The sequence below is a fragment of the Chenopodium quinoa genome, unplaced genomic scaffold, assembly GCF_001683475.1.
Source record: "Chenopodium quinoa cultivar QQ74 unplaced genomic scaffold, ASM168347v1, whole genome shotgun sequence".
Lineage (NCBI taxonomy): Eukaryota > Viridiplantae > Streptophyta > Magnoliopsida > Caryophyllales > Amaranthaceae > Chenopodium > Chenopodium quinoa.
The window spans coordinates 8,851,542-8,923,630 of record NW_018743292.1 but is presented as its reverse complement, the minus strand read 5'-3'; the positions used below and the strand labels follow the sequence as shown (position 1 = coordinate 8,923,630).

Genomic DNA, 72,089 nt, shown 5'->3' with positions numbered 1-72,089 from the left:
ATTGCACTTCAACAAAATTGTCTTGTACTGTCTCTTGGGTCCCGTGTAGACAAGTTAAATTATGTCGCCTAAAATGCCGAAGTACTCTCCGGCATCCTCACTTGATACACACACACCATAATTCATGATGGATTTGTGCTTGCCATGGGCATGTGTATGGAAATTAAATCCACCTACAAAAATCTGGCCCCAAGTACAAACTCGCCTGAAGGGACGCATGCACAACGCTCGCAGGACATCCGAATTTGGCTTCCCTTCGACCACCTATAAAGTGGTTGAATATCAACATCACGGTTCCTGAATTCAATGAATTGAAATGCAAGATGTAAAATACATAATTATTTCACGGTTACACCGCGTATATCATCTTGTGATGAAACCAATTAGAGAATTTAGCTTCGAAATTCTCCATGACTTCTTCTCTACGCAGGAAAGGTCGAGTACTAAGAATGTAGTCCTCAAACTTCCTACGAGGCCAAACACACAATGTAAATCTACAAAGTCATCATTGTAAATGATTGTAAATACGAATACACTGAATAACTGGGCCTAATATACCTTTCGTATTCGCCAAGAATGCCGGTGTTTCGTAACACGAACAAATGTGCACACTCAAGTTCTTTGTCATCTAAGAACCGAGTTCTACCCTCATTTGACACACGACCACTGTCCTCTTTGAACAACTCTGGTATTTCAGCGTCGTCCAATGTGGACTCAATGTCAGCATTCACATTTCGACCAAGATCTCGAGTTTTAGTGTCAACTGTTGACTGAAAGTAATTGGAGCAGAATTTTGCTATCTCTTCAGTGAGATAAGCATTGCATATGGACCCTTCAACTCGAGCCTTGTTCCCAATTTTCCGTTTCAAATGATTGAGGAACCTGCAATTACAGTTGTAATGTAACTGTATGAACAAGTGATTAGGATGTAAAACAAAGGATGTGAAATAAGGGTATTTGATTTACCTTTCGAAGGGATACATCCATCTGTATTGTACAGGACCACATAACTTCCCCTCATACGGCAAATGTATTGGCAAATGCTCCATGGAGTTAAAGAATGCAGGAGGGAAGATCTTCTCAAGCTTGCAGAGGATCTCAGGTATGTTTTTCTCCAATCGCTACATGTCACTAACTGATGTTGTATAGCAACACAAGTCGCGGAAGAATTGGCTCATCTCTGTAATTGCATTCCAAATATGGCCAGGGAGAAATTCCCTCAAAGCTGTGGGCAACATCCTCTCCATGAACACGTGACAGTCATGGCTTTTCATTCCATGGAGCTTACACGCTTGCAAATCTACGCATCTGCTCAAATTGGAGGTGTAACCATCAGGGAACCGCAGCTGCTTAACCCACTCACACAAAACTTTTCTCTGAGCCTTGTTAAGAGCGAATGGAGCCTTTGGCATGACCTTTTTCCTCTATCATCCTCTTGAAGATGAAGCTGGGGACGTTTACAATATCTACAATGTCATTCCGAGCAGATGGCGTGTCACACGTATGCTTTTTCACATCCATTACAGTGTGAGTTAACTGATCGAAGAAGTTCTTATCAATGTGCATGACATCTAAGTTGTGACGAATGAGGAGATGCTTCCAATATGGGAGCTCCCACAAGGTGCTTTGCTTGAACCACCCCTTCTTTTCATTTTTTCAGCCTTCTAATTGAATTGGGTCCATCTGTAGCCTTCAGAAGGTCCTTCACACATTCCCACAGCTCCTCTCCTGACATGATGTGTGGAGGGGCACCTTTCTCTACTTTGTTTTTACAGAATGCAGTTTTACTGTTCCGAAAGGGGTGATCTGTCGGAAGGAATTGCCGGTGGCAATCAACCAAGTAACTTTACCACCATGTTCGAGCTAAAATGCTTTGCTCTTCTCCATGCAATGTGGACAAGCTTTCTTACCAGCTGTGGCCCAACCAGACAACATGCCATAAGCCGGGAAGTTACTAATGGTCCATAGGATGGCTGCTCGAAGATTGAAATTATGTTTCTTCGAAATATCATAAGTTGTCGCGCCAACTTCCCACAACAGTTTCAACTCCTCTATCAACGGTTGCATGTAAACATCCAAGTTGCCCTTAGGGTTTTTAGGACCGGGAACGAGTAACGAAAGGAACATGAATTGTCTTTTCATGCACATTGAGGGAGGCAAGTTATAAGGGGTCAAAATGACAGGCTAACAAGAATATTGTCCCCCAAACTTACCATGAGGAGCAAAACCATCTGTACACAAGCCAAGTCTCACATTAAGAGGCTCGGAAGCAAACTCTGGAAACCGACAATCGAGGTGTTTCCAAGCTGCACTGTCACTAGGGTGTGCCATTGTGCCTTGAACTCGAGGATTTTTCGAATGCCATGTCATTTCCTCCAAAATGTTCTTCGTTGCAAACAGTCTTTGCAACCTGAGTGTGATCGGGAAATAAAAAAGAACATTCAAAGGCACTAGGCTACCTTTGGAAGTCTGCTTGTATCGGTCGCTGCCACATACCCTGCATGCAGACAACTGAGCATCATCCTTCCAAAACAACATACACCCTTTCGGGCATGCATGAATCTTTTGATGGGACAGTTCCAACCCCTTCACAATCTTCTTCACCTCGTAGAAAGTATCGTCCATATGGATGTTGTTCAGAATCGCCTCACTTAGCAAAGAAGCAAACCCATTGACACATCTGTGAGGTAAATTATACTCACATTTTAGACTAATGATTCTAGCGGCCATCTCTAACACATAAAAAGAACTCCCTTCGTATAATTGCCTTTCAGAAGCCTTCAACAAATCCAGAAAATGCTTAGCAGTTGCATTAGGCTCCTCCTCTGATGAAAAACTAGCCTCCTCGGAGTGCCCCTGATCTTGACTATGACCAAAAGCATCCAAAACCATGTCACGATATTCATTGGACCGCCATTCGGGAACTACCAGATACCCTTCCCCGTGACACATCCACTCATAGTAGTTAGGTGTGAAACCTTTGCGATACAGATGAATTTTAACCGTATCCGCATCCCAAAGGCGTTTGTTCTTACAGTTAACACATGGACACCTAACTTCATTCTGGTTACTACTCTCGGGATGATCTGTGACGTACTGAATGAATTCATCAACTCCTTTCACGAACTCAGGATTAATACTTTGCCCAACCATCCTTTCATACATCCACCTACGTTCTCTTCGTTTCATGATTACAGCTTCTACACAGCTCACGCATATGTACAATCACATTAGTCATAAATCGTATTTCGCAGTCATTATCCACCAAAGCGTTATGGAAATGCAAATGAGATTTGAAATGCTTCCAAAGGGTCCTTATCACTCCAACCTAACCTATCCTTGTACGTTTATTCTCACTAGCGAATGTAACCCAGGTTTTCAATTCTATGGAAAATCCGCCAGCATTTCCCTATAGTTCTCCAAGTACACGATGTAGGCGATTAAACACACCTACATATGTACCCAGAGAACATGGTAGAGAAATGCATGAAAAGGCAGGATTTTCCCTAGAATAAAAAACAAGGCTTACATTCACCACCTAAGTGAGAATAAGCGTACAAGGACAGTCCCAACCGGGGACTATTCAAGACATACTCCTAATGTGTATGCCTTGAACAGGTATCTAGGCATATGATTATGCAAATGATTCATTTATTATATAAATATATATATATATATATATATATATATATATATATATATATATATATAAAGTGAAGGACACATGCATTTTACTAAACAGAGATATATTATAATTAAACTAAACTAAGCAAATAAATAAGAACGCTTATTAAATATTATATTAAACATTATATCAAACAAAAATATTAAACTAAATACACTAGCATACACTTTATTAAACAAAACTAAACCAAGTTTAACTAAACTAAACTAAATTAAAATAAACTAAACTAAACTAAACTAAACTAAAATAGACTAAACTACCATATTAAATTACCCTAAACTAAACCAAACTAAACTAATATGTTATAATACAATAATTAAAAACTAAACTTAAATAATCTAAACTAATCTAACATATCATAACACAAACACATTCATTTCAAATATTTCAACAAATTAAAATATAAATACAACAAATTGTAAATACAATAACTAAAAACAATAATAAACTAACATATATCTACACACCATTAGGATCTAACATGCCAAGTATAAACTAAATTTATAAATTTAGCTTTAAAATACTCTCTAACCTGTAGATCTGAAGATGTTATTGCAAAAGAACCAATTCAATCTACAAATCCTACAAATATTCAAATTACAAACAAAAAATAAAAGTATAAACTATATTTATAATTTTAGCTTTCAAGTTTATGCTTGCATTTTGTATTAAAAAATTAATAATGATAGATGTGAACTTTTATTAAAAAATAACCAAAAAAAAAAAAGGAAAACCGGACACTACTTGCTGGCGGAGGCGGCTGGTGGGTGTTGTGGTTGCAGACCGGCCGCCGAGTGAGGCTTTGGGGTTGGTGGTTGTTAGTAACAACTCCGATAAGCCCTAGGTGACATGGTGGTGATTAGGGTTTTCTGGAAAAAAAATAAAAAAAAAATAAAAAAATTAAACCACAAGATGCTCACTTACTGGCGGCGGTGCAACAACGGAGGGGCGGTCCGGCGGCGGTCTGCGTGGCCCTCTCTCTCTTCCTCTGTCTCCTTCTCCCTTTCTCTCTCTTCCTCTTCCTCTGTCTCGCTCTCCCTTTCTCTCTCTTCCTCTTCCTCTGTCTCGCTCTCCCTTTCTCTCTCTGCGTTTTTTTGTTTTTGGTTGTGTTCTGTAAAAATCGTGGGTTTTTTTTTTCTTTTTAATTGTTCTACGCTTCCGACGAAAAATTCCCTCGGAACCTGAATATTCCGAGTGAATAATTTCCGTCGGAAGCGTTTCCGAGGGAATATTCCGTCGGAACCAGAATATTCCGAGGGAAATACAATCCGTCGGAACGTTTCCGAGGGAATATTCCGTCGGTAGGGAACTTTTCCGACAGATTTTTCCTACAACTACAATTTCCGCCGGAATTTTTGAATTTTCCGAGGGAATTATATTCCGTCAGAATAATTCCCTCGGAAATAAGCCTATTTCTAGTAGTGCATAAATCTCAAGAAAAGATATTTTCTTATAAACTCTAAGTATATATATATATATAATTATTTGATTTATTTTACTATTTAATAATTTTAGTGGAAAAAACACATAATAATTTGATTAAAGTGTTATTGCCTATTACAAAAGTATAATTTTATTTTTTTTGATGTAATTTATTATGCGACTTTATTTATTGTTGTTTTGTATTTTATTCGTTGTTGTTAGTTATATGACAACTGAATTTAATAATATGAATAAATTGTAAATATGATATCTAAAAAGACAAAAAGTGTAAATATGATATTTTATCGATTACATATTAGGTTAAAATCTTTAATGTGAAAAGATAATTTTTTTTTTCCATTTTTTGAATAATTTAAATCCTAAATTATTATTAGTTGTTTTTAAAAAAATAGAAATAATAAAAAATAATAAAAACATGTATACTATTTATCTTCTATTTCAACAGAATCACCTACTTCGTTCACTCCCATATCTCTTCTATCTAATAAAAGTGGATAAGTAAAACATGTTAGCAAAAAAAAAATTATATAATATTAACCGTTATAGTCTTATACAATAAATCAATATATTTACCAAGATGTGAAAAATTGTTGTGAAATTGATCTAAAATTTGTAATTGTACAAAATCAAATCTATGCACTGTAATTTTTTCATCGTCCCTAATAGCCCGAACAATAGTATTTTGGAAAATTGAATCATTATTTTGTTGTCACTGACAATGCGTGCAATATTGCAACCGTTATAGTCTCATAAAATAAATCAATATATTTACCAGGAAGTGAAAAATTATTGTGAAATTGATCTAAAAATTGTAATTGTACAAAATCAAATCTATGCATTGGAATTTTTTCATCGTCCCTAATCGCCCGAACAATAGTATTTTGGAAAATTGAATCATTATTTTGTTGTCACTGACAATGCGTGCAATATTGCTTCTTATTTGTAACGAATGAAAAGTATTTAATTGATTAAACTTTTCTTTTAATTAATTTTGGACGAATTGTACAAAGTTGGCTTAAATTGAGGTATGAACGTAATCAAAATTAAGTTAATTTGATGACTTGATTAAGCTGCCTAAATCACAAAAAATTTGTTCTAATCATAAAATTAATTAATATAAACTACAAAGGTTTATAAAATTTTTTAATAAATGTAAACAATTTATAAAGATATAATACCTTCTCATCTAATAGGACCATCAGGTGAGAAACTCGTACTTTGATTTTCCAATCATTTTTGCTCGAATCTAATTCTCTGATTAAATCAGATCTGCGAGTAAAAACAAAATTTAGTAAACAAAACATAAACATATAATCGTTTAGTATTCCAATTAAACACAATGTAAGCAATAATCACAAATATACATTTAAACATGGATTTTAAAAATTCAGGTAAGAATTACTCAACCATTGATGATTAATACTGACACAAAATTCGCTTGATTTTATTACTACGAAGAGTGTTGTATTTCTAAAATTAATCTAATGGAATAAAATTAAATCTTTATAATGAAATTTCATTATCATATGTCTTAATAATAGAGTTACATGTATACACTACTATAATGATTTTTACAATAATAATATAGATATTCTACCAGAAACTATAATACACGAAAAATCAAAATTATCAAAGACATCTCTTACAGTCTTTAATTTTTTTCCCCTACTATTGTAACATTATAGTTGACTTAGGGCCTGTTTTGATTTACTGAACTGAGCTGAAGTGAAAAAAATTAAATTGATTGAAGCTGAACTGAACTGAATATTTTATGAGAGAAGGAAATTAGGAACTGAACTGAACTGAAAATAAGCCGAAGAGAACAGACCCTTACTTTTCCAATCTACACATTTCTCTTTTGGATTTATAACTGCTTGAAGAAATTTCTTTCAATTGGCGCATGGACATAATCCCTTCAAATACAGAATAATTAATATTAAGTTACAATTAAGTTGTTTAACAAAATTTAATACGATTAGTAACATAATTAGATTAGGTAAAATAAAACAAAACATACATCTTATAAAATAATGAATAACAATCAATTTATTTTGTTTACCATCAGAAAGCCTTGATATACTTACATTATTTCCAATATTTTTTTGTTAATCAACGAATTAGACCCGAAAAAATTCACACCATGAAAAAGTGTAGATAAATAATATTCACATGTTTGTGTTTTTTATGTAGTAAGTATATATATATATATATATATATATATATATATATATATATATATATATATATATATATATATATATATATATATATATATATATTATATGTATATATTGTCTATTTACAATTGAAAAAAAAAATCAAAATTATATTTTTGAGAGGATGTATACAAATCTTTAATATCATCCTATCTTATATATTTGTGGAGTAGCAAATAAATCTCTTATAAATTTTTTTATCTAATTATGAAATGGGTTGCTAGATAAGATAAAAATTGAACATTATTGTTTTTTTTTTTTTTTTTTTTTTTTTGAAGAATATTGATAAAGACTGAACATTGTTATTGTTATTTTTCTTTTTTGAAGAATATTGATTTTTTTTTTTTAAAAATGAAGAATATTAGTTAATTATTAATAATTATATTTCTTTTAAAATGTTTTTTAAAAAAAAAAATTGATTGAACGCTTTCTTAAAAACAAAATGAACATATATTTTCCTTTTTCAAATATTTAATTTTAAAGTGTTTGTATATAATAATTGTATAATTTATTGTTTTTTTTAATTTAAATCCTAATATCAAAAGATCATCTTTTACAAAAGATAATTTTTAGTTTCAAAATAATTTAAATCTTAATCAATCATTATTCGTCGTTTTTTACCTACGTGGAATTTTTTTTAAATTTCATTCGTCACTTTTGCTTATGTGGCGAGTGAATTTTTTTATTCTAAAATAAAATACAAATCTAACTTTTAATTGGTCGAAATAATACCGTGCGATGCATGATTTTTCATACATATATCTCAAGAAAAGATATTTTCTTATATACTCTAAGTTTTTTTTTATATAATTATTTGATTTATTTTACAATTTAATAATATCAGACAAAAAAAAAAGCAAAAAACAAATAATAATTCAATTAAAATGATATTGCCAATTACAAAAGTATTTTTTTTTAATGTAATTTATAATGCGACTTAATTTATTGTTGTTTTGTATTTTATTCATTGTTGTTAATTATATGACAATAATATGATATCTTTCACAAAAAAAAAAAATATATAAATATGATATTTCATTGATTACATATTAGGATAAAATCTTTAATGTGAAAAGATAATAATTTTTTATTTTTAAAACAATGTAAATCCGAAATCATTATTCGTTGCTTTTTACACTTGAAATTAAACTCTCAAATCTATATATCATTTTGTATATTTCTTGTGATCTCTTGATATCTAACAAATTATCTGTCTTTTCAAATTTTAGACATAAAATGTTTAAAGATGGTACAGTTTTTAGTTGCGTCATAAGTTTTAAATTTTTTTATGAAAAAAACATCTTATTAATCGGGTATTTAGATAAAACCATTAATTCCATAAGATAATTTTTATTTTTTTAATAATTTAAATCCTAATATCCCGCGGTTTCTTATACATAAAATTTCATAAAAATAAATTTTGTAATTAGATAATACTCATAATATTTTGATTACTTTGCTATTGTTTGTTAAAGATAATTATTTTTATTAATTTATGTAATTTATTCCCCTTATAAATATTTTGATAAGAACATTAAAAATAATAGTTATTAGATGTAATATTTCAATGTAAAAAATTTGTATTAAAAATTTGTAAGTGAATAATTGTTGTGAAATTAATCTATAAATTGTAATTATACAAAATTAAATCTATGCATTGCAATTTTTTCATCGTCCCCAATCTCCTAAACAATAGTATTTTGGAAAATTGAATCATTATTTTGTTGTCGCTGGCAATGTGTGCGATATTGCTTCTTATTTGTAATGACTGAAAAGTATCTAACGGAGTAAAATTTTCCTTCAATCAATTTTGAACAAAATTGTAGAATAAAGTTGACTTTAATTGAGGTATGAACGTAATCACCTTGTAATTAAAAATAAAAAATTAAGTTAATTTTATGACTTAATTAAGCTACCTAAATCACAAAAAATTTGTTTTAATCATAAAATTAATTGATAAAAACTAAAAGGTTCATTAAAAGATTTATTAAATGCAAACGATTTATAAAGATATAAACCTCCTCATCCAATAGGATCATCAGGCGAGAAACTCATACTTTGATATTCCAAAGATTTTTGCTCGAATATAATTCTCTGATTACATTAGATCTGCATGTAAAAACAAAATTCAGTAAACAAAACATAAACATATAATCATTAAGTATCCCAAATAAACACAATTTAAACAATAATCACAAATATACATTTAAACATGGGTTTTAAAAATTAGGCTAAGAATTACCCATCCATTAATGACCTAATAAAACCGACACAAAATTAATGACACAAAATTAGCTTGTTTGGTTTTGTATTGATACGAAATTTTGTTGGTGTCATATGATGCATCAAATTATAATGGTAAAGATCACAAATTTTAATTTAATTATAATTAAGGAATAATTTTTATTTCTTATCATAAACACTATCAAAATTTATCTTATAATAGTAGGTATATAAATCCTATATCTGAAGATGATTATTTTAAAAGATAATTTTTAGTTTTTTGTAAATAAATTAAATCCTAATAAATCAATATTCGTTGTTTTTACTTACGTGGAAAAATTCTTAAATATCATTCGTCACTTTTTGTTTAGGTGGCAAATGAATTTTTTAATTCCAAAATAAAATAGAAATCTAATTTAATCATACCATTATAAATTTTTTATACTACTAGATAGAAGCTCGTGCGATGCACGGTTTTTTCATCTAAGATTTTTAATTATTTTATTTATTGTATTTAATAATTTCAGACAAAATTAAAATAATTTAATATTAATTTTTTTTACTATAATCTATAATTCATTTATTAGTAAATATATTGTTTTAATTTATATAAATGTAAAGATTTAAATTATATCAATTTTATTTTTACTAACAAAAATAATGAATAATTATTTAGGATTTAAATTATTTACAAAATTAAAAATTTATCTTTTCACATTAAAGATTTTAGGTAACGGATGAAGTATCATACTTACAATTTATATATGTTCAATAAATTCAATTATAATGAATAAAGTTGTATTATTACCGGTAGGTCTAAGTCCTTCTCTAACTAGAAGAGCAGCAAATCGTCTGCTCACTGAAGAAATTACAGTAAAAAAAATTTAAAATTAAACTTTTGTAATTTTGTCTGAAATTATTAAATGCAATAAATCAAATAATTAAAAATCTTAGATGAAAAAACCGTGCATCGTACGGGCTTCCATCTAGTAGTATTTAGAATATATAGTAGTATAATAAATTAGGCCTTGGAGTACTAATGAAATAGGCAACATTCAAAGATGTAAGAAGAAAATACATCTTCTTCTTCCATCTCCGAAACTCCACATCGTCAAACTTTTTCAGTTTAACAAAATTTGTGGTCAATTCTTTCACACTAGACATGCTTGCTAAAGATAGTTTAACCTCTTTAGATTGTTAGGTTTTACAGCAATTCAAGAATAATGAATTACATACTTTTGTGGGAACAAAACCTAAAAACAGTGTATAATTTCAACTAAATTATACAACAACCAAATGCTAATTAAAGTATTACAAACCAAGCACTAAAATATCAATAAATAACATAACACTAATGTGAAAGATACTAAAGTTGCCTCAATTCCAAGCCTTTATAAATGAACATGAACATGAGAATTACTATGACCACTTGAGTCTTAAACTTTGATACTCTGTCTTAGGTGTGTATACACTAGCCTAAAGAGGTTAATTTCCCCCACAACGGTGTTTGGGTTCAATCCGGAAATTAAATCCTCTTTGAGATACAAAAGACAGCACTTCGTTCTTTGCACAAAGAGACGAAATTAGATGATCAAATTCACAAATTTGGCTAAATTTCTAGTGTTTTCCAATGACAAGTTTGCAAGATTTCTCAAAGGAAATTGTGGAGAATATATTTTGGAGAGGAAGATCCAGGGAAAACTGAAAGTCACTCTCTTTCTTCTTTCAATTTTTCAATTAAAAGAACGAAAGCATCATCAACCGTCGCAGGCCACGGGCGCGGCAGCCAAGGCCGCAGGCGCGGCTGACAGTGTCGCGGGCGCGGGCGCGGACAGGGTGAATTTCGATTCACCCTAGACTTTCTGGAGATGCCTGGATGGGCCCTAGGAGAGGGCTCTCCCCAGACCCGGCGGGCGCGACATCTCACTCCCCACGTACACTCTAAATTTTCTAACTATAAAAAGTCAAAAACTCATAGTAACACCAACCCAAAACATATATATGTATTACATACGATTACGAATTACCCATTACAAGAAAATCGTTACAGTAACAATCCCAGAGATAGTGTTCATCTTTATATTTATTTTTTACTTACAGACCATAAACAATAAATTACTTACTCATATTACAAAAATACAAGTATACAAAATTACGTGTAATTTTAAGTTTATCACATTACCATCAATCATCAGTTCACGGGGTGGACCGGCAGGTTGCAAGCAATAACAGTAGCAATTTGAATAGTGAGATTGGTGGTGGGTAGAGGAGCCGAAGACGATGCTGGAACAGTAGAATCCTTGAAATAGCAGTTGCAAGCAAAACCCAAGCCACACGTAGAGAAAAGCACTAACAGCGCCCACAATCCCCAGTTGAAGGCCTTTTCAATTTCACTACTTCCGGCGGGGGCGGCGGCATCAGCACGTAACAATGGTTTAATCTCATCAGCCGATGCTTGTTTTTCTTTTTCGTTCAAGGCCACTTTAGGAATATTGTGTTCCATCACGTATTCCCCTAACATATCTTGGCCTGTTTGGAGAGCAAAGAAAATATTAAAATACATTAATAAATCAACCAAATGCTCCTAATCCCAAACATTCCCACCGAATGTAAAATAAGGGGTTATTATTAATAAAAACTAATAAGATAACTGATGAAACCTGTGTTCATCCGACCGGAGAAATCACAAATTTTTATTAACTATTCAACTCATTGTATAATATGAACTTTAAACGGAGTATATGCATGATTCATAAGCTCCATAAATGTTCCATCACCTCCTCCGCCAGAACCCACAGTGCTGCCCCATGCCTTGCGGCTGTGTTAATCGGAAGAGGCCGGCCGATTGGAATGAAAGAGTAAATAAAATAGAAGAGTGAAAAAAAGAAATTAAAGCATATATAATACTGACCCGGGCCCAAAGTTATTGAGGTGAAGCTATATTTGGGCATCTGCCTTGCATCGGAAATGAAAGGTAAGAGAAGAAGAAGGAGCATACATCCCATCTTCACTGCTTCTGCCATGGCTCACAACCGTAGTCTTTTGCAATAACAATGGCGGAAGAGATGAATGTTAAAAGATGAAATACCACCGATTATTTTTATAGGAATACGTACTGAGAGCCTGAGAGGAACGTAGTGGTGTTAGGACTTAGAACCCTTTTATACCACTATTTTTTTTGGTTTGCAAGAGGTAGAACTTAGAACCCTCCCGGCCTCCCCATTTTATACCACCCCAAAAAAAAAATAGTGGAGCAACTTCATCTATACTGAAACTATAGTACGTATGCATGTATACAAGTCAAGGATAGTGGAATAAAAAATAGTTGAAGTTGTATACATGTATAATGAAACTATGATAGTTGAAGTTGTATAAGTTGTATACATGCACACCTACTTTTTTTTTTTTAAGTCATGCACACCTACTATAGTTTCAGTATACATGTCAAAAATAGTGGAATAAAAAATAGTTGAAGTTGTATACATGCATACCTACTATAAAAACTTGATTTTATATGACATCATATAAAATAAAAACTTGATATATGACAGCTGGCTTTGAAAAGGCCTTCAAGGACTGGGGACTGTGGGTGCTGTTAGTGCTTTTCTCTACGTGTGGCTTGGGTTTTGCCTGCAACTGCTATTTCAAGGATTCTACTATTCCAACATCGTCTTCGGTTCCTCTACCCACCACCAATCTCACTATTCAAATTGCTACCGTTATTGCTTGCAACCCGCCGGTCCACTCGTGAACTGATGATTGATGGTCATGTGATAAACTTAAAATTACACGTAATTTTGTATACTTGTACTTTTGTAATATGAATAAGTAATTTATTGTTTACGGTCTGTAAGTAAAAAATAAATATAAAGATGAACACTAACTCTGGGATTGTTACTGTAATGATTTTCTTGTAATAGCTAGGTAATCCGTAATCGTATGTACTACGTATAGAGCTGTCAAAAACCGAACCGAACTGGTGAAATCGAACCATTTTGAACCGAACCGTTGGAAAACCGATTTTTGAGAACCGAAAATCGAACCGACCCAGTTTGAGGGAAGCCGAAACCAAACCGTTATATGGTGAACCGATATTGAACCGAACCGTTATCAATCCGAACTGATAAGGACCCGAACCGTGAACAACCCGAACTGTTTACAACCGAAACCGATAGTGTCCCGAACCGATGTAAACCGAAACCGTTAAAACCCGACAATAAACCTTTTAACCCGAATCGATAAGGACCCGAACCGATAACAACCCGAACTGTTTAAGACCGAAACCGATAGTAACTCAAATCGTTGTAAACCAAAACCGTTAAAACCCGAAAATAAACCGTTAAGACAGAACCGTTTGTAACCCGGAACTGGTTAAGACCGAACCGTTTATAACTTGAACAGTTTAAGACCGAACTGTTTATAACCCAAAACCGGTTAAGTCCGAACCGTTTATAACCTGAAACCGATTAAGATCGAACTGTTTGTAACCCGAAACCGTTTAAGACCGAACCGACTATAACCCGAAACTGGTTAAGATGAGAGAATAGGAAAGGATTTTTTTGTAAAAATGACCTAAATGTTTTCATCCACACAAACTCTCAAACTTCCGGTTTTTTTTTTATTACTAGATGAAAGCCCGTGCGATGCACGATTTTTCATACATATATCTCAAGAAAAGATATTTTCCTATATACACTAGTTTTTTTTTTTTTTTTTTTTTTTTAATAATCATTTGATTTATTTTACAATTTAATAATTTCAGACAAAAAACAAAAACAAATAATAATTTAATTAAAATGATATTGCCAATTACAAAAGTATAATTTTTTTTAATGTAATTTATAATGCGAACTTAATTTATTGTTGTTTTGTATTTTATTCGTTGTTGTTAGTTATATGACAATAATATGATATCTTTCAAAAAAAAAAAAATTGTAAATATGATATTTCATTGATTACATATTAGGATAAAATCTTTAATGTGAAAAGATCATAATTTTTTATTTTTAAAATAATTTAAATCTTAAATCATTATTCGTTGCTATTTACACTTATTAAACTCTCAAATCTATATATCACTTTGTATATTTCTTGTGATCTCTACCAAATTATCTGTCTTTTCAAATTTTTAGACATAAATTTTTTAAAGAAGGTAAAGTTTTTTATTGCGTTATAAGTTTTAGATTTTTTTTATGAAAAAAAACTTATTAATCGGGTATTTAGATAAAACCATTAACTTCATAAGATAATTTTTATTTTTTTTAATAATTTAAATCCTAATATCCCACGGTTTTTTATACATAAAATATCGTAAAAATAATTTTTGTAATTAGATCATACTCATAATATTTTTTATTACTTTGCTACTGTTTGTTAAGGATAATTTTTTATTAATTTTATGTAATTTATTCCCCTAATAAATATTTTGATAAGAACATTAAAAATAATAGTTATTAAATGTAATATTTTGATGTAAAAAAACTTGTATTTAAAAAAATTTCGATAGGATCACCAACTTTGTTCACACCCATATCTCTTCCATCTAATAAAAGTGGATAAATAGAGCATGTTAACAAAAATAAAATTTATATAAAATTAATCTTTATAGTCTTAGAAAATAAATTAAAATATTTACCAGAAAGTGAATAATTGTTGTGAAATTAATCTAAAAATTGTAATTATACAAAATTAAATTTATGCATTGGAATTTTTTTCATCGTCCCCAATCCCCCAAACAATAGTATTTTCGAAAATTGAATCATTATTTTGTTGTCGCTGACAATGCGTGCGATATTGCTTCTTATTTGTAACGACTGAAAAGTATCTAATAGAGTAAACTTTTCCTTCAATTAGTTTTGAACAAAATTGTAGAACAAAGTTGACTTTAATTGAGCCATGAACGTAATCACCCTGTAATTAAAAATAAAAAATTAAGTTAATTTGATGACTTAATTAAGCTACCTAAATCACAAAAAATTTGTTTTAATCATAAAATTAATTGATAAAAACTAAAAGGTTTATTAAAAGGTTTAACAAATGTAAACGATTTATAAAGATATAATACCTCTCATCCAATAGGATCATTAGGCAAGAAACTCGTACTTTGATATTCTAAAGATTTTTGCTCGAATATAATTCTCTGATTAAATTAGATCTGCATGTAAAAAAAAAAATCAGTAAACAAAACATAAACATATAATCATTAAGTATGCCAAATAAACACATAAGCAATAATCACAAATATACATTTAAACATGGGTTTAAAAATTAGGCTAACAATTACCCATCCATTGATGACCTAATAAAACTGACACAAAATTAATGACACAAAATTTGCTCGGTTTGGTTTTGTATTGATACAAAATTTTGTTGGTGTCATATGATGCGTCAATTTATAATGGTATAAAGATATAAATAAAGTAGACATTTTTTTAGAGCATTTGGCGTGCCACGTAAGCAAAGGTATATTTTCGACCAATTAAAAATTAGATTTCTATTTTATTTTGGAATTAAAAAATTCGTTTGCCACCTAAACAAAAGTGACGAATGAGATTTAAGAGTTTTGCCACGTAAAAACAATGAATATTGATTTATTAGGATTTAATTTATTTAAAAAACTAAAAATTATCTTTTAAAATAATCATCTTTAGATATAGGATTTATATACCTACTATTATCAGATAAATTTTGATAGTGTTTGTGATAAGAAATAAAAATTATTCCTTAATTAAAATTAAATTAAAATTTGTGATCTTTACCACTATAAATTGACGCATCATATGACACCAACAAAATTTCGTATCAATACAAAACCAAACCAAGCAAATTTTGTGTCATTAATTTTGTGTCAGTTTTATTAGGTCATCAATGGCTGGGTAATTCTTAGCCTAATTTTTTAAACCCTTGTTTAAATGTATATTTGTGATTATTGCTTAAATTGTTTTTATTTGGGATACTTAATGATTATATGTTTATGTTTTGTTTACTGAATTTTGTTTTTACATGCAGATCTAATTTAATCAGAGAATTATATTCGAGCAAAAATCTTTGGAATATCAAAGTACAAGTTTCTCGCATGATGATCCTATTGGACGAGGAAGTATTATATCTTTATAAATCGTTTACATTTATTAAACCTTTTAATGAACCTTTTAGTTTTTATCAATTAATTTTATGATTAAAACAAATTTTTGTGATTTAGGTAGCTTAATTAAGTCATAAAATTAACTTAATTTTTTATTTTTAATTACAGGGTGATTACGTTCATGCCTCAATTAAAGTCAACTTTGTTTTACAATATTGTTCAAAATGGATTGAAGGAAAAAATCTACTCCATTAGATACTTTTTAGTCGTTACAAATAAGAAGCAATATCGCACGCATTGTCAGCGACAATAAAATAATGATTCAATTTTCCAAAATACTATTGTTTGGGCAATTGGGGACGATGAAAAAATTCCAATGCATAGATTTAATTTTGTATAATTACAATTTTTAGATTAATTTCACAACAATTATTCACTTTCTTGTATATATTTTAATTTATTTTATAAGACTATAAGATTAATTTTATATAAATTTAATTTTTGATAACATGTTCTATTTATCCACTTTATTAGATGGAAGAGATATCGGTGTGAACAAAGTTGGTGATCCTATCGATTTTTTTTTTTTTTTAATACAAATTTTTTTACATCGAAATATTACATCTAATAACTATTATTTTTACAAAAATATTATGAGTATGATCTAATTACAAAAATTATTTTTATGAGATTTTATGTATAAAAAACCGTGGGGAAGGAGGGGGTAGAGACGACTGGGGAGAGTGAGGGGCTTCAGGGGAGTAGGGTGGTCGGAAATTGGAAAAGGGAGGGGGGAGGAAGGAGAGGTTTCGGGTTGGTGGTTTAGGGTGGGGGAAGGGGAGGGGGTGGGGTCGCCGGCGCCGGCCGAAGCTTTGGGCGCCGGCCACCGGCAGGGGGAGGGGTGGCTGACGGGAGGGGGCTAGCTATTAAGGGTGGTTGGTTTTTTTTTTTTTTTGAATAAACTTAACAAAACCTCGGATTCCGTTAAGTGGTAGTTATTTTTAACAAAGTCTAATTTGGGTGGTAGTAAAGTGAAAAAAAAAAAAAAATTAAACCGGTAGCAAATGTGAAACATGGTGTTTTTAGTGGTAGCAAATATCAAAATTTCCTTATTTTCATCTTATTTTTTTTGATAAATTGATCCGTTTACCTCTTCTAATTGCTTAAACTACGTGCCATAATGCTATCTAAAAAGAAAACAAAGGAAGTACTTGATTTCCGCTCAAATCAATTTAAATCAAGTCCATTTCGGATCATTCAGCTATAAGCAGGTTGATCAACATGTTTTGTAAATCAAGGGGCAACATTGTCTTTTAAGAGTAGAAGTAAGGGGTGTTGATGTCACTATACCCAAATGTAGCAAAGACGGAAGAATGACATGGCTCATGTTGGGGTTAGTCAAACTAACGTTAGGATGGTCGTCACCTCCGTTACTAGAAATTTACATTCAGATAATTGTGTAACTTTTCCTATTTCGAACCTGAATTCAAAACCGCTGCGATTTGATCTAGTCGGAGCAATTACATTCTGAGGGTGGTGTCAATTTCCTGTTGAAACTAAGGGAGTCGACCAACGGAAGTGGTGGTTTTATTAAAATAGAGGCAAAGCACGACGACATGGTATAATCGATTGAAGGCGTTGTATTGTGGTCCAATTACTGAATTACCTAAAGTAATGTTTCTGGCGTTGTGGATTTATTGAATCAGAAACCAACGAAAGTTGTGGGTTTATTGTTTCTGGCATTGTGGTGGATTTAGTGAAACAAAAACAATGGCGTAGATGATGAAGAGATTGCGGAGGAGACGAGCAGCGGAGATTAGAAAGGGAAACAAACTAAAATATTCAGATTGAAAACTATTTTAAAGATTTCCCCGTCATTGGATTATTAATTCCTCAGAAACATGCACAATCCTCATCGTCAACCTTATAACACTTGCCTCTGCGCTTCCAAAACCCTCCTTGACAGTTTTAGTGTAGATTCAGGAAAAAACGAAATAATGATTTTTTTTTTTTTTTTTTTTTTTTTTTTTTTTTTTTTTTGGGAATGACGACGTTAGTACTAGCCATCCCCTAACTGTCGTTACGTTGATATAAACGTCTACCGTACACATCATTATAAAATTATTTTCTATGGCAAAGAAAGGCCCACAAAAGTACTGATTCACAATTTCTTGTGAATCAGTCTGATTAACCGGGGCGCCCCCTCCAGCTATGGGTATGGTCTAAATTCTATTTGAGTATATTTTGCTAAGTTTACCTACAACATACATACCTCATTTTATTTCACAACAGTTGCATTAGAGACTTTCTACACTATTCTCATATTAACTTTGTACATGTCTAATAAATATCATTGATTTAATTGTTGTTGAATTAGAATAAATGAGGTTTAATTTTATTTTTTATTAAAATATAATTAAAGATATTGTATGTAAGGTTAAAGTAGTGCATTAAAAACGATGCATGGCTAAAATAATGCAACTAGAAGTACATAAGGTTATAGGACGTGCCAAATAGCCAAACCAATCCTCGTGCCAACCCTAGCTAGGGCCAGTCCACAAATTATGTATCAGGCTATGACTTGTCGTGTTTTTCCAAAATAAATGTGGCCCCACCCCGGCACGAACAATACCATGGTGTGCTATGTTTTTTTTTTGTGCTAGCCATGTTGTGTCTCGGGTCGGTTGTGCAATCTTTAAACTTTGTAATACAATTGAGGTTGGGCCTGGCATCACATATGTAAGGTTGTAAGAATGCAACAAAATCGGCCCAGGCAAGTAAAGTCGGAATTACTTGCCCAAGTATTTTTTTTTTTTTTTTTTTTTTTTTTTTGAACAGTTATGAAGAAATAATTTCATCAATATTCTCTGGAAAAACAAAAATTATGAAGCAACAGAAAACTTGAAGCAGTTCAAAGTAGCAGAAAAGAGCTGAAGAATTTGGAGAGAGAAGAAAATGGCGTGTTTAATTGCTGTTAATTTCTCTCCTTTTCCAATCGTCTCTTATTATTTCAGGGTAATACTCTCTCTTTTTTAATTTTGCTAAATTTTTATTTGAGCTAATGTTATCTTACATTTCACAAGTTATTTATTTATTTATTTATTTTGAAGAATCTGAAGGCCAATTGCTATATTTTGTACTGTAACTTAGTATAATGTTATTCATTAAAATGTCCCAATTTCTCATTTTATTCAAAGTGTAATTACATTAGATTTTGTTATTGTTGGATTGTTTCAAAACCGTCATTAGATATAGTTATAAGTAGGTAACTGTTAAGGAATTTAATTATACAGCATACTCTTTTAGGAATCGTGACAACTTTTCTAGGACATATCAAAATAGTGTATGTATCTATTTTATTAACTCGGAGGGAGTATGAAATTATTGAAATACAAGCAAATGTTTAGATGAGACTTGGATTTGCGGGTTTAAGTTAATTCAATTATAATTGTTGCTATTAAGAAGTCAATTATAATAGTTGTTGTTTGCAAGAGGTTAATTATAGTTGTAGAGCGTAGGTATTGAGGTTGGGGTGCAAATTGTGCAGCTGTTTTCATTTTACTATCAGGTGCCCAAGTGAAAACGGAGTATTTGACATTGTGTATTTTCGAGGGTTGGGCAGTGTGCGAACTTCGAGTTGGAACGAAGAGTCCGAGTGAGTAAGATTGGAGTTAGTCTTTTGGAGGTTTTTTTGGATGCAGCTGAGAGTAATATCTCATTTCTTTTTGCTAATCAGCTTTGTTCATTATTCCTTTTCTACTTGGTATCTACTTGAAATACACTTATCTCAATACTTTTGTTAATTAGATTCATTCGTTTCCTTGTATCTGAATGCAATATATAATGCCACATTTTCAATATCTCAAGAGTTCCCTACTTCCCTGAGCTTTTTTTCGATGTTTTCCCCTTTTAAAAAGCTATGGCGCTAAGCCCATCCCCCGCTGGATGCAGGGAAGTTGGTGGGGGTATCTGGCTGTTCATGTGATTACTCTGGGGGTAAGGGTGAGGAGGGATTGTTCTCTTGTAGAATCACCAAAATGTATTAGCAACTTTTACATTGTCACTACTCGTATCATTTATTTTCTTTAGGTGATGATTGGTTTTACTGTGTTGGTTTTACTGACAAAGTAATTTATTCACTTCAGGAGCTACAGCCCAAAGCAAGTGCTCACCGTGTAGTTTCAAGTCCATGGTCTATAAGAGCATGTAAGTTTCATTTTGTGCCATTAAGGTTTTCACTACAAATTTCTTTACATGGTTTCAAGTCTATGGTCTATAAGAGAGCATGTAAGCTAAGGTGCTTGACTTGATCCACCTTTGCTTCTTATATCAACTTTCAAATATCTCTTCTGTCATGTTCATCTTGATCTTAATTTGCTTCTTATGGAGCTGGTGGCATGAGACTGTTGGCTCTTCAAAATTGCTATATCGCTCCCCCCTAGCTGACTATCCGTGTCATTATGGTTGTAGCTCATTTTTACTAATTATTTGGTGGAACTTCCCAAGTTCCCATAACTAAGGCTACACGAGAACATTTAAGCAATTCCTGTGAAGCTCCTGACTCTGATGAGATTGATCAATGGGTTAGGTTTGGATTGTTGATGTATGTTTGGAATCAAATGTCTTATAAGAATCTCTGGTTTGGAGCAGGAATAATATGAAGCCTAGAAAAAATGGTACCATCATATATATGAGAAACTGATTTTTGATTTTATACTTATGATCTTGGCTGCTTGGTAATTTGGTATAGATCATAGTTTTAACAACTAGGATTCACGTATTCTCTTTCTTTTTGACCTTTCTTACCTGCATTTTTTGTTTTTGACCCTTCTCTCACTTTTTTTCTTTTGTTTTTGATCCTTCTCACCTTATTTCACTCTTTTTATAGCTCTTTTTTTTTTTTCCCTTGAAAAATATTGCAAACATGGATGTCTTATACGATGCTAATACATTCAATATGGTTTCATATAATCAATAATACATTTTCAAACTTCCTTATGCTAGAGTTGCTTTTAAACTTAAAATTGAATTGTTATTCTAAAATCATATCTTATGCTTGCAGCATTCAGAGTCATCTCCTCTGCCTGCATCAGGAATCACACCGCTGTACAGAGTCTGTACTCAGGGCACCTGATTAGAGTACCATCTAGGGATTCATTTGTTCTATCACCCCTTTATTCTGATGTAAGTTACTGTCCCCAAACATTAACTGGCTACTGGGTTGGACCTGATACTGAGGATGGTTGGGGTTTTGTAGAAGCTTTTATTGATATAATTCTTTGATTCTTTGTCAGTGATCCATAATTTCTTTTTTGTGTTCTTGGCCTCTTTTGCTCTGAACAACTAATTATTGATGCATATTTGGGCTGATTGCGTGATTAGTGAGCGAATTTGTTGTTCATGATGAATCATGAAGCACAATAGGTAAGATACTCTCCATTAGTATTGTTCATGCACACACCCAATACAGATGGAAGCATAGTATTGAGAGAAATTTTAAGTCCTAAATCATCCGACCATGAAACAGGGCTGTATAGAAGAAGGCTTCAGATTTGTTCTCTGTGCTGTTCCTCTGGAATTTCCGGCTGCTTTCCTTCTGTAAATCGCTTCACCAGAATATTCTTTTACATGAATGACAGGAACATGGTTTGATGAAATTATAGGCCCTTTATGGTGCAGCGACAACATGAAAACGATTCATTGGTTTAGTATGATTTTGTCAAAATTGACCCAACCTGAATGAGCTCACCCGAAATGTCAAGTTTTTATGTTTAAGCAAAATAATAATGGACTTCAATGTTTGTCTAAAATATAATTGGCTTCTGAACTCCAAATTATTCAAGGATTATGACACTAGCCCAGCGCTGATAATGATCCTTTTTTTTAACTTGTTTTGGACTATACATAGGGGTGGGACTTTTCAAACCGAACCGTGAAACCGCCCGCGACCGAACCGAACCATCACGCACCGATCCGTTTATAAACCGATAAATTTAAAACGCAAACCGAACTGTACTGTTCAATATCAAACCGAAACCGAATCGAACCGCTCAGTGTCAACCTGTTACGGACCGTAAACCGATAACAAACCAAACTGCTCAAATCCGAACCGAAACGAAATCGAACCGAATGGTTTATAAACCCGTTAAGGACCCGAACCGTTTATAAACCGAAACCGTTTAAACCGTTAAAAAAACCGTTTAAACCGAACCATTTGTAACCCGCTAACCGTTTAAACTGCAGGAAAAACTGTTTAAACCGAACCGTTATAATCTGCTAACCGTCTAAACTGAACTGCCATAACCCGTTAAACCGTTAAAATCGAACTGTTTTCGAATCGCAACCTGTTTAAACTGATCCGATTACAAACTGCTTAATTCAATTTGAATTATTTACAACCTAAATGGCTAAATACAATTAATGTTAAATTGTTAATAAATATAGATCTAATCAAACGGCTTAGGTTTATACAAAGGTTTATATAATTATATCACCTAGACCTAGTCTAACGGCATTACGGCATTATTAATGTCATTTTAGATTACTTATTTATTTTAATTAATATCAAATGTAACATACTAGTATTATTATTTATTTATATATATACTTTAATTTAACAAAGATAACAATAAATATAAATTTTAAAATAAATACAATAAACATTACTAAATGTAAATCTAATTAAACGACTTAGGTTTATACAACGGTTTATATCACCTAATCCAACGGCTTTATTAATGTGAATATTGTCGTTTTAGATTACTTATAATTTTAATTAATATCAAATGTGAAATGTAACATACTAGTATTATTATATATATTATATATACTTTAATTTAACAAAGGTAACAATAAATATAAATTTAAAATAAATAACTTTAATTATTCCAAAAAATACATTTCATCTACATTTTAAATTAAAAATAAATAAGTTAAGGATTTACATTTTACATATGAGATTAAATTATCCTAATAACAAAATTTAACCTAAAAAAACATTCCTAGAAACAAAAGGCAGCAGAATCTTGAAGCAGCAGCACAACACCCAAGAGCAGAGAAATAGTAGCAACAAGTAGGAACCAGCTCACGCAATAACAGATCAGCAACTTAACAGAAGCAAGGAACAATATAAGCAGAAGGGACTCAGCAGGAACTAATTTTTGTTTTTCAAAATTGCTCTCAGATTTACGTTTATCGTATCATCACAGAGCAATGGTTGTTTTAACTTAAAACTTGAAAAATGCTGCCAGCAAGTACGTATACATTGAAGTCTCAACATAAATGACAAGGGCAACGATGATTCAAGATAAATTAAAACAGCAAGCATAAGAAACAACAATACAAGCTCAAAACAAGTTCAAGCAACTTCAATACTAATTTTTGTTATTTAAAATTGCTCTCAGATTTACATCACTAAGCAATGGCTGTTTTAACTTAAAACTTGAAAAATGCTGCCAACAAGTACGTATACATTGAAGTCTCAACATAAATGACAAGGGCAACGATGATTCAAGAAAAATTAAAACAGCAAGCATAAGAAACAACCGCAACAAAACTTATCATAAGTTCATAACACAAAAGGCAACAACAATACTGAAACAGCAACACAACACCTCAAGCTGGCAGGAGGCAGAAACCAGCTCAGGCAGGCAACAGTATAGGCAGTAACAACTCAGCAGGGACAACAACCAAAAGGCAAAAGCACTACCAGCAGCTCAAAACAAGTTCAAACAACTTCAAAACTAATTTTTGTTTTTTAAAATTGCTCTCAGATTTACATCACTGAGCAATGGCTGTTTTAACACAAAACTTGATAAATGCTGCCAGCAAGTACCAAAAAACATTGAAGTCTCAACATAAATGACAAGGGTAACGATTTTAAATTTAAGTCTTGAAAAATGCTGCCAGCAGGTCTCAAAATAAATGACAAGGGCAACGATTTTTCAAGATAAAATAAACAACCACAGTGAGGCACAAATACCAGTTATGTAGATGAAGCACTTTCTGCTTCAATCTCTTTACCAATAAGGAGGACGTCTTCCTCAACATCCCCTTGATAACCACAGCACCAATTTTGGGTGGTAACCAATGCCTCAACATTCTTTTGAAAAAGCTTACCCCTATATTTGTTCAAAATACGACCACCCAAACTAAAAGAAGATTCAGAGGCCACCGATGTAATAGGAATGGCCAAAACATCCCTTGCCATATTAGCTAAAATAGGAAGAGAAGAAGCTTGAGATTCCCAATACTTGAGAACATCAAAATGTTCCCCTTGAATTAATCGCGAACGAGGTCCATTCAAATATGCCTCAAGATCAGCCAGAGGGCATCTAGTTGAATCACCACATTCGTCATCAACCTCACGCAACTGAAACAGATTGTTTATTAGAAGTTAAATATGACATAACAAATAAAAATAGAAGACTGTCATTAATATTGTATAACATAAATACCGTGAAAATATTTTGAGAACTCAACGTGCGATTAGAATTTTCAGATTGAGCTGTGTCAGAAGAGGCAGGATTTCTGCAGCTTGTATTAGATGCAGTAGAATAAAATTTATAAAGGTCATAAAGAGCTTCCTTAATCATCATAATCTTTTCGTCGCATGCCTCATCATTATACAACGAGTTCAACATATGTCTCACTCGAAACAGCTTATAACGAGGATCAAGAGCAATAGCAACTGAAATAATCAAACTATAATCCTCCCAATAACCCTCAAACTTCTCAAGCATAACTGCTGCCATGGGTGCAAGTTTAGGGTCTTTATAGGCTTGAGTAATAGCGTACTCAATTTTTAAAACACTAACAAAATACAAATTAGCAGTGGGATATTCGGTACCAGAAAATAACACAGTAATATCATTAAATGGCCGACGGAAATCACAAATTTTTTGAATGGTATCCCATTCATCAGCATCAAGTCTATAAGAAATACCCAAAAACCTACTAGTATATAGAATCAAGGCATCCTTAGCTTCTAAGGCTTTTCGGAGCATTGTATAAGTGGCATTCCAACGAGTCACAACATCGAGACATAACTTACCATTAAAAGCACAGTCTAACTCAGACAAAGCATTCTCAAATTGAGTTAATCTAGAATCAGAAGCATCAATATATTTAACAACCTCACGCAATTTTTCAACACTTTCATGAACTTCTTTTAAGCCTCTTTGAACAATAAGATTTAAAACATGAGCTGAACATCGAACATGAAAGAATGTACCATTACAAGGTAGAGGGGAGCACAACATTAATTCTTTTTTCAAATATTCAACCATAACATTCATAGAACGAGCATTATCAACAGTTATTGAAAAAGCCTTATCTTGAAGATTCCACTCTTTGATCAATTTAAACACAAACTTTCCAACCTCAACACCAGTATGGGGAGGGCCACAATATCTAAAATTTAAAATTTTAGACCTAAGAGACCAATTGTTATCAACATAATGAGCAGTCAAAGTGAGATAGCCTCGGTTAGTACATGCAGTCCACAAGTCACATGTAAAGCTAACTCTACCAGAAACATTAGCCAAAGACTTATGCAACAAGGATTTATATTTATCATGCTCGGCAATAACATACTTTAACATAGTTTTTCTACAAACATGCTGCACCTTAGGATTCAAATATGCATGAAGTTCCCTAAGATATTCATGCTCTACAATATTTAAAGGATATGCATGACAGATTATAGCTTTAGGAAACTTTTGTAAATAAGTTTTTTGATCAAATTTTGATTCTTTACCGGGCTGGAGACCATGCTTTTCCAAACATGCATTAATATGAGCTCTACAAGTTGAAGTACCCGCTTTACCAGGTGCTTTATATTCTTTGCCACACAAATTACAACGAGCATATTCTACCTTTTCATTACCTATCGTCTTTAAAAAAAAAGTGTAATGCTTCCATATACCTACGGTTCTTTGACGTTTATTAACAGAAGTAGTGATAATGCCGGTATTACTAGCATCATCAACCGGGCCAGAGGCAGCTTGAGAGCTAACAGTATCAAAATTTTATTGCCTCTCATAGTTAAATTCATCATACTCGTGAGATATGACTGAAACAAAAAAAAAAAAACAGCATTTATAAGTACCAAATGAAGTTCTGAATTTTTACTTCAAAAGTTTCAGAAATAAAAGAAACCTTTCTGAAAGAACAGAGAAAATCATGATTTTGCAGTTTCTGTAAGGTCTATAACATGATAAATGTGCTAAGTAGTAGCTTACTGTAAGCCAATCATACAAGTACCAACTTTAAGTACTAACTTTAAGCCAATCATACAAGTATACATTTCACAGGACTATATATGTTCATTTCCCGAGGTAATGCTAACAAACTAATAGAGGCCTCAGACAAACTAGGCCCATTTAATAAATGTTGGACTTGGGCAGAATGTACAAAGTATGACATTAGACACAATTGTTTTATAGTCCATTATTTGGAGTTTAGTTTCCAAAAAAAACACACACACACACACACAAAAACTAAACTAAACTAAACTTGAATATGAAAATCACTACTACTTCAATTCATACAAATATGTTTGTGATAATTAATTAACCTTCTCACTGTAATTTTAACTGAATATTGTTAATTTATTAGATGTTCTAATAAGTAGGCAATTACAAATAAAAATGTTATAAAACTTGTTTGAGAGCTATTTCGAGAATTAATGTGTTCAACTTGTGAAAAATACTAGTCAAGTTTGAAGAATAATTTATGAATTAGATAGGCCACTAAGATCAAATTCATACACCAAAAAAAAAGGTCAAATCAACCAACACAACACAACCATAATTTAATTCCCCTCCCTTTGAAAATCAAGATCTAGCGACTAAGATCAAATTCATACAAACAAATTCATACCTTATATCGTCCGTGAGTAGAATATGAAATATCTACAAAAAAAAGAAAAAAAAAATAAATTTTCAAAAAAAAAAAAGCACAAAATATATATTGCAAAACAATATCAGATGAGGAAATGAGAGTTTCAGAGTCGTGAGAACTGAGAATTTGAGAAAAGCTTGAGAGATTCAGATGAAGAGGGAGATAGCTAGGGTTAGGAGGTTAGGAGAGAGAGAGAGATGTTTGAGAATATCAGAGAGATGAGGAAATGACAAATGAGGCGTGTGTGCTGGTGAGTTTTCTCTAGGTTTAGTTTTAGGTTTTACTTCTTCCCCTAATCTAACTGTCCATTTTCAATCTCAGCATCTCACCGTTCATTTTTTTTTTTGGTAGTAATAAACTAATAAAGGTCTGGTTCCAGAATGTTCATGCAACATGCCAGCTTTATCAACGGTCTTATTTTTTTTTTTTTCCGAGACTTTTTTACTGTTCCTTTTTTTATTAAAATATATTATTATTAATTATTTTATTATTTTGAGGTTATTATTATTATTATTATTATTATTATTATTTTGAGGTTATTATTATTATTATTATTATTAATAATAATAATAATAATAATAGTATTATTATTGTTATTATTATTATTGTTAGAATGTTAGTATAATTTTATGTTAATATTCTTATTATAAGTATTATTATTATTACTATTAATAAAGTAATAAGTAATAACTAATAAGTAATAAGTAGTAACTAATAAAGTAATGAAATCTAACTGTTGTTTTTCATGGGCATTCAATCTAACCGTTGTATATTTGACCATTTGACTATTTGACTATTTGTACATTAGTATTGTTGTTGCATAATGATTTCATCACCACTTTAGTGATTTCGTCATTTCGTCCATTTAACTTATCAAGTTGTTTGAGTTAGTAATCTAAATAAAGTACCAAACTAAATAAATAATCCATTTAATCTCGTGTAACTTATAAATTATAAGAAATGCAAATGTTTGGAAATTGAAATTGATTCAATACGATACTGACATATTGTTAATGTATATGTATTATGTATATACTTATAAATTGTAAGAAACACAAATGAAACAAAATTGAATTAATTCAATATGACATAGTTAATGACTTAATGTACATCAATATTTAACATCTCTATGTATAACTATATATATATATGAATATATCTGTGAGTCTGTGACTTTAAATGTAATAAACTAATAACTTAATAAGTAATAAGAGTATAAGAATAAGACTAATAAAGTAATAACTAATAACTAATAAAGTAATAAGTAATAAGTAGTAACTAATAAAGTAATGAAATCTAACTGTTGTTTTTCATGGGCATTCAATCTAACCGTTGTATATTTGATTATTTGACTATTTGTACATTAGTATTGCATAATGATTTCATCACCACTTTAGTGATTTCGTCATTTCGTCCATTTAACTTATCAAGTTGTTTGAGTTAGTAATCTAAATAAAGTACCAATAATCCATTTAATCTCGTGTAACTTATAAATTATAAGATATGCAAATGTTTGGAAATTGAAATTGATTCAATACGATATTGTTAATGTATATGTATTATGTATATCATATGGTAGTATGGTACGAATGTACGATTGGTATCATACTATCATTGGCTCATTGCCTCATTGAATCATTGGTATGTAAGTAATTAAGTATGTAACTATGTAACTATGTACGTATAATCGATAAACATATATGTTAAAACTTAAAACTTAAAAGTTTAAAACATTTGTTGATCGATCTAACTGAGTACTTGTACTTCCTTAATTATCGATTTATTGTATTCTAAGTATCAACTCATTAAATCATGGTCATGACGCGATCTTTAAAACAATCATGATTCATGAATTCATGACCTAAACCGCTTATAAACCGAACCGGCATGATCCGAACCGTTTATAAACCGAACCGACATTGGACTGGGTAAACCCGGCCCTAAACCGGCCATTTCAAACCGAACCGACATTATCCGTACCGTTTATAAACCGAACCAACAGTGACCCGGGTAAACCCGCCCCTAAACCGACCCGTTTCAAACCAAACCGGCGTGATCCAAACTGTTTGTAAACCGAACCGTCATCAACCTGGGTAAACCCGCCCCCTAAACCGACCCATTTCAAACTGAACCGGCATGATCCGAATTGTTTATAAACCGACCCGCTTATGACCCAAACCGAATTTAAACCGTAAAGAAATAAACCGAAACCGAACCGACCCGTGACTAACCGAAACCGAACTGAACCGACCCGTCAGCTAAATCAAACCGTTTCAACCCGAACCGCTCCAAACCGAAACCGACTCACACCGAGGTCAAACCGAACCGCCAAACCGAAGTCCCACCCCTAACTATACAGACTTACTCTGTATTTGTGACTGGTCATTTAAAGTTTTACACACACTATGAGGCAACTTGTTAGGAGCTCGTTAGTAAAACTTTATACATCATCATAGATTCATATCAATATACTTTATATACGAAATAATATATTTAAGGTATCAATAGAATATTATGTAGGGATGGGGTTAGCATAGCAAAATGGTGACAAGTTTAGAGGAACATAAAGGAACAAATATGAATCAGTTAATTACAAGCAAAACTAGTGAGGGTAATGTAACAAGAGCTCAGTAGAACTTTACGAGTTTGACAGAAGAAGCTATCACTAAAATGTTAGAGCTTTGGAACGTAACGCAGGATTGAAGATAATAAGTGTACATCCTCAAAATGGAAGAAAGAAGGAAAGACGAGCCCTGAAACAGTGTTGCCTATAGCTATCAGCTTAGATGCCGAAATCACACCGTGTATGGTATACATTGTATATTACATAATCTTTTCTTTTTTGAAACCACTCTAGCAAAATCAATTAATCACGGGATAAAGAGTCCATAAGTACATAAGGAGAAACAACTTGGGGACAATGATTTTCCCAAGTTTGTCCAAAGCCAAAAGGCACAATTTTGCTAAATTATGGGCTACGGTATTACCAATACGTTTCACATGGGACCAACTTACAGACATAAAATTGGAGCACAGATTAAGGATATCTCCAAGCACAGCATCAATATCCACTGAGTGAGCGTTCTTCGAAAGCCTTTCAACGACCACCTTGCAATCTGATTCGAGAATAATCTCATTAAAACCATATCTTCTACCGAGCTTAAGAGCAAATTGCAAAGCTTTGGCCTCCGCAACTTCAGGCGTCCAGTGAGCACGATACCTCCTTGTGGCAGCAACAAGCACCTTCCCCTCATGGTCTCTGGCAACAGCCCCGAGTCCACCCATCCCTCATCCGAAAGACAAGCATCAGCATTCAACTTAACAACGGTAGCAGGAGGGGCTGACCAATAATCCGGACTTGGCGAGGAGGTCATACCCACTTACCCATAAATACGCACAGTGTAGTTCCCTTGTTCCTCGACATACCTGGCAACTCGAGCAGCAATGATTGTGTTTGGAGTCGTTTTGTACTGGAAAACTTTGCCATTCCTTTCCCCCCCGATACACCATGCGAGATGCATCCCTCGTTGCACAATTTTGGGATATAACTTTTTCCAGCTCACTACAAGGTTGCAAATAGACTCGAAGTCATCCCATTTTGCCATTTCAGCTCATGAGCAGTCCTCCCAAAGTTCCTGAACACGAACACACCCCACGAAAGCATGATTGATTGTCTCAACCTCAGAATTACACCAGGGGCGGCAATTATCAGTGATGAGATGGCGATGGTGCAGCAAACTTTGCACAGAGAGCGTCATTGTACAAAGTCTCCAGAAAAAGTGGCGCACTTTCGGAGATACATTTGCTTTCCAATTTTCCACCCAAGCCTGGTGGAAGGTGTCCAAGTCACAACCTTTTCCCAGGAGGTATGCAGATTTAACCGCATAGTCACCCCTTTTCGAGAAAGCCCAGGTAAGTTCACTTTCTTGATCCCTTTCGTTGATTGAAATAGCTAGAATACATTGCATATCTCTCTCAATAAAATTCTCTTCAACAACTTCATATCGCCATTCCGAGTTAATGGGATCAATTAAATCACTCACCTTAGATATAGCAGTGGTTTCCTCACTAAGAATGTGACGTCCCTCACCATCCGCAACCCAAGGATCGGACCACAGATTAATACTTCGACCATTGCCCACCTTCCATAAAATCCCCTCCTTAATAATTGCCTTTGACGGCCAAATACTTCTCCTAGCAAAACTTCCTATTAATCCAAGGTAAGAATCAAGAAATTCCGAGTGAGGGTAAAACTTTGCTTTAAATACACGACCAAGAAGAGAGGACGGGGCTTTCACGAGTCTCCAAGCTTGCCTCCCAAAAGAGCATCATAGAAAACCCCCAAATCACGAAAACCCATACCGCCAAGGTTTTTCAGTGTACACATATAGTCCCAACTCTTCCAATGTGTTTTCCTTTGCCACTAGTCGACCCCCACCAAAATCTTGCCATTGCCGAATGAATTCGATGAATAATCGTACTCGGAAATTTATAAAATCCCATCAATTAAGTGGAGTAGCATGAATGACTTATTTCAGAAGAATTTCTTTATCCGCACTAGAGAGAAGTTTTTCCGCTACAAGAAAAATAACTTTGGGCGTCAAAACAAATCGTTGCCCATATCACAATTTGTGTCACCCAAAGCTGGGGTGATAGAAACAAAACCGACCCAAGAAGTGTCGTCCTATCGCCGTCGCCCAAAATTTGGGCGTCACTTTTACAATTATCGCCGCACAAAGTAGTAGCTTTGGGCGTCACTTAACTTTAACTTGGCCCAAGTCTGAGCATCACTTTTTGAATTCCGTTGCCTATATTCTTACATTTGTGCCACATGTCTTTGAACACAATAATTAGCCCAAAGCATTTTTTTAATACAGTGTGTAGATCATTGCAAGTAACTTTATTACTTACATTAAAAGAATTAAAGAATCTGAATACATTAACACCCAATAATAAGCCCATAATATTGTGAAATAAGTAGAAAGGGGAGAAATTGGGAGAGAATAGATGTGTGTATCATTATTCCATATGATGGGATATATTTATATATATACATATATATATATATATATATATATATATATATATATATATATATATATATATATATATATACACACACACACATAAGGTTTGCTTAGAGAATAATAAACCCTAAACCTAGAATGTTCCGGAATAATTCAAGGGTATAACGGGCATCCACAAATATTTCATAACACTCTCCCTTGGATGTCCATTATCGAAGATTGTGTCTTGTTAAAAACCTTATTAAGAAAAACCCTATGAGATAAAAACCTAATAAAGGAAAAAGAGTACATCATTCTTCGTAATACGCTTGAGATGCTGGCTCATTAAAAACCTTACCAGGAAAACCCAATGTGGAACAAAATCATGGTCAAGGGAAAAAGAGTGCAACGCATATCTTCTCCCCCTGATGAATACATAACTTGAGATCCTCTAGTGCAATGAATCCAATATGGTTGGGTAACTTCTCACATGTAGCAGAATACCAATTCTTTATAATTAATCCTCCTAAATTAAACTTGAATCTTCAAATCTTCACGTAAACAAGTGAGACGTCTTCATTACATATCTATGATAATAATACATTTGTTTACATCTATATCATTCGAAATCTCTGTTTAGAGTTGCCTTAAACATTAAACTAATGCCTTTTTCCGGAGGTCATATCTATTGTAAAACTAATGATCAATGTTTGATCAAAGATTCATTAATAATAATTTGATAGCAACACGTGATATCATCAATGTCATTACCCAATCTTGTATGAATTAGTAATACAACACATCTAATTACATACTTCGCTTATGGTTCTCTTGGATCATAAGAAAAACATTCTCACGCAAGTATCTCGTTGTTATTCATTGATATGATAGTTCCCCTGCGAATACAAATTATAAATCTTACATGCTCAAATTTCAGGTTGGGATGTCAATAATTTATTCAAACATACTCTTTAAGAGTTTGATAAAATTATCATTGTGATATATAAAATTATTTATACATATAAATCCACATGTATAAGTTCTTCGGGAACTCTTCTTGCATGATTCATAACATGCGATTTTAACAATATTGTATATTTGTGCAGCAATTAGCTCAATGGAGTTTAAATCTCCTCTTATAAGCTTTTCATAAAATCTGGCAAATTATTCATAGGATGCTTGGTGTACATATTCATTTAGATATCGAAGTTCTAATCTGAAAACAATTGTTAATAATACAATATAATATGTAGAGTTAAATGAATCTAAAACCCTTAAAAAAGTGAGAACTGCTACCGTAGCTTATCTACAGTAAAATTCCGCCTATGTCCTCGCGCTAAGAAACTACAATTCTGCCCTTCTACCACTTTCTAACCCTCTTTCCTCCTCTTTTTCTCACCTCTGCGCGGTTCCTATTAGCATTTTTCCCTGCCTTTTCATCAACTCTACATCTCCAATTCTCCATTCCTTCACTATCATCTCCCCTAAAGTTCTCCTCCTTTTTCATTTGGAAACGCATTTGCGCCCTCATTACTTATTTTAATAGTGTTATTTTCTGTTACAGATTTTGAGTAGATGGCAAATTCTTCAACTGGTAACAATAATGGAATCGAAATCATTGCTGCCAAATCTGTGTTCCATTGTTGGTCTAAGCTACGAGTCTCCGAGTAGCAAGGTAATCCTTTTTTTTTTCCGCTATAAATTTTGTTAGGGTTCTGGCTTAACAACTAAATTTAAAATTGTTTTTTTTTTTTTTTCACCCGGGGTTTGGTGTTCAATTAATTTGAACTAATAAATTCCAGGTTAGCATTTTTTCCATTTCCTTTCTCTTAGTTATTTAAATTAATGTTTTTATAGGTTGATTTTTATTGATTTATTTTACGGCTATTTCACCAAATGTCACAAAGTAATTTCAAAATTCACCAAATGCCATTAACTTTTTCAAAATTCACCAAATGCCACTGAAGTTTACTACAATATCACCAAATGCCATTTTCGTTAGTTGACCGTCAGTGTCCGTTAGTTGACCCCATCACTTGTCACGTGTCACTTTCTGATTGGTCTGTTTTTAAAAATAAAAATAATTTAAAAAACTAAAAATATTTTAAAAAAAATAAAAAATATAAAAAATAAAACCCCAAACCACAGCCACCACCCCAGCCCCTACCGCTGGGACCTGCACCGGCAGGCGTGCCGGCGGCCGCCGGTTACCTTCCCTTTCCCCTCCTCTTCCCCCGTCGCGACCCACCGGACTGACTACCGCAGCCAACCTCCACCACCAAAAACTCCCACAAACCACAGCCAACGAAACGAAACCAACCCTCTCCTTCACGAACAGTAGCCTTGCTGCCGTTCTCGATCCTCGCACCAATCTTGATCCTCGCACCAACAATAAAAGCCCCGCCATTAATTTGCAGCAGCGAAGAAATTAATTTGCAGCTGAAGAAATTAAGGATGTGTTCGAAATTGAGAGTAGTGCAAAATTCGGGTTCACCTTCCTCTCGAATCGTACTCCTTGACCACAGTCGAAGAACCCGTTTGACACCCTAATATTTCATCATCAATTCAATAATCTTCTTCGATTATTCTGATGATCAAAGAAGAAATGAATTTAGAGAACTTTTCGAAGAGATTGAAGGATTGTGCCTCTTTCCTCTTCTCTCGCCCCTAACCTGAGGGATTGTAGATTGGAATTCAAGTGAAAATGACTTTGAATTGAAGATTGATGGACACTATCAAAGTGAGTTGAATCGGATGCTAGCAGACTACCTAATGTGGTGGCTGTCAATGGTGGTGCTGATATGGAGCCATCAACTTCTCATACATATGAGAGATTAGAGATTTAGCTGAGAAATGGGAGTTTACTTTCTGGAAAGGCAGTTAGCCAATCCGATTAGTTTTATGAGCAAGATGGGGATGATCAGAATGATTCATTGCAATTTAGAGGTTATAACCCTGCTACATCTAATTCAAGAGCTTCTCAGTCAGTTTAAGGTATTTTGCAAAGGCAGTAAGTTTTTTCATATTTTTTTTACGGCCCAAATAAACCCAAATTTACATAAACCCTTTTGGTTTAGGCTTACGTAATATCTTCCTTATATATAATTAGAAAAAAAACTTTATTTGCTCTTGCCGACAGGCAATAATTCTTTTTCCTCTCTCTTCTCTCCTCCCTCTTTTCTCTATAGTAAAATCATCGAATAATTTAAACCAAGATCTAATTCACTATGAAGGCTAAACAAAGTAAACACATATCTAATTCAAGGTATGCGTTGCATTTTTTTTCCCTCTCCTTCTGATGTTTATTTTTTTTGGCTTTTATTACCCGATTTCAAATGGATTGGATCTTTATTAAAAATAAATAAAATTGTATCTTATAGGTACCCGGTGCCTGATTTATCGGGTCGGGTCCTGAAAGTACCGTTAAATTTAAAGAAATTGTTTTTCTGCCTAAAATTTTCGCTCTTAAAAAATTGCTATAAATGTATGAATGCCCCTGTTTTTGAAATTATAATTCTTTAAGTTCTAATCATCTCCCCCAAGAAATCAAACCAATCATCTTCCCCAAGAAATCAAACCAAACCCAGAAACAATGCTTATATATAGAATGGGAATTTCTATCCCATCTACTTTCTATGCTCTGTTCGATGATTCAAATAACTTTAAAGATAGAGTCCCCGTTGAACTGTTAAATATTCCATTTCTTCATGGAATTTGGGCTAAAAACTCTCATTTTTCTTCTTATTCATCTTCAAAGATAAAGTTTGATCTTAATGTAAGATATTCATTGAATCTTTAATCAATTTTATTTGTGTTTTTGGTTTAATTCCTTCTTTTTTAGTTTTGTTGTTCTATATTTTTTTCAGAAATTATCAATTGCTTTCTTTTTAATTATGGTATTCTATGTTTTTTTCAAAAATTAAATATCTTTGAAGAGGAGAAAAGCCTGTTAACGACACATATGAGAGATTTTACCCGATATTCAGTAGTTACTTCTGTGTATAAGCGAGAGTGGAAGATGCATGGTTATCATTAGGGGATGTCTGAAAATGTTTATTTTCGTAAGATTTTGGAGTTGGGTGTACCGAAAATTGAGCCGATTAAGAATTTAATCCTTAATCTTGGTAATTACTTGATTTTTTTATCTGTGCAATTTTTTTTATACAATTATTTTTCAAAAATATTTTGTTAATTCTTTAATTTTTTTTTACAGTGAAATATGAACGTGTAAGAGTTAGATGTGTTTGGATTGGAATGAAGGCACAAAAGCTCTTGAATATGAACGTGTAAGCTCTTGAATCATGACTGTCATTGAGCCTATCGTGCTCTCTGGACCTTTCTTCTTCATGGGATTTCCTGGTTGACGAAAACGGTAATAAAATGTATTTAAGTAATTTGTTAATATATTATTAGTTTTATGTAATTTGTTAATATATTATTAGTTTTATATAATTTGTTAATATCATATAGTTTCATGAGTTATTATGAAAGTTTATATTTATATGTTTTTCTTGATAATATTTAATGCTCTAATAATCCTTGAACATAATAAGAAGATTTATTTGTTAATATCAGAAATCTTCATGCAGAAAAAGAGTACACAATCCTTTAAAACAGATCACTAATAATATGAAGCAAAGACTTGTATAAACCCCTTAAAATTACATGTAGGTTTGTCTTTTTTGAAATCATGTAAAATTGCTTAATAAAAAATTTGTTTGTTTTTTTTTTTTTTTTTTTTTTTCCCCAATCATAACAACACGCTTGTTTTGTACACCTATCACGCAATCAATACGTAAAGTTTTGGTGAGCACAGTCATAGGTCCCTAAAGATGTCATCAAGATGATTATAAAGATTTCCATCAGGATCGTCTCATTTTGTCCAAAAGTAATACATAATAGAAATTGATTTTAATAATCCTTACTTTTACCGATTTTCTTTTAATAATCCGAACTTTTGATTATTCTTGAATAATCCCAACTTATGTAGGTTTCTTCCGAAAATAATCCGAATTTTTATTTTTGTTGCTTTTGCTGATCCCTTTTGGGACTTTATTTAAAACAACAATAAAAGTTCAGATTATTATTAGATGATACCTATATAAGTTGGAATTATTCCAAAATAATCAAAAGTTGGGATTAGTTAAAGAAAATCGGTCAAAGTTGGGATTATTAAAACCAATTCATATAAAACATTAAAAAGAGCAGTTGAATGTGCTCGTGACATAATTAATATTTTGACATAAGGATAACTATCAAATACTCTTTACTAATTCTAGGGTACGGTATCTAAAGGGTGAAAAAACAACGAATTGTTGTGTCGAATACCTCAGCATAAGGAACTTTACTCCTTTTCTCTTCATAAATAGAAGTTAGATAGGTAAATTTTATCCTTAATACACACAAACTTGGGTAGAATCTAGGGGAGACTACAAGAGCACCAAGATCATGTTCAATTGCATTAGAATCTAGGACAACTTTCAATAATTATATGACTCATAATGTTCTTGTAAATTTCTGCACGGTTGCATTGTTAGTCATTATCTTCTGACAATTGTCATACCTCTCGAACGTTATTTGACGAAACCCACGAATGTAACCTTGGTGTTGGTGATGACAATGGCGAAGCGAGTAAAAGAAAATGGTAGCTCATTACATCGATAGAGAGGTTGTAATTTTGAAAGTGAATATGGGCAAATACATAATTATCCACTGCTTCGAGGTTCTTGTTATATCCTACTCCCATTATGCGAACTTTGTTGGGCACTTATATCTGCGTTATCTACTCCTCTCTGGTCCAATAATTGTCAGTTGGTTGTGGCTCTCAAGATGAGATCGAGTTGGGAACACAAATACAACGATGATTTCTTATATTCCTTTTTATCGGCCCTCCCCTCCTCCCTTGCTATCCCCCTATGGGACTCCGCCTCTTACCACCGCCTTTCTGAGTTTTTGAGGCCCTTAAACTATTCTCATCCTGCTCTTATTTTAAATCCTTACCATATTGTTTTGGACCAAGATTGTAGCTATGTCTTTACTTTTGGTGCTGAATCGTTTCCCTTCACTCATGATCACTTCTCAACCCTCTTAACCACTGTCCATAATTGGTCAATTCAAAGACCTGTGTCCCTTGAGGATCTCTTGGGTCTTTGACTTGATGATTCCCTCTATAACCTCGCTGCTACTGCTACCACTCCTGTTTCCGATCTCAAACATAAGCTTGTGGGATTGTACTTGTGCCGTGATGGCAACTTATCAAACAAAATCAACACGGTTTTTAAACAATGTCAAGCAAAACAACGTGACTTGGAGATAGTTGTGGTTTACCTCAGCTTTAATAATAACCTACTGCATTTCATGGCTTCTGTCAATGCCTTTTTAATAAATCAGGGGATATCATCCTGGTGGGTGTTGCCCTTCGATGACTCTACCAGCCGTAGGCTGTGGAATCTTTGTCATGAGACTTTTCGTGAGAAGTTGATCATTGTAGGACCTCAAGGTCAATTTTTAGAAATTCATGCAGCTAATGCTATTACCGACTTTGACCCCATCTATGATATGTATCCCTACGCTGCTGAACCCATTGCCCAGCAAGAGACTGTAACACTACTAGAAATAGGTCAATTTACGACGGACTAGTTCCGACGGACATTAAATCCGTCGGAAAGTTCCGACGGATTTAAAATCTGTCGGAACTTTCCGACGGAATTTCTACGGAATACAAATCCGTTGGAATTTACGGGTATTCCGACGGAATTTTCCGTCGGAAACTGTATCTTGCTACGGAAATAAAATCCGTCGGAACGTTCCGAGGGAATTAACCGTCGGAAAGTTATGTTTCCTACGGAAATAAAATTCGTCGGAATGTTCCGACGGAAAATTCTGTCGGAATTCAATTAAATAATAAAAAAAAACTTAAAAACCCTATAAACTTTGCTCCTCAGCCGCCCAAAGCCCCTTATTTCCCCCTCTCTCTTCTTCTCTTCCTTTTCTCTCTCCTCTCCTCCCTGTTCTCTTCTCTTCTTACTCATCTCTCCTCTCAAACTTACTCCACTCTTCTCATCCCCTTTCACTCTCCTCTCTGTTTCAATACCAACAACAACAACGCAAAAAAAATGGTAACCAATGCAACAACGACATAGCAATTACGGCTTCACCGGGCAACCGAGCAACAATCACAACGGACATCAACAAATTTGAAGAACAATTTTTTGAATCTTTCGTTTTTATTTTTCTGATTTTGATTTTAAATTTGTAGATCTAGTTTGTGTTTATTCGATTTTTTGCTCGGATTTTGATTTTCCTACTTTTGTATTATTCAATGTATATAATAGATTTGTTATTGTTCGATTTGTGGGTTAGATCTTTTTTTTTTGTTAATATATTAATTTTTTTTAATAACGATTTTCTGATTTTATTTTCGGTTTTTTGGGTGGTCTAATGGGGTGTGAAATACGGTGGGTGGGGGGTGAAATACGGTGGGTGGGTGGGTTGGGGGTGAAATACGGTGGGTGGGTGGTGTGTTGGGGTGTGGGCTGGTTTGGTGGGGTGGGTGGTGGGTTTTTAGGGAGGTTTCGGTGAGGTGGGTAGGGGGTCTGGGTGTGCTGGGGGGTTGGTGGTGGCGGGAGTGGGATTAGGCAGGTGGGGTGGGGGGCTGCTGGGGGTCTGTGGTGGGGGGGGGGGTGGGTGGTGGTAGGCTGGTGGCGGGGGTGGGTCTGGGCAGGTGGGGTGGGCTTTTTTTTTTTTTTTTTTTCCGACGGAATTTTCCGTCGGAAAATACCACCTCCAACAGAATATTCCGTCAAAAAATCTCCCCCACCGACGGAATATTCCGTCGAAAACTTGCGACGAATTTTCACTGAAAGTCAACAAAAGCGCCGACAGAACAAAATCCGTCGGAATAGTCCTTTCCGACGGAATATAGCAAAATACCTACAAAGGGTCTTCCGACAATGCTTTCCGACGGAATTCCGTCGGAAATGGGCATTTCCGACGGAATTTCAGGGTTTTCCGATGGATTTTTTCCGTCGTTGATTGACTGTTTTCTAGTAGTGTAAGGCTTCAAAACCTAATTTTAGAGTCTCTCTTGTTTTCTACTACACATGAACATGATTACCTCCTTACCCAAAAAGGTGATCATATCCATGTCGCAGAGCTTCGAGGCAAAAAGGTACTGCTTTTCATTGCCAATTTGCATCCTGATGCCCATCAAGAGGAAGACTATGTTTTCGATGCTATTAGGGATGAGATGAGAGATTGGTGCAGTGATAATATAAAAGAATACTGTAAGGATTATGAGATTATTCTAGTTTTCATCCCTCTCTTGTCTTCAAATGAGTTGTTATTCAGTAAAGATTTAATGTCGTGGCTTTGGGATTCCACAATGCTATGGCTCATATGCCCTCTGAAAGGATTAAGAGCTCAAACTCACTTGCAATTAACCCACAACAACAATGAACAAGCAAGCATAACAATCAAGAACAACCATGAAGAATTTAAAGCAAGTAAAAGTAGAGGGAGACAATGTTACCGTGGAAAAACACGAGAACCGGGAGAAAAAACCCACCCTTGCACTATGGAGTAATATTGATGATGAATGAAATCAAGAATTACAAGCATGAATTGTGTGGAATTCAAATGCTCCCCACAAACTCTCTCAAACCCTCTCTTAGTGTTTAATGTTTGTGAATAATCAATAAAGAGGCTTAGTTAAGGTATATATAGTCTAGGTAGAAAATACAATCCAACGGCTAAGATTAAAACAAATCGCACAAGCCGAAAACGAAGCGACGAAACAGGGGCCAGGGGGGTTCGACCGAACCTACCCAGACTTCAGTTGAACCTAGGGTGGTTCGGTCGAACTCCCTCATGGTTCGGCCGCTCCTCTGCTAGAAAGTGAAGTCGATGATGCTACTTCCTCAAAACCGGGTTTGGTCGAACCCAAGGAGGTTCGGTCGAACTTTTCACAAGTTTGACCGAACTCCTTCTTGTTCGATCGAACTCACAACCAAGGCAGCTCTTAGCTTCTCTCCTTATGCCTCCATGCATTGATTCATCTCCACACTAATCCTAACAATCTCCCACTTGGAGATAGGATCAATCATGCACCATGGACTACCACATATACACTCCTTCCTCAAGAACACTCAACACATTCATCAAAACAATTTTCACCATAGTGCAACACTCCTTCAAATTAATGATGGAGTCCAATTGAGGTCCTACACACCTCAATTTGTCACTAGAAACAACTTCAGTGAGCATATCCGCCGGATTCTTGGAACCGGCAATCTTCCTCAAACACATCGTGCCATCCTTCACCAAACTCCTAGTGTAGTGATAACGCCTCTTGATGTGTTTAGTGCGATAATGAAACATAGGATTCTTAGCCAATTGAACCGCACTTTGGCTATCACTATACAACGCACAAACATCTTGTTTCATGCCCATTTCTTCAAGGAAACCCTTCAACCATTCCATCTCCTTTCCCGCTTCCGACATAGCCACATACTCGGCTTCCGTCGTAGACATAGAGACACACTTTTGGAGCTTGCTCATCCAATTAATGGACGTACCACCAATAGTATACACATACCCCGAAGTGCTTTTGCTTGAATCATAACATCCTCCAAAATCGGCATCAACAAAACCTTCCAAAACAACTCTGTTTCTCCCAAAACAAAGAGTCATACTTGAAGTACCCAACAAATACCTCAATAGCCACTTCACGGCTTACCAATGTCTCTCACCTGGATTTGACATGAACCTACTCACAACTCCCACTGCATGAGCAATATCAGGCCTAGTGCAAATCATAGCATACATCATGCTACCAACGGCCGAAGCATAAGGAACAATGGCCATTTTGTCCTTCTCTTCCCTTGTCTTTGGGCAATCCTCTTTAGTCAACTTGAACTCACTTGAAAGAGGTGAGCTTCGAGGCTTTGCATCAATCATTTTAAATCTCTTAAGCACCTTCTTGACATACTCCTCTTGAGATAACTTGAACACACCCGTTGAACTATCCCTAGAAATTCTCATGCCAAGTATTTGCTTGGCCTCACCCAAGTGTTTCATCTCAAATCTTCTTGAAAACTTCTTTTTCAAGTCATTGACAATTTGCATACTAGTTCCCGCAATCAACATATCATCAACATACAAAAGTAAAGTAGCAACAGTGGTCACCTCACGCTCTCACGAAACCATTGCCTAGCATAAAATTGTCAAACTTCTTGTACCATTGTCTAGGAGCTTGTTTCAACCCATATAGACTCCGTTTAAGCTTGCACACCAAGTTCTCTTGACCCGGAACTTGAAACCCTTCTGGTTGCTTCATGTAGATTTCCTCCTCCAAATCACCATGTAAAAACGCAGCTTTTATATCCATTTGCTCAAGAAATAAGTCCTCCGAAACCATTATAGCCAACAAGATCCTTATAGTGGTTAACTTCACAAGCGGAGTAAAGATCTCATGATAATCAATGCCCTCCTTTTGTGAAAAACCTTTCACCACAAGTCCCGGTTCTTCTTTCTTTCGAAAGATCCACTTGCACAAAAGTGCTCTCTTGCCCTTGGGCAACTCAACCAACACCCAAGTGTTGTTCTTCTCTAATGAAGACATCTCATCTTCCATTGCTTGCTCCCACTTCAACGAGTCACCCATGCCCATTGCCTCTTGATAACATTCCGGCTCACCGGAATTCGTCAACAACAAATAATGCAAGGATGGAGAATATCGGTTTGGTGGCTTGATAGTTCTTGATGATCTCCTCACCGTTGGTGGTGTAGAAGGCTCTCCTTGAACCACAACAGGCTCACCCATAACCACTCGCTCATCCGTTTCCAAGTGATCATCATCATCTGAATCACTTGAATCCGAATCCACCGGAACATGAGCACCATGTTGAGGAGATGCTTGTTGAATTGGCACCTCAACTTCTACTCGTTCAACCTCTTTGCCACTTCTAATTTCACCATCTAGCTCAACAAATTTCCACTCATCTCCAATTGATTCTTTCTCAACGGTTTTTCCACCGAAGTTGTCCTCGTACAAGGAGCTCTCATCAAAAGTGATGTCACAATGCCTAACAATCTTTTGATTCTTAGGATCCCAAAATCTACAACCATCCATACCCGATGAAGTAACATTTGATGGCCTTTGGGTCTAGCTTATCTCTCTTTTCGGAATGCAAATAGGCCACACAACCAAAGGTCTTCAAGTGAGTGTAGGACACCCCCTTACCACCCCACTCCTCTTCCAGTATCTTGAATTCCAAAGGCACCGAAGGTCCACGGTTTATCAAACTAACGACATCTGCCCAAAAGCATTTTGGGAGGCCCGCAAACAACCTCATACACCTTTCCTTCTCAAGTAAGATCCTATTCATCCGCTCCGCTACCCCGTTTTGGCGAGGTTTACCGGGAATGGTCCTCTCCAAAACAATGCCATGCTCCTTACAAATATTCTTGTAAGCTTCCAACTCATACTTTCCTCCATTGTCGAACTTGATTGCCTTAATCTTCTTGCCCGAAACATTTTTAACCTCCGCCTTAAGTACTGGTCTTCGTGCCCCCGAGCCACCACCATAGCTCCTTTCGACACCTTCCAAGTACCCTCACCAAACATGGTTCTAAAACCGCTTGAGTCTAGTTGACCCACCGAAATCAAATTCTTCCTTAGCTTAGGTATGTACCTAACATCTTCAAGCTTCCATGAGCTCCCACTTGAGGTCTTGATCATGACATCTCCCTTCCCTACAATATCCAACGGTTCATCATCCGCAAGGTACATCTTTCCAAACTTGCCACTCTTGAAGTTTTGGAAAATCTCCTTACATGGAGAAGAATGAAATGAAGCTCTCGAATCAAGGATCCAAGACTCAATGGGACTATCAACATTCAAGATCAATGCATCATCGATTTCATAGCTTGATGCCAAGCTAACCGATGAACTAGCATCATCGTGGTTCTTGTGGTTTGAACCACCCTTCTTCTTGGGATTAGGACATTCCCTCTTTGTATGCCCTTTCACACCACAACCCCAACACACAATGTTCACCTTCCCTTTCGACTTACTCCTCCCTCTAGACTTCGATCTTCCTCTTTGAGCACCTCTATGTTGTCTTCCACGTCCCCTACCTTCACTAGAATAAGCACCACCATATGACTCACCCGAGTTCTTCCTTCTCAAGCTCTCACTCAAGATTAAGTCCCTCACATCATCACACTTCAACTTCGACTTTCCGGAAGTTGCTAATGGCTGCTACAACAGTGTCCCAATTTCTAGGCAACGATGATAACAAAATCAAGGCCCTCACTTCATCATCAAACTTGATCTCAACCGAAGCTAATTGAGAGATTATCGAATTGAATTCATTTATATGTTCGGGGGCGGAACCACTATCATTCATCTCAATTTCAAACAAACGACGCATCAAGAACACCTTGTTCATAGCCGATGGCTTCTCATACATATTGGACAATGCTTTGATCACACCAACCGTCGTTGTCACATCTTTGACATTGTAAGCAACACTCTTAGCCAATGGCAATCTAATCACTCCAAGGGATTGTCTATCCAATACTTTCCACTCTTCTTCCTTCATACCCGATGGTTTACTAGTAAGGGGCAAATATAGGTTCTTTTGATACAAATTGTCCTCTATTTGCATCTTCCAAAACCCAAAATCCTTCCCATCAAACTTCTCAATTTTCAACTTGCCTTCTTCCATTGCAATTCAAACACACAAAGTTCACAATAGGTTTTTAACAATAAAGAATGCAACTTGACCCCCAAGACTCAAACTTTGAACACCTAAAGTTTCAAACTTTGTAACTCAATCACAAATTCAAGTTTAACACAAACCCTAATTCATCAAAACACCAAAGAATCAACCTTGGCTCTGATACCAATTGAAAGGATTAAGTGCTCAAACTCACTTGTAATCAACCCACAACAACAATGAATAAGCAAGCATAATAATCAAGAACAACCATGAAGAATTTAAAGCAAGTAAAAGTAGAGGGAGACAATGTTACAAAAACCCACCCTTGCACTATGCAGTAATATTGATGATGAATGAAATCAAGAATTACAAGCATGAATTGTATGGAATTAAAATGCTCCCCACAAACTCTCTCAAACCCTCTCTTAGTGTTTAATATTTGTGAATAATCAATAAAGAGGCTTAGTTAAGGTATATATAGTCTAGGTAGAAAATACAATCCAACGGCTAAGATTAAAACAAATCGTACAAGCCGAAAACGAAGCGACGAAACAGGGGCCGGGGGGGTTCGGTTGAACTCCCTCATGGTTCGACCGCTCCTCTGCTAGAAAGTGAAGTCGATGATGCTGCTGCCTCAAAATCGGGTTCGGTCGAACCCAAGGAGGGTCGGTCGAACTTTTCACAAGTTTGACCGAACTCCTTCTTGTTCGATCGAACTCACAACCAAGGCAGCTCCAAGCTTCTCTCCTTATGCCTCCATGCGTTGATTCATCTCCACACTAATCCTAACACCCTCCTGATCCTGTTCGTGAAGCACGAATAGTCAAGGACACAGTTCTATATGGTTTCAACAGTTATAACGTCTCATATTTGACATTTTGAGAGGATGGTTGAATTGTTTCCGAAGCTTGGCCTCAATTGTCAGACCATAATTGGGCTGATGATCAGCTGTACTCCCAACTTCTGTTTAGATACGCCGATAAAATAGATGATTGTTTTTATTAACTTGTTATCATTTGACAATTAGTTTGACGATCAAGTAATATAAGTTTTTTTTTCCTTTTTTTTTTTTGTTTTTTTTTTAAAGACGTTATATTAATATGTTTTAATTACCAGTGTTTTAATAATTGATAACTTAACTCTGTACAATATAGTTTTGTTCTTCGTATTTTAAGTTAACATCAGCGACATTATGATCTAATGCCTTTAGGGTCGTTCTAATTATTTTGGAGTTCCTGTGCAAGATAAAATTCAGCTCTCTAGAGTCCAAGCAGAGGTGGAGTGCTAATAAAATTCAGGCACATGTGGTGGCTCACCTTGGCCCTCTTGAGTACTCTACTCGGGTTTGGGTTAAGGAGGGGCCTTTAGCCCTTTCAGATAGTGTTGCTGCAGATTACTGCTTATTCTTCAATAATAATTAAGTGCCTTTTGGCCTCTTAATAAAAAAAAAAAAAAAAAAAAAGAGAAGTCATATCCAATTATCCATGGTATTAAGTGCTTCTTGTACTTGATATTCTGTCACTATGCTGGTCTCATACTCTCATTGCTGCTCCTTTTGGTGATAGCTACTACTCTTGCTGTTTCATTTATGACTGTGTACTGCTATTTTGCCGGGTGGGCGATTCTTGTCTTGTTAATGGCTTCATGTTGATCATGAAATGTATTGATTTTTTTAGATTTGGACACAATTGATTCAGAAAATATAATTGACTTTGATTTATGAAGTGATTTTGTCAAAGATTGACCTGTCTTTAAGTAATTTTTGTGATCAATTGCTTGTTATTATGTGGCAGACTTGTGTGATTGTGTTTGTTTAAAACCTGTTTTATGCTTTAAAATTGTGTTGTAAAATGAAATATTGGAACTGTGTGCAATTTTACACCACTATTGACCCTTTAAAATTGATTTCTATACGGTACATAAGATGTTCTGATACATTTGTAGTTTTTCAATAACATATGGAGTTTCGTCAAAAAAATTAACATACGGAGTTGCCGAGTTGGGAGTTTTTTTTGTCTAGATCAACTTTCTTACTCCGTGTTTCATTTTGTTCGTGTGGTGTTCTGCATTACATGCTGCAGCTCTTAGTGATTAAAACGCGGAGTATGTTTAGCCATTTGAAGTTGACCATTTCACTCTTGTTTCGGGGTTTTCTGATGTCCTGCGGAAGAGTTACAATTCCGGGACTGGTATCCTTGCGCCTGTACCTGCAAAACAACGGAGACTCCTTGTGGTGGGAGCTCCGCCTCCAACGGTCAAGTTAGTACTTGTTTGAGGAGTAATAAATGCGGAAAGTAAAGGTGGGAGATCTGGTTCCTCTAGGGGAGGAGTGATCAATGTGTTTAGACTTCTCTAGGTAAGGGTCATCAATTGCTGAATCCCCTTTAATGAGGATTAATTAAGTATTTATAGTCTTGAGAAGCGTGCCAATCCTAGGTTTAGGTTAACCAGGGCAAATTGGGCTTCTCTCGGACTTTGGGCCTTGGTGGCCATTTTGTCTATTTGGCATATGGGAGGCCACGTGGCGTGGCCTGATTAGTCCATATTGGACCTCTTAGGGTGACAAGTGGCGGACGCTGATTGGCCCACGTGGTGGACACGTGGCAGGTCCGGATTGGTCCATTTGTCATGGGTAATTTTTACCCTAAACATTTGCCCCTCGGAAGGAGTAATTTCTCTTTCCAGGAGGGATTGCTCCTTTCGAAAGTTAGACCCTCGAAGCTTTGCTAGGTCGGCATCTTGTCTAGTTCTAATGGGAGATGGACTTGATTAACTTAGAAAATTTTGATACCTTGGGCGGTATGACATTTTCAAGGTTAATCAATCATAATAATGATTGCCGCCGAACTAGACAGATGCCGATTCTTTGCCCCACTATACAGATAGCCCCTGATCAGGTGGACTGTCAACTATTGCACAAGGGTAAGCATTTAGCATTATTCGGCCGTTGGCCTCTTTTGTTTGAGTAGTAGGGAAGCCAGGCGGCGGGGGCCGGATAGTCCCCTTGATTCGCCAAGTTTTTCTTGGCTATTAACTCAAAGGTTGTTAACCTAGCAGGAGTAGTGGTTGAGAGCCCCTGTTTGCTAAAAACAGGCGGGCGACTCATACCTTTTAGGCTCCATACTAAGTTTGAGAGAGTGACTATGAGTTAACATGGGAGTTACTCAGTCTCCGTCACACTCTAGCTTGAGTAGTAGAGGTACCAGGCGGCGGAGGCCGGCTGATCCCCTTGATTCGCCAATGTTTGTTGGCTATTAACCCAAGGAGTGGTTACCTAGTAGGAATAGGGGTTTGAGTGCCCCTGTTTGCCAAAAAACAGGCGGTCTACTCAAACCTTTTAGGTTCCATACCAAGTTTGAGGGAGTGCCTATGAGTTGACTTTGGTGTTACTCAGTCGCCGTCACTCCTGCTTGAGTAGTAAAGGTACCAGGCGGCGGAGGCCGGCTGAACCTTTTGATTCGCCAATGTTTGTTGGCTATTAACTCAAGAGGTACCCCCTGCATTTATCCCAAGTAATACAGGGGATCATCCGACTCAAATGTCAACTGCTACCACTGGTTTGGTTAGTGATAGAGTTATCCTTGTCTCAAAAACGGCTACGTGGTTGTCCTTGGGGACAGTCGTCTAGGTGCCGTGTACTTAGTTTATAGAGCAATGTTCCACCCAAAAGGGAGCTGCTCTCTGCAACGAATTTCATCCGAAGGGATGCCGCCGGACGCCTGCTATTATGTTGGGACAGGTCGTATTAGTTTAATTTTAAGGGAGGATCAGTCGGCCTGGCGCCTGGGCTGATCATCGGGCCTGTGGCCTTGGTTAGTTCTTGGCGAACGTAGGTGCTAAGTAAGAAGAGGGCAGCCGCTTGTTTAGGCACATGGTCGGCCTGGCCCTAATCTTTTTTAGCTAAGTATAAGGGGGTGGTTGTCTGTTTTGGAAACAGTCGTCCCTCTTCTATGGAGAGTGGCCGACTGTATGTCTAGACGGCATGCCCCTCTGGTGGAGTAAAATAACCAATGGAGAGTAGCCGCCCATAAAGGTACAGGCGGCATGCCCCTTTGAAGATAAAGAGTAAAATACTCAATGGAGAGTAGCCGACTGTAAAGGTACAGGTGGCATGCCCCTCTGAATCAGTATCAAGTATTGAAACCATTTCAAGTGTTAGAGCAGATGGATCACCTAGTTCCCTTCCATAAAGGATGGATGGTGTTATTAATGAGAGTCGGCTGCTTTCATAGCTACGAGACTTCATTGTATAGGGGGTCGGCTAGTATTCATGCCGCTTTTCTTGCCTGATAGACTGTCATGCAAACAAGTGGAGGTAATCCACGAAGAAAGACAGTCTTCAATAGAGTGCCGCCTATGCTGCCTGGTTTAATAACCTTAGGCAACATTTTTTAGGGCATCTTACACTTTTTATTTTTTTTTATTTTTATTTTTTTATCATAATAATGATTGAGGTCGCCTAAACCAAGGCTACGAAACCATGATAATCATACCACCAGACATTCGGCATGCCGCTTGCTTTCATTTGGCAAGACATCCAATCTTCTCAGCTTCAAAATCACGATGCATGATCATGATGATGTTGGGCTTAGCATAATGATGCTAGTTGTACTCGTACCCATGATAATTTTCTTGATGATAATTTCTTTCGTGTAACAGCCGGCTGTTTAGAGCTGGCAGGCCGGGTGCTTAGTGGCTGGGTTGGGGCCGGCTGCCGCCTGCTGGCTTTGAGGAACGATGCCTAGGAGCCGGTTGTTCAAGCATAGGTGTCATAAAGCTGGCTGTATTGAGGCAGTTGGGAGCCTTGTATTTTGACGCCTGCTTTCATTAGTTTAGCGAGGACACTAGGTGTAGTTAAACAGCCAAAGGCTTGACTAGCTAGGTGCATCTCTGTGCTCAACCACTAATGCCGGCTGTAGCCTAAGGCCAGCTTGGCTTGTGCGGGCGCCTCAATGGTGGACTAGCAACGAGGGCCGCCTATTCTGAAAATTTACAAACGACTTCTCAAATTCAGGCGTCCATACCCATCTTGCGTATCCAGCCATGCATAATATTCTCTCGTTCTTGCATATGCTGCTTTATTAGAGCTAGCTTGAAGTTCGACATTGAGATATCGCCTTGCACATTCTCAAACAAGGAACTTTTTGGTGTTAAACGGTTTCGGACACCATTAATAACCAAGGTGCGCAGCAAGCAACTGAGAGTTTGAGTTCAACATTTTACTTGCATTTTACTTGAGTTTGAGTTTGAGCTCATGCCTTTTCAACCAAGTGCCGACTGTTTTAGGTGAGTCGGTGTACTTAACACATGCGCCTGGCTGGGGCTGGGCTGAACGCCATCGGCTCTCAGCAATTTAGTTGGTAAGCTAGGCAAGTGATACAATTGGTGATAAGGCCGGTTTATTTTGCCATGATGTGTCGGCTGTCCTCATAGTGTTCTTGCCAATTATATATTAGCCGCTGTTCATTAAAGAGTGCCGGCATCTGGCTGCTCCCACAAGGTGAGTTTACTCGCCCATCGCCATATCTAGATGGTCTTCATACACTAAGTGTGAACGGTACACACTCAATCATACGCTTGTCGCTTGTATTAATCACCATAATGGTTATTGATGGTATGATGCTGCTGCTTGTATGAGAGAAAGGGGGGTTTGTTAGCTTCTCTTGATGGCTTAACAGCCGGTGGTACAGTGCTTCCCCTACATACATACAGCCGCCTAGCCGCCTACTTTGTACATACACACGAACTCATTCGACTCGGCATTTAGAGTCGCTTGTTCTTGGAGTGCCGTTTGATATTCTGCTGTTTGCCCATGATACTTCGAGATTCAAGAATCACTTAGCTTGAGGTTACATGTGGAGCATGCCGGCTTCTTTCATGGTTACGAGGACTTGTTTGTTAGCGTCGTACCGCAATCGGCTTTAGGAGTGTTACACAAACACCATTTCTTCAAATTCATCTAGCTTTCTCAAGGCTATCCTCATTTATCACCGGCTGTTTGATGGCTCGGATTAGGCTGGCTGTTTTGCGGCCGTGTTGTCAAACACCTTATACTTGATGTTATACGTACACTTGATGCTAGTTGTTTAAATTTAACCAACCAAGCTATACGTACACTTGTTGCGTTTGTTGTGAAGGTCGCCTGCTTTAACATGGCTGGCTGCCTCTTGCTTGATAGCTTGAGGAACGATGCCTAGGTGCCTCTTAGGATACACAAGTGAGTTGCTTTCCCATCTAACTTTACACTTGTCTTTTCTCATAATGCAAGTAAGCTAGCTTCTCTATATAGAAAATGAAAGACGAATAGATAATGGACAAGCTTGTTCCACTAATTAATAAAATAGTTAATAAACTAGTGGAGCTTTGCCGCCTGACATCATCCCCAAATTGAGTGGACCAGCTCATAAAGCATAGCAAATACTTGGGAATTAATGATGGCGTTTATGGTGTATTGGAGTGTGAAATTAGTTGGCTTTCGTTGCAAGTAGCACAGCCCCACTCAACAGATTTAAAGAAACAAGTCGCCCTTTTTTTTCTTTTTTTTTTTTTAATTCAAAATCATAATAATGATTTGATAATAATAATAGCCTACAAGCTTGACCATCCGACTCCTGTTATTCGGCAGTATGGCGTTTGTGGCACATGCGGGGCCGACTAGTTTTTATGGGATCCAGACCGACGGGAGGTGCCGCCTATCTGGCTCTCGTAATTTGATTGGGTATACCTCATGGAGGTATTATGAAGACTGTCTTGAAAATCGGTAGTAGTGGCCGACTCTGACAGTTGGTGATTCTTCTTTTGCTCGATTATCATTCGAGCATCAGAGTATGTTTTCCTTGATCCATCCAGTTGAATAAGGCGGATGGGCTTCCTCTTCCCTAGAGAAGGGAAGCGGTACTTTGTTAGGTCGATCACTGGCGCCTCTCTCCCCTTAGGTCTAGGGTGAGTAGTCGCCTCCCGATCCTTTGCAGGTTCTTCCTCCCAGATTGGGAGGGTCTTCTGGCCGACTGTTCCTTTGCAGGAACAGGCACCCTTCTATTGATCAAGTCTTGGATCTCTCCTTTGAAACTACTCATGAGGGCCATGAGTTCATTCCTGGTTATAGGGGCAGATCCCTCGGCCGCCTGTTGATGATCAGGCGGCGGGCCGGCTGGTTTACTAGATTTAGCCAGGTAGTCTCCCCGTTCCCTCCTTTCGATGGGACGGGTGCGTCGAGCTCTGAGGGACCCGTCAGGGGCCGTGTGAGTCTTAACTTCATATTCTTCGTCGGTATACTAGTCTGACTGGACCAGGGGGTCGTCCATGGAACGCTTCTCACTTAGAACCGGTACAGACTGTGATACCATCTCGAAAGTACTCTCCCCACAGACGGCGCCAAAATGTTTCGGGGTTTTCTGATGTCCTGCGGGAGAGTTACAATTCCGGGACTGGTATCCTTGCGCCTGTACCTGCAAAACAACGGAGACTCCTTGTGGTGGGAGCTCCGCCTTCAACGGTCAAGTTAGTACTTGTTTGAGGAGTAATAAATGCGGAAAGTAAAGGTGGGAGATCTGGTTCCTCTAGGGGAGGAGTGATCAATGTGTTTAGACTTCTCTAGGTGAGAGTCATCAATTGCTGAATCCCCTTTAATGAGGATTAATTAAGTATTTATAGTCTTGAGAAGCGTGCCAATCCTAGGTTTAGGTTAACCAGGGCAAATTGGGCTTCTCTCGGACTTTGGGCCTTGGTGGCCATTTTGCCTATTTGGCATATGGGAGGCCACGTGGCGTGGCCTGATTAGTCCATATTGGACCTCTTAGGGTAACAAGTGGCGGACGCTGATTGGCCCACGTGGTGGACACGTGGCAGGTCCGGATTGGTCAATTTGTCATGGGTAATTTTTACCCTAAACAACTCTCCTTTATAGGCCTGTCAGAACATTGAAAAGAAGCTCAGGGAAGTAGGGAACTCTAGAGATATTGAAAATGTGGCATTATATATTGCATTCAGATACAAGGTAGCGAATGAATCTAATTAACAAAAGTATTGAGATATGTGTATTTCAAGCAGATACCAAGTAGAAAAGGACTAATGAACAAAGCTGATTAGGAAAATGAAATGAGATATTACTCTAAGCTGCATCCAAAAAAACCTCCAAAAGACTAAATCCAATCTTACTCACTCGAACTCTTCATTCCAACTCGAAGGTCCCATACTGCCCAACCCTCGAAAATACATAATGTCAACTACTCCGTATTCACTTGGACACCTGATAGTAAAATGAAAATAGCTGCACAATTTGCACCCCAACCTCATACCTAAGTTCTACAACTACAATTGACCTCTTGCAATTAACAACAATTATAATTGATTTCTTGATATCAACAATTATAATTGAATTAATTTCAACCCGCAAAGCTGAGTTTCATCTAAATATTTACTTGATTTCAACAATTTCATACTCCCTCCGAGTTAATAAGATAGGTACATACCTATTTTGATGTGTCCTATAAAACTTGTCACCATTCCTAAAACAGTGTGATGTATAATTTCTCAAGAGTCACATACCTACTTATAACTATATCAAATAATGACCCAAAATTTACAGTCTCCTATTAAAAAGGGTTTGAAACAATCTAACAATAACAAAATTTAATGTAATAATGTGCCTTACACTTTGAATAAAATGAGAAATTGGGACATTTTAATGAATAACATTATACAGGTAAGTTACAAAATATAGCAATTAGCCTTCAGATTCTTCAAAAAAAAAACTTGTGAAATGTAAGATAACATTAGCTCAAATAAAAATTTAATAAAAAGCACAAATATAAAAAAGAGAGTATTACCCTGAAATAATAAGAGACGATTGGAAAAGGAGAGAAATTAACTGCAATTAAACACGCCATTTTCTTCTCTCTCCAAATTCTTCAGCTCTTTTCTGCTACTTTGAACTGCTTCAAGTTTTCTGTTGCTTCATAATTTTTGTTTTTCCAGAGACTATTGATGAAATTAATTCTTCATAACTATCCAAAAAAAAAAAAAAAAAAAATCTTCATAAAGATACTTGGGCAAGTAATTCCGACTTTACTTGCCTGGGCCGATTTTGTTGCATTCTTACAACCTTACAAATGTTATGCGAGGCCCAACCTCAATTGTATTACGAAGTACTTCTAGTTTAAAGATGGCACTGGGCCGAACCGACCCAAGACACAGCATGGCTAGCACAAAAAGAAGCATAGCACACCATGATGAAACTTAACGATCGAATGATGAAACTAACCTAAAACAAAGGTCAACATCAATCGCATGATGAAACTTAACCTAAGAAAAAAAGACCATGTTTTCACCCACCTTTGATATTATACCATGTCTTCCTCAGATCTATTTTTATACAATGCATATAGAAAACTATAACATAAAAACCCCTAAACTGTCTGCTTTCGACCTCCCTCCAAAGTTTGATGAGCAGGTTTCTGAAATTTTGTAACCCCAAGAGTCCTAAAACGCCATAGCTTCCCTTAGATTGAGGTATAAGTCATAAGACTGTTTTGTGAAAAAAATATACAATCCTAACTGCAACCTACTTAAAGTGAAATAATCCTTGGCTCATTCATATTAAGGAATATACAAAACCAGATAGCAGTGTTATTAATCATTCAACAACTCAGTAGTAATCCCAGTTATCCCTCTAAGGCAGGGTTTGGAAAGTCCATATGTATGCACCATTTCAACCTTACCCCTACAGCACTACTAAGTCAAACTATTGAAGGGATTATTCTCAAAAAGCCCACATACAATTCTTTATCTTTTTCGGTACAAAGGAAAGTGCTTTTTCTGAAAATGTAAGGAGCATTAACTACTGCCCTTGGCCACAAATTGGCAAGTATTAAAATACCATAATTGGAACATACGGTCTCTTAAAATGGTGCTCCTTTACTCTGATCGATTCATGAGAGCAGTAGATGGAGGTGAATTAAAGAGATAAAAGGCAGGATAAAGCTATTGCTAATAGGGATGAGAATAGTTAAAGGCATGGACCGTAGACAGGATTAACGATGGAAGAACAATTTAATCTATATAAGCAACATCAAGGTTCAAGATTGCAATATCACCTATCAATTTATTTTTAAAGAGTAGCAAAATGCACCAACATACTTTGTCCTGCATGCGATTCCCCACCAGGAGTACATCCAAATCCCCCATCTAGGGTTTTTGCATCTTACTATGTGATTCACAGCATTTTCCACATCAATTTTGTCCAATTGACGTAGCAATGACAGACAACAGACTGCAATATATGAAAACCTACACAAACGAATAAAATTGCGTAAGATGCTCTTTGTTTGAAGAAAAATGAAGTGTAAAAAGGACAAGATACGTCGTGCGAGCACACCTAGTATCAACTTGTTCCCACATGTCTCCTGAAAAAGATCCATCTTCATTCTGCAGTCCCACAATATCTGAGTAACAAGGTTAAGGTCCCATGAACCAACAGGGATTCCTTTCTACGTGATTAAGTTACTTGAAAAAGAAACTAAGAAATTAATCTTTATAAAAGTCATCAAGATCAAGGTAAATTGGAGGTACTACAGAACTGGTCACAACAGCCGATACCTCTTCCTTAGAAAATAAACAATAAAGCAGCAGCAAACTATCCACAATCTTATAGAACAGCAGTGTTAACAAGAAAGTACAACATATTCTGGGACTCACAAAGCCTGATTACAATTTTAGAATATGATGTTTCCCTACAACAAGCCTGAAAGGATACAATTTGTCACTTACCACCAAATCCACCTGCAAATTTTAGTCATGGTGAGCATGACATGTTACATCATTTAATTGGACAAACAAATATATTAAGAACTGCAAACTACTATATATAGCTTGGGGTGGGGGTGGTGGGGAGGATATTCCCTCCACGCACCAAGGTTTGAGAAGAGGGAGGGGGGTTGAGGTGGAGAGCATGATAATCTTAAACCAGATAGCAAGGACTACTATATTACTTGAATTTTGAAAGGACTGGAAAAACATTGGATCCATAAGAATGATGTCTGCTTTGAGTCTAATCTTAACCATCCAAGTATCATAATCATCATTCAAAATTAAGCCACAAAGAGGCAAACTTTGAACAAACAATCTATCTAGAATTTTTATATTAGCTCAACAACAACAGCAGTGAGTGCGGATCTTGCAGTCCTGCCTCACCTGAAAAGTTCAAGATGTATGAGTCCTTAATTCTTCTAGAAGGACCAAAAAAGAGACATGTAATTCCGCAGTCTAATTTTCATACTAGTTTAAAGTAAGCAGATTCATTGAAGCATGTCCACCAAAACCTACTTAAAAATACTCGTAGGAGCCAAAAAATAAATAAAGGAAGAAACTTGATGAATTGGAAAGTTTGACTTAGCATTATTACCATTAAACAGGAAGAAGTTCTACAAACCAGATTCATGTTGACACTGCATAACCCATGGAATAACTTCATCTTGGTCCGTGACTTGAAGCTTTCCCAAAAGATCCAGTGTTGTCAGTCCCCAGTAAGCACCATTTATCCTAAGATGCTCTGTGGCCACGGATTCCAATGCATCCTTCTTCTAAGGATACAAGTAACCAATAAACTTGCCTCCAAAAATTAATCATGGACCCCATGGCATTTTGAATCAAAGCATAGAGGAAGATTATAAAAAAATCAAACATTGAAAGGAACCAGAAATAACTTACCTTCTCAACAGATATGATATATTGGGTGTGCTTCTCCACTACCAGCTCCACCATTTTGTCTGTAAGCTAATTCTGCCACCTCTCAAAATAATCACTTTGTAACCAATACCCTCTAATACAGCTTCGACGTAATCTCAACACTAGATAACCAAAGCAACCAATCAGTTTTGGGGACAAAATCAACACAGAACTCTTTTCAGAAGTAATGAAAAAAGAATAAACATGTTACATTGTACACCAATTTTAATACACCTTATTCCATAATAATGCTGAACTGCTAGTAAAAATTTTATGCATCATACTTCAAAGTCTGCCTATTCTATAATTCAAACAACTGTGACAAAAGTAGTTAAGTCGCAAACACTACATTGAAGCAAAATGCTTTCCAATTTGTAGGCAGATAGATGACAATTAACAATAAGAGGCTAATGACAACCTAGTGTGCAAGTGACATGATATGCATGCATCTTCAACCAGCAATTAGGCTCGAATATAAAAAACAAGTCGACGACTTCTTGGAGGATAATCCATAGTATGAGAATAGTCCTCTCAATAAACCTAAGTAAAAAAGAATCAAACATAACATGTCACCAAAGTTAATTCATCCCTCCTAACTAAATCAATATGATACTTCATAAAATCATTCACAATGCTACATGAAGAGACAATGCCATTACAAACCTGTCAATACGTTCGATTCAACGTTTCCAGTCCCCAACAAACAATTTCTTGCAAGCTCCTAACAATGTTTTAATCCTAACTAAACATAACATTTGACCAAAAGGTCCCTCCCACCCTACCAACTAAACCGATATAAAATCATCATGGAATCATTCACAATGCTACTCTAGGAGACAATGCCATTAAGAACCCATTAATCCATTCGATTCGACGTTTTGAGTACCCTATAAACAATGTTTGGCAAGCTCAAGCAGTGGTATTAAACAAAAACCTACAAGGATTAACAATATGAAATCGTAATTATTGTGAAAATATATAAAGTACTCATAACAGCTCAAAAATCATCCAATGACACATGTGATCTACACAATTAAAACTTAACTAACACAGTATAACAATTAAATAAAATAATTAATTCATAATTAGTCACAAAAAATTGAATTTTAACATCAAATTAGAATCAAAATCGCCAATTAAGATGGAAATTACAACCTAAAAATGAAGAAGTAAGATACTAATTACATGAAAATGTGAATGCTAATTCAAAATTCGCATAGCTTTCTTGAATCCGAAATAAATGTAGCAACGTCAAACACATACTAATTCTGATATGTTTTTCCGATTACTTAAGAAGAGAATATTTTGCAAATACCTTAAAATGTGCAAATAATTAGTTGGAGGTGATCTAATTACCATTGATAGCGATTGTGGCAGCCATGACTGTAGTTCTTGAAGTCTTGAAGCTATAAAGTATAAAGTACTGATTTTTAATACTTTTACTCGTAATTTTTTTATTTTTTTTTTGAAAGATTTTACTCGTAATTTTTTATATGTAATTGATGAAAAAATTAATCCGTTTTTTTTTTTTAGTAAGGAAAATAATCATTAAAAAAATCCTCCTTATAGTTTTTCTTTTCTTTTTTTTTTTTTTTTGAGAAAATCCTCCTTATAGATTAATTCGATTTAATTGGTAAAGTAAATACGGGATAATAGTATGAAATAGTATTTGGTCTAATTGGAAAGATTTTGGGATCATCCCACCATGGGTAACTTGGGGGTGGAGCTTTCTTACCTTAACCCCCGCTCCCCAAGAACTTTAATTGTCCGCTAAATGGAACAACGGAGTTGATTTGTGAAAAGCTTCGATCCGTTTGAACTTAGAACGTCTTCTCCTTACCATCTAAAAAAATGATTTAATTGATACTGTAACAATACTAATGAAGTACGAGTGTTATTTTAGTAAGTGTAGAAGACATCCTATTGACACGAGAGATAAGTTAGTCCCGACTCGTTTAGTTGGCCAAACCTTTAACTAGGAGTAGGGGATAAGGATTAGGTACGTTTTTACTCAAGTGGAGATGGATCCTACAATTGCTACAATTTTAAGGTTGAGTAAGATACACAATCTTCACCACTTGCATACTTAACCAAAAATTATTTTTAGTACTCCAATTCAAATTTGATTTAGTACTCCAATTCAAATTTGATAGATAAATCAAATTTGGCATGCTACAAAAGTACAAGTAACTGATTAATCTTCATGAGTAAAATATATGAGGAAGAGAACACGCTCCATAAAGAGAAATAATTTGGATTATTGGTTTTACATACAATCCTCATTCCTTTAGCTTCAAGATAACTTACTTTATAATTTTAATCATTTCTTTTGTCTGAAATATATATACCCTGACCCTTTCATGAACTTTTTCCTATGTATTTTGTTTGAAATTTGTTAAACTTCAGACTTTATAAACATGTAAAAACTTATTTTGATTTCTTGGAAATGAGTTATACTTTGTCCGATCTTTTTACTTGCTACAAACTGTAACTCTCGAATTATGCAAAGTATGAAATGATAGTGTATTTTGCAATTTCCCGCTTTGGATCTCTAACTATCTCTTTGCAAAATTGCTAAAAATAAAAATGCATCATGAAGGTCAACGGCATCGAAATGCAAAGGATGGAGTTGAAATTAGTGTAACACATACCCACTTTTATTTCTGCCCTAGCTTCAGCTGGTTGTAAACTAGTAATTATTTCCGGTGGATAACAATGAATCAATGATAATCGTCAGGTGTTATATTATCACCATATAATTTAGGAAAAATTGAAACAAATAATCCCACATTTGGCTCATTTTTTCAAAACAATTCCATCTTTGCGTATTTTGGAAATAATCCCACCTTTATACACTATATTCTCAAAATGAGCTTTTTTACCTTTAACCTGTTTTACAGGTTAGATTTTTTTTTTTTAATTTTTTTTTCTTTAATCCCTCTTCTCTTACCTCACCCCTTCCTCCATGTCAACCACCATCACCACCACCACAACCACATCACCACTGATCTAACCCCCACCCCGAAACCCCACATGAAGCTTCACCTCTTCCTCTGCAAAACAAATATCTCAATTTCATTATTTTTTTATTTTAAACAAAAATAATAAATTTAGAATGGGGATGGAGTAGACAAAACAAAAAATTAGAAGATAACACGTGGCAAAACACCTTTTAAATAGGTTATCAATTTCACTAACAGGTAAAAAGCTCATTTTGAGAATATGGGGTATAAATGTGGAATTATTCCCAAAATACACAAAGGTGGGATTATTAATTTCAATTTTTCTTTTAATTTATAAGGTTATGTGTTTATTTTTTATGCAATATATGTTAATGACCTCTTTAAAAAAAGTGTATTAAATTTTTATTATAAGATGAAAATCATAATTTATTAATTTTGAAGTACATTTATATATTTATAAATAATAAATGGAAAAAAATAATCTTTAATCCCTCTCAAATAAAAGAAAACAACATTATATGACGAATGTTTTTTTTTTTTTTTTTTTTTTTTTTTTTTTTTTTTTTTGACAATAGAACGTGTTATCTTTCATTTAAATCGATTTATATTGAAATATAATACTTTGTATTCTTGATTTGTATATATGTATGTAGTATATATGCTGTTGAGTTTTAAGGGTATGTGTCTTTTGGAAGGGAACAAATTTAGGAAGAGTCACACCTTATGGAAACCATTAAATCATAATAATCCTAGGTTTTAGTTTAATTTGCACTTGGCAATGCAAAGGGATGCACCTCCCTAGCAAATAGAATTTCTAGGAGATTTCCAGACAAGATGACTTCATGTCTTGGAAACATAGGTGCATCATGAGTGAAATAGCACCTCTATACATAGTAATTTGACTACAACAAAAATTAATAAGTACATTTCACCATTGCCAACGAGCCACGCGTCGAAGCAAATGAATCAATCAAGGTTGATGCCAGGATTATCCTTGTCCTAATTAACTAAATTGAAAACCATTAATCCAAAATTATAATTATTATAAAATGCAAATAATTATTAATTAATCAACCATATACTTAATAGTATATGAATTTGTAGTACAATATGCATTGGTAGACATGTATATAAATTGTATAATACATGCATCTAATTTCACCTTTTTCTTGCTTTTTACTCTCATTGTACTTCCAAGCATGCTTTGTCAACATGAAAAGGAGTTATTTCGTATCTTTGCATTGTGTAATTAGAGTAAAAGGCAAATTAAAGCCAAGGAGATATGGCTTTCCAAGTACAAAATAAATGGTAAAAAAATAAAAGTTATTTATCAAATCAAAGATGATAATATTGGTGATATTAGATCTCTCGAACAAAAATACCCTAGGTTAAATTTCATGATTTTAATTATAAACCCTAATCTTGATAGTTCTTGGCTATACTAATTAGTAACTACTAAGGATTGTACTTATAGTTAGCTTAATTATATAATTAATAAACAAAAGGATATTCAGTTGTCAGTTTGGTATATATGGGTGATGGGCAAATTTCTTTTGATATTGAAGATATTAATAAATAAGCTTTAATTAATTAAGGGTAATAAAATGGGAACATTTTGCTGATATGATGGTGAAATTTTCGCAGTAAATCATGGTTTATAAAGTTGATGGAAAATATGGTCCCAGATTTCTATTGACTTAGGGTTAAGACTCCCTTGTTAGAAGCACTAAATTAAATTTTGATTAATTAACTTTAATTTAGTTTGATTAAGAGATTGGTGAATCACATGGAGATGGACCACAAAGCCATAAAGGGAGCCCCATAAGGCTGCTTAGATTGTACTTTCAATATGTAAGTTGATATGTATTTCTTTTAATTTGATTTTCGTTATACTTGTATAGATTAAGATATAAATACGAATTGAAGTACCTACTATATCAGAAAAAGTTCTTGATCATCTTTTGAGAAACATTATTTATGTTTGATGTCTTACAATCATAAGATCACTTTTGTGAGTAACTTCAAACATGTACTCTTATATATCTCAACTTTTCTCCCTTGATCCTCCTCATCTACAAGGTGGTCTTATGATGATAAGACAGTCTTATTTAAAAAAATTGCTTCGGTTTTCGATCCACAAATAAAGGATGGGAGCATGATTTTGAGTTTATGTGGAAGTGGAAGTCACTAAACGCAAATAGTATAAGCTGTACCATATACCTATTATTATACTCTGCATTTCGTAGTTAATTACTCCAAATAGTATAAGGTGTACCATATACCATATACCTATTTGTTAATTTGGATGACCCTAAACAAGCAGTTATGAGCACATCTAGCTCTAGGTTTATACCCGAGCATGCATATAAGGAGCTTGTGCTAGTAAGTATTAAAAGAAAGTTAGGTTGATGGAGTAATGATATCGCTCCCCACCTCATATGCTTGAAATTTATGGACAAATCTTATGAGACCCCTTATCTCCTTCTGTTATAACGGATGTTTGTAATGGAACAATTTAAATAAAACAATAACCTTCTTGATGATTTTCCATCAATTAGGATATTTTACGTGCTCCCCAAGCCTAAATAATCCTAAATTGATTATATTCCTAAATTCTATCTAGTTTTCTAACTACAATCCTCATTAAACTAGGAAAACATAAAAGATAGAAATAAATAAAAGATACATCATATCTTTTCCCAAAAAAAAAATCTCGTTGATATTTAATAAATTTAGTTTATTTCCTAACACCTTCAATTTAGCCTTCTTCAAATATGTTAAATAAGAGAAACATATTGATGAATAGTGGGTTTGTTCAAAAGAAAGTACGGTATACATACAATGCAACCAGGCCAACCACCTCTTAAAGTAGTTTAACTATTAATTAGCCTTGTGTCAGTAAGTTAGTAATAATCCAATTAGCTAGCTGCTGTGTCATAACTACAAAAATTCCGACAAAGTTTAATTTATTTAATATGCTAGTCAAATCAGATTTGCTATCTAATTGTTACAATATAATGGACCATGGATGTAATGGATAAAAAAAAAAAAAAAAAAAAAAAAAAAAAAAAAAAAAAAAAAATCAACACCAGGCCAACAATACACACAAATATATATATATATATATATATATATATATATATATATATATAACGTAGTTCTCTAACAATGTATTAGCTATATCTTACACGAATAAGTTTATATTGATTTACATAGAGTTTATATACTACTTCCAAAATAGAAACGAAATAGGCTATATATGTCATAACAGTCTACTAATAGATCATTGATATAAGATCAGAGTCTATCATTATGATTTCTCCTATACACGTGAAAAGATTTAGGCCTTGTTCACTTCAGTTCAGTTCAGTTCAATTCAATTCAGCTCCAATCAGTTCAGTTTAGTTCAGCTCCTAATTTCTTTCTCTCATAAAATATTCAGTTCAGTTCAGTTCAGTTCAGCTCTAATCAGTTCAGTTCAGTTCAACTCAGTTCAGTAAATGTGAACAGACCCTTAATCTCGTTTTCTAATTAACATCATACAATGGACTATTAGATACAAGCCAGTTTAATCACTCCTAATCACATAAATATTAATATTAATTGTTGTCTTTTAGGTTATTTGGTGACTAAGCACGTTGTATGTAAACAAGTTTTTGCCTTTTCTCATGTAAAGTAGCTAGATTGTTGGGTCATAACAAGTATAATAAGCCAAGTTAATTTGAATGGTATGCAATTGATGATTTAACACTTATAATGTCATTATGTGCTATGTTTTTTTTTTTTTGGGTGAATATGTTGGTGCTCTATTAAGTCATATACAACCCCTCTTTTTTATTTTCTCCTTTTTTGGGTGATATCCCACTTCATAAAATCTAAAGGCCCCTTCGGCTCTTTTCACAACAAACAAAGTATTGTTATTGACTTAAAACAATAATGTGGTTTTCTTCTCTTATAGAAAGGGAAAAAAAAAATTATTATCCTCCTTACGTCTTTAAATTTTGTTCTTACATTGACTTTTTTTTTGTGAGACAATATGAACAACATATAGAGGCGAATAAAGTGTACTATGAGACTGAAAATGATATATGTGAAAAAGGGAGAAATGTGAGGATGTGAAGATAATTTGAACAAGGTAATGTTGCATTAGGTGAATTGAAGAACATATTAAACGAGTTTTCTTTTGTTAGATTGAGTATCAATATGGTTAGGCGGTGTGACAATGCAAGAGTCCAACTCTAGGAAAAATAATATGGATCATAGTATATAGTCAGGTTAGCTAACATTATTTCAAAGCTTTAAATTAAAATCTTTCAATTTTTAATTTGTTGTTTACCAAAATACTCAAATCTAGAAATTCACTCATCAATTCATCATCGACAAAAGTTATCAAATTGACCACAAAAATCAAATAAATAAGTCGCAAATGTTGCAATTTTCACTCATCATCATCATCAAAAGTTATCAAATCCAATATTCATGCATGATTAATTAAGTGCTTAACCACATAATTTGAATTTATATTTAATTACTTCTGAAAAACAGTTGGATTAGGTTGAATGTAATGTAAAACGTTGCGCTTCAATGCTTCATGCATTGTTAATTGATTCAGACACTATATTTCATAGGTTACTCCGTAACACTATTACAGCACATGGAGATAAACAACACAATTAATTAAGGAGCAAATTAAAGGGGATGGTTCTGACTTCTGAGCTTTGTGAGGGGATGACTTTGCAATCGTAGCCCCATTTAATTATCCTTATTTGTTATCGATATACTTGTATAATTTAGGTACAAGAAGTTTTTACAATGGCTACAATATTTATAGTCATATTTTTAAAAAAAAAAAAAAAAAAAGTACACGTCTACAGGTACATATGTATCAAGTTGTAAAGTGTAAATGTAATGACTATGACTAAGTCATTGAGATCAAGAGCTAAGCTAGAAAAGCTTTAGCCATTTAAACATAACAGATTTATACATTACTATTAGGATTATATGAGGTGAGTGTTGATTTATATACATTGATATTAAAAGATAATACATGAATTACAGATTTAATGGTTCAAATTAACTAAAAGAAATTTAAGTTTGTTGAACAGTACAAAAGGGATAATTAAATTCTAGTATAGAGCTATTTTGTGGATAACATCAATTCAATGAACTAATTGAATCATATCATTTTTAGTTAATTCTGTTAGTGTGCATCACTAGCTTATACAAGTACATTAATGCATGGAAGAGATTGAAGTCAGCCTAAGATGATACATAAAAAATTGTATACCTGATTATGTGAATTACAACTCGTAGTACCTCTCTTAAAAGTCTTAAAAATTTCAAGGCAGTGCAGATCCAAGGATTCAAGAAAGGTTTATATGTATATAAGATCATCAGAAATAATGGATTTAAATGCAAATTTGTGATTTAGGCTTCGATTATTGTTGGATTTAAGCGCGATTTTGTGGTACTGATTAGGAGAGCAACTTATTATAAGCATATATGCTATGCATTCAGAAACAGATATTATTATTACAAGCCCTTGAATCAAATTTTTTGCAGCTTTAGTTATTTATATTACCTGATCTCAACATCATCAGGGATTAGATTATGTGTTCAGAACTAACTAAACTCGGTATAATTCGAGCACTTTTTGTTTTAATTGCTTACCACATACATTCTTATTCTCAAATTATAAACAAAGTAGTACATCTGTAGATATAATAATAAACTGAAACTAATAAAGATTACATCAGATTATTTTTCTTAAGAAAATCATTAGTCTTACATTAAAATCTTGCTCTTTTGATCATTTCATGTGTACTACTAAAAGTTAATGAGTAAATCAACAAGCTTAATTTAATTAAAGGAAGAAATCATTTAGTAGTTAAATAAGCTAAGTATGCTGGCAGTTTACCTTATGATATAGCTTTTACAATTAAGATGAGTTGTTGTTTCTGAAAGGGCTTTTACCCTTGGGATCTATGATTCTAAACTCCAAGGGAAAACCCGAGTTTTCGACATCGAGTTGATGATGATGATGATGGTCTCTTCCTCCTCCGTGACTTCCAAACTTTGTTGTTGTCTCTTCATTGTGATCTCTTTCTTCAGTACTACTGCTGCTACCGCGGCCACCTACAACACCAAGTAGAACTACTCCACTTTCTTCGCCGCCTTTGCCTTGGCAAGCTTTCTCCCTTTCAAACTCCCTATATTTGTGCAAGTATCTAGTTATTGCCTCTCCATGGTTGTCAAACCCTAGAGTGCTTAGAGCCCAATAAATGTCGTCTCCATTGACCGTCTTTCGGTTCTCCTTGTGGCACTTGTCGGACGCCTCCCCGGTCACGAAGCTTACGAACTCTGTTACACACTCTTGCATTGTTTCCTTAGCCCCTTTGGAGATCTTTGCTGACGGGGGGAGTATTTGCTTCATGATTCTTCCTACGTTGGCTATTGGTAGCAATCTGTCTGTCTCATCTACCATTTTAATTTACTTAGATAGACTAGCTAGATCTAAATCGATCTATCAATCGATAGTTTCAAGATCGATTAATTCGTCTCTTTAATTTATCACTGTATATCACTGTATCAGCTCTCTCCTAATCTCTACACCTGTCAGTATATGTGTATAGATACATACATATATAGAATGATACAGAATATTCAATGTTCATCCACGCCATACAAGTGGATAATAAATTATTCACAATGGTCCCTAATAAGTTTATTAAAAACTTTTGAGCGTATAAATTCCTTGATATAAACAAATCGAAAAAGTAAGGCGGCCCAAATATAGGAAACACTTATGCATAAATCCTTAGTCAACAACATTTGCAATAAGTACATACATACATACATCTAAACTTTATAGATCTATATAACTCAAGAAAACTCACCTTTGTTTGATCTAAAAGGATCAAATGGTATTGATGGATAGATAATAGATAAGCCAAAATCATGTTCTTTGATGAAAAATTGAAGAATGAATAATGAAAAAAAGTAGATAAACAAGTTGGAATAATAATCACCTCTAGGCATTATGCACTCTCAAACTTAGCTTAAGTTTTATATATACTTGATAGTTCTTAGGGTTTCTATCTATGTATGAACCGTACCCCCTCAAAATTAAATAAAAACAATTAATTACTTAATTTAACTAGACATTAATTCCAATTAAAAATAAATTAATTAAAAAAAATGAATTAATTATTAAAAAAATAATTAATTGGCTAATAGAAAGGCGAGTTCCGACAATTGTACTGCTTAAATGCTCATCTACCATTACACAACAATGGTCCCCTACACCTTCAAATCATCCTTCTCATTTTGCATGAAATTATGCTTCCATTAGCCAAAAAATTAAGCATAAAAAATTAGTACAAGTACACGAATGAGCGGTCGACATTTGTCCAAGTAAGCATGTTTAGTAATGGGTTTAAGTAAAAGACTACAAACCATACCTAAAAAGCCAATTAAGTGGGAAACCCTAGTGTCTGATTACCTTACATAAATTAACCCAATTGAATAGTTGTTTTTGTCACTCCATTTGGGGGCAAAGCATTTCCTTTTTTGAAGTTTAAGTTGTACTAAAGTTAGTTAATGGGTCCCTTAATCTTCTAGTTAATTCTACTATTAGTACTAATTACAGTGCTAATCTTTGTGTAGCCAATTGTAATTAGACGCATGGCTAATTGTGCAATTCCTTTCATGGCATATATACTTGGGATTTTGTCAACTTTGAATAGCGTTTTATAACACCATTACTAATCATCATAGGTCTAGATTTATAAATTCCTAGCTAGCTTAGTTAATTACTCTCTAACCAATGAAATTGAGTTTTTAGTTTATGAGATGCTTTCAAGTAGTTACCATACGTGTGACAATTTTTTGTAGTGAACGAATTATTCGTCTTGCTTTTACTAACTTTTAAATAGTGAGGTGTAATATTCGATTTTTTTTTCTTAAATTGAAATAAGGGTAATGCTAAGGGCTGCATATAAACATTTAATATACTTCTTTTTTTAGTATTAAGTTGGGAATTTATCAACGTAAATCGGTATAATAAATATTTATTTAATGTCTATTCTTTTCACTTTTAGCTTCTTATATGTAGCCCTTATATCTTTTTCCTTGAAATAATAGCTTGTTGGATTTTCATTCCATATATAGTGTAAATGGCATCACCGACCTTTCATACACGCCTAAAATTAATGTTAGTCTTACGGATAATATTGTCACTAGCTACTTTATTAATTTATAATGTTTTCTTCTTCTTATTCTTATTCTCTTACATCAATTTGCTATATATTAAAAGATACTTGTATAGTTGTATCTTACATATTAAGTTCTTAAACATACGAAGAAGTATCATCTCATCACCCAAACAATAGAGTTGAATTGTACGAGTAAAGCTAATCCTATTAGTTACTTTAACTCTTAAATTACATTACCATAATGCATTCATATGAAATCTAGAGTTGCTACTAATTATTTCAATAAATCCATGTCAAACTTAATGGGAATAAAATTGAATTAAAAAAATTACTAGCTCCCATGTCAAACAGCACCACGTAGTTTAATTTGGATGAGAATATAATTATAAGTTCCAATAAACAGTCAATTTAAATTAATGCCCTCCAATTTTTCTTTGTTTGTACTAATTGTTAAATCACTGTTGGGCTAAATCGACTCTAAGTCACAATAGGTGAAATAACTCACTAAACTTACAACCTCTATTGTACTCTTCGATATGGTAATAGTTTTAAACTTTAATTTATTAAAAGGTGCTATTTGAACATGAAGTAGATGGGTGCTCTTTGTTTCATTTTTTAGGATAACATTATACAAGTACTTCTTATGCAGTCACAAAATGCAATCTCCATATAGACAAGAAAAAAAGGAGGTTTGTGAGATCTTGTTCGAATCTTCTCAATGATCAACTTTTTAATTAAGATAATAGAATTTATGCATTGATAAATGTGATAAAAAGACACATGTAACTAATTTAAAACTAAGAAAGTACATACAAATTAACCTTGTAATTGTAATTATAAAAGATAAGAGGGGAAAAAGCCCACATAAATTTTTGCTAACTTTTTTTCATTACACACATCAACAATACTTAAAATTTTTTGGAAAATTATTAGTGCATTACTCACAATATTCTCACATGACACAGTGTTTATTATACATATTGTCAACAGGCGTTGATTCTTCCACGAAAATCAACATATAACATTGCTCCTTAATATTGATTTGTATTGGAAGTCGGTTGGTTATGTTAATATTACCGTATAGTATTTGTTTTAAAAAATATTGCCAATGCATAGTTCTTGCTATTTGAAGGTACCTATTTTTAGGTCAGTTAGTTGGGCCGTACCTATTTTTTAGTAGATTAGTTGGGCCATATTTAGATCAGATGGACTCAGAGGCCCAAAATAAAAACAATCCAGTAAAATTTAGCATGACCGGGTCGGGTACTACTTAGGAGTTAGTACTTCACCACCACAATGTACTACAATAGTCCAGGTCCTACTGGAGACCAATATTTATTTAATTTTCTTTTTTATTTCATTACTCTTTTCCCAACAAAATGTAAACACATGATTCTAAATAATCATAGTAGCAAACTACTTGAGCTACTCTTTTTTTTTTTTTAATTTTTTTTAATTATCATTTTATACTCTGTACTATATGCTATATACTATGTGATATGAAAGCTAGTTTTCTCAATCTAATATATATATAAATAAAGTAGGCATTTTTGGAGAGCATTCGGCGCGCCATATAAGCAAAGGCATTATTTCGACCAATTAAAAATTAGATTTCTATTTTATTTTAGAATTAAAAAATTCATTTGCCACCTAAGTAAAAGTGACGAATGAGATTTAAGAGTTTTGCCACGTAAGTAAAACCAACGAATATTGATTTATTAGGATTTAATTTATTTAAAAAACTAAAAGTTATCTTTTAAACTAATCATCTTTAGATATAGGATTTATATACCTACTATTATAAGATAAATTTTGATAGTGTTTATGATAAGAAATAAAAATTATTCCTTAATTATAATTAAATTAAAATTTGTGATATTTACCATTATAAATTGATGTATCATATCACACCAACAAAAATTTCTTATCAATACAAAACCAAACCAAGCAAATTTTGTGTCATTAATTTGTGTCAGTTTTATTAGGCCATCAATGGCTGGGTAATTCTTAGCCTAATTTTTAAAACACATGTTTAAATGTATATTTGTGATTATTGATTAAATTGTGTTTATTTAGGATACTTAATGATTATATGTTTATGTTTTGTTTACTGAATTTTGTTTTTACATGCAGATCTAATTTAATCAGAGAATTAAATTCGAGCAAAAATCTTTGGAATATCAAAGTACGAATTTCTCGCTTAATAATCTTATTGGATGAGAAGGTATTATATCTTTATAAATCATTTACATTTATTAAATCTTTTAATGAATCTTTTAGTTTTTATCAATTAATTTTATGATTAAATTTTTTTTTTGTGATTTAGGTAGCTTAATTAAGTCATAAAATTAACTAATTTTTTTATTTTTAATTACAAGGTGATTACGTTCCATCAATTAAAGTCAACTTTGTTCTACAATTTTTTTCAAAATTGATAATGATAATTTTATTTTTATTTTTGATTTTGATTTTGTTCTACGAATAATGATTTAGGATTTAAATTATTTTAAAAATAAAAAATTATTATCTTTTCACATTAAAGATTTTATGCTAATATGTAATCAATGAAATATCATATTTACATTTTTTTTTAAAGATATCATATTATTGTCATATAACCAACAACAACGAATAAAATACAAAACAACAATAAATTAAGTGGCATTATAAATTACATTAAAAAAAATTTACTTTTGTAATTGGCAATATCATTTTAATTAAATTATTATTTGTTTTTTTTTTTGTCTGAAATTATTAAATTGTAAAATAAATCAATAATTATAAAAAAATAAAAAAATAAAAAATAAAAAATTAGAGTATATAGGAAAATATCTTTTCTTGAGATATATGTATGACAATTCGTGCATCGCATGCTATTATTTCAACCAATTAAAAGTTAGATTTGTATTTTATTTTAGAATTAAAAAATTCACTCGCCACATAAGCAAAGTGACGAATGAAATTTAAAAATTTTGCCACGTAGGTAAAAACGAATAATGATTTATTATTTAAAATAATTTTAAAACTAAAAATTATCTTTTTTAAAAGATGATCTTTTGATATTAGGATTTAAATTAAAAAAAACTATAAATTATACAATTATTATATACAAACACTTTAAAATTAAATATTTGAAAAAGGAAAATATATGTTCATTTTGTTTTTAAGAAAACGTTCAATCAATTTTTTTTAAAAAAAAAAATTAAAAGAAATATAAATTATTAATAATTAACTAATATTCTTCAATTTTTTTCAAAAAAATCAATATTCTTCAAAAAAAAAAATAACAATAACGTTCAGTCTTTATCAATATTCTTAAAAAAAAACAATAATGTTCAATTTTTATCTTATCTAGCAACCCATTTTATGATTAGATAAAATTTTTATAAGAGATTTATTTGCTACTCCAAAAATATATAAGATAGTATGATATTAAGTTTGTATACATCCTCTCAAAAATGTAATTTTGATTTTTTTTTTTTCAATCGTAAATAGACAATATATATATATATACTATACAAAAAACACAAACATGTGAATATTATTTATCTTCGTTGATTAACAAAAAATATTGGAAATAATGTAAGTATATCAAGGCTTTCTGTTGGTAAACAAAATAAATTGATTGTTATTCATTATTTTATAAGGTGTATGTTTTGTTTTATTTTAGCTAATCTAATTATGTTACTTATCGTATTAAATTTTGTTAAACAACTTAATTGTAACTTAATATTAATTATTCTGTATTTGAAGGGATTATGTCCATGCGCCAATTGAAAGAAATTATTGGAAAAGTAAGGGTCTGTTCTCTTTAGCTTATTTTCAGTTCAGTTCCTAATTTTCTTCTCTCATAAAATATTCAGTTCAGTTCACCTCAGCTCAGTTCAGTAAATCAGAACAGACCC

The 72,089-nt window shown here is 34.2% G+C and overlaps 2 protein-coding genes and 1 long non-coding RNA gene across 7 annotated transcripts; 1 reads left to right on the top strand and 2 right to left on the bottom strand.

Moving 5' to 3' along the window:
- The first annotated feature begins 19,333 nt into the window (after positions 1 to 19,333).
- LOC110736051 lies at positions 19,334 to 22,082 on the top strand. Its single transcript, XM_021916202.1, has 3 exons — positions 19,334 to 19,666; positions 20,797 to 20,857; positions 21,714 to 22,082. The coding sequence occupies exons 1-3, from the start codon at positions 19,607 to 19,609 to the stop codon at positions 21,932 to 21,934; spliced, it is 342 nt and encodes a 113-aa protein (XP_021771894.1). The 5' UTR covers positions 19,334 to 19,606; the 3' UTR covers positions 21,935 to 22,082.
- Positions 22,083 to 53,159: 31,077 nt separating this feature from the next.
- Positions 53,160 to 58,930, bottom strand: LOC110736890. Of its 5 annotated transcripts, none has more exons than XR_002514289.1 (5): positions 58,324 to 58,930; positions 56,991 to 57,130; positions 56,038 to 56,863; positions 55,660 to 55,726; positions 53,160 to 55,571 (listed from the first exon to the last, which is right to left on the bottom strand). It is a non-coding gene; the product is annotated as an uncharacterized LOC110736890 (long non-coding RNA). The 5 variants fall into 5 exon arrangements; XR_002514290.1 differs by having other exon boundaries at positions 56,038 to 56,063; positions 56,686 to 57,130; positions 58,324 to 58,929; XR_002514291.1 differs by having other exon boundaries at positions 56,038 to 56,063; positions 56,713 to 57,130; positions 58,324 to 58,929.
- Positions 58,931 to 65,620: 6,690 nt separating this feature from the next.
- On the bottom strand, positions 65,621 to 67,085 carry LOC110736889 (nuclear transcription factor Y subunit B-4-like). The gene has a single exon (XM_021917225.1). The coding sequence runs from the start codon at positions 66,453 to 66,455 to the stop codon at positions 65,910 to 65,912; it is 546 nt and encodes a 181-aa protein (XP_021772917.1). The 5' UTR covers positions 66,456 to 67,085; the 3' UTR covers positions 65,621 to 65,909.
- Between the last annotated feature and the right edge of the window lie 5,004 nt (positions 67,086 to 72,089).

Coding starts and splice junctions, on each gene's coding strand:
- LOC110736051 (XM_021916202.1), top strand. CDS start 19,607: ATGGCGTGTTTAATTGCTGTTAATTTCTCTCCTTTTCCAATCGTCTCT. Junction 19,667..20,796: donor TCGTCTCTTATTATTTCAGG/GTAATACTCTCT, acceptor TATTCACTTCAG/GAGCTACAGCCCAAAGCAAG. Junction 20,858..21,713: donor TCCATGGTCTATAAGAGCAT/GTAAGTTTCATT, acceptor TTATGCTTGCAG/CATTCAGAGTCATCTCCTCT.
- LOC110736889 (XM_021917225.1), bottom strand. CDS start 66,455: ATGGTAGATGAGACAGACAGATTGCTACCAATAGCCAACGTAGGAAGA.